Source organism: Eumetopias jubatus, unplaced genomic scaffold, assembly GCF_037043125.1.
Source record: "Eumetopias jubatus isolate StellerSeaLion01/CBP00866 unplaced genomic scaffold, mEumJub1_p1.0 scaffold_14, whole genome shotgun sequence".
Lineage (NCBI taxonomy): Eukaryota > Metazoa > Chordata > Mammalia > Carnivora > Otariidae > Eumetopias > Eumetopias jubatus.
In genome coordinates, this window is record NW_028274820.1 from 57,479,462 (window position 1) to 57,551,550 (window position 72,089).

The window sequence follows — 72,089 nt, forward strand, 5'->3', positions numbered from 1 at the left end:
TGTGTGTGTGTGTGTGTGTGTGTGTGTGTGTGTGTGTGTACCACATCTTCTTTACCCATTCATCTGTCGATGGACATCTTGGCTCTTTCCATAGTTTAGCTATTGTGGACATTGCTGCTATAAATATTGGGGTGCAGATACCCCTTCAGATCACTACATTTGTATCTTTGGGGTAAATACCCAGTAGTGCAATTGCTGGGTCGTAGGGTAGCTCTATTTTCAACTTTTTGAGGAACCTCCATAGTGTTTTCCAGAGTGGTTGCACCAGCTTGCATTCCCACCAACAGTGTAGGAGGGTTCCTCATTCTCCACATCCCCGCCAACATCTGTCGTTTCCTGACTTGTTAATTTTAGCCATTCTGACTGGTGTGAGGTGGTATCTCATTGAGGTTTTGATTTGGATTTCCCTGATGCCGAGCAATGTTGAGCACTTTTTCATGTATCTGTTGGCCATTTGGATGTCTTCTTTGGAAAAATTTTTGGATTAGTTGTTCTTTGGGTGTTGAGTTTGATAAGTTCTTTATCGATTTTGGATACTAGGTCTTTATCTGATATGTCATTTGCAAATATCTTCTCCCATTCTGTTGGTTGTCTTTTGGTTTTGTTGACTCTTTCTTTTGCTGTGCAAAAGCTTTTTATCTTGATGAAGTCCCAATAGTTCATTTTTGCCCTTGCTTCCCTTGCCTTTGGCGATGTTTCTAGGAAGAATTTGCTGCGGCTGAGGTCAAAGAGGTTGCTGCCTGTGTTCTCCTTTAGGATTTTGATAGACTCCTGTCTCACATTGAGGTCTTTCAACCATTTTGAGTCTATTTTTGTGTGTGGTGTAAGGAAATGGTCCAGTTTCATTCTTCTGCATGTGGCTGTCCAATTTTCCCAACACCATTTGTTGAAGAGACTGTCTTTTTTCCACTGGACATTCTTTCCTGCTTTGTCGAAGATTAGTTGACCATAGAGTTGAGGGTCCATTTCTGGGCTCTCGATCCTGTTCCATTGATCTATGTGTCTGTTTGTGTGCCAGTACCATACTGTCTCAATGATGACAGCTTTGTAATAGAGCTGGAAGTCCAATTGTGATGCCACCAGATTTGCTTTTCTTTTTCAACATTCCTCTGGCTATTTGGGGTCTTTTCTGGTTCCATACAAATTTTAGGATCATTTGTTCCATTTCTTTGAAAAAAGTGGATGGTATTTTGATAGGGAGTGCATTGAATGTGTAGCTTGCTCTACGTAGCATTGACATCTTCACAATATTTGTTCTTCCAATCCATGAACATGGAACGTTTTTCCGTTTCTTTGTGTCTTCCTCAATTTCTTTCATGAGTATTTTATAGTTTTCTGAGTACAGATTCTTTGCCTCTTTGGTTAGATTTATTCCTAGGTATCTAATGGTTTTGGGTGCAATTGTAAATGGGATCAACTCCTTAATTTCTCTCTCTTCTGTCTTGTTGTTGTTGTATAGGAATGCCACTGATTTCTGTGCATTGATTTTATATCCTGCCGCTTTACTGAATTCCTGTATGAGTTCTAGCAGTTTTGGGGTGGAGTCTTTTGGGTTTTCCACATAAAGTATCATATCATCTGCAAAGAGTGAGAGTTTGACTTCCTCTTTGCCGATTTGGATGCCTTTCATTTCTTTTTGTTGCCTGATTGCTGTGGCTAGGACTTCTAATACTATGTTGAATAGCAGTGGTGATAGTGGACATCCCTGCCGTGTTCCCGACCTTGGGGGGACAGCTCTCAGTTTTTCCCCATTGAGAATGATATTTGCTGTAGGTTTTTCATAGATGGCTTTTATGATATTGAGGTATGTACCCTCTATCCCTATACTCTGAAGAGTTTTGATCAAGAGAGGATGCTGTACTTTGTCAAATGATTTTTCTGCATCTATTGAGAGGATCATATGATTCTTGTTCTTTCTTTTATTAATGTATTGTATCACATTAATTGATTTGCAGATGTTGAACCAACCTTGCAGCCCAGGGATAAGTCCCACTTGGTCATGGTGAATAATCCTTTTATTTTTTTATTTTTTATTTTTTTAAAGATTGTATTTATTTATTTGACAGAGAGAGAGATAACGAGAGCAGGAACACAAGCAGGGGGAGTGGGAGAGGGAGAAGCAGGCTTCCTGCCGAGCAGGAAGCCTGATGTGGGACTCGATCCCAGGACCCTGGGATCGTGACCTGAGCCGAAGGCAGACGCTTAACGACTGAGCCACCCAGGCGCCCCGGTGAATAATCCTTTTAATGTACTGCTGGATCCTGTTGGCTAGTACTTCGGTGAGAATTTTTGCATCCGTGTTCATCAAGGATATTGGTCTGTAATTCTCCTTTTTGATGGGGTCTTTGTCTGGTTTTGGGATCAAGGTAATGGTGGCCTCATAAAACGAGTTTGGAAGTTTTCCTTCCATTTCTATTTTTTGGAACAGTTTCAGAAGAATAGGTATTAATTCTTCTTTAAATGTTTGGTAGAATTCCCCTGGGAAGCCATCTGGCCCTGGGCTTTTGTTTGTTGGGACATTTTTGATGACTGTTTCAATTTCCTTAGTGGTTATAGGTCTGTTCAGGTTTTCTATTTCTTCCTGGTTCAGTTTTGGTAGTTGATACATCTCTAGGAATGCATCCATTTCTTCCAGATTATCTAATTTGCTGGCATATAATTGCTCATAATATGTTCTTATAATTTTCTGTATTTCTTTGGTGTTGGTTGTAATCTCTCCTCTTTCATTCATGGTTTTATTTATTTGGGCCATTTCTCTTTTCTTTTTGATAAGTCTGGCCAGGGGTTTATCAATCTTGTTAATTCTTTCAAGGAACCAGCTCCTAGTTTCGTTGATCTGTTCTGCTGTTCTTTTAGTTTCTATTTCATTGATTTCTGCTCTGATCTTTATTATTTCTCTTCCCCTGCTGGGTTTAGGCTTTATATGCTGTTCTTTCTCCAGCTCCTTTAGGTGTAGGGTTAGGTTGTGTATTTGAGACCTTTCTTGTTTCTTGAGAAAGGCTTGTATTGCTATATACTTTCCTCTTAGGACTGCCTTTGCTGCATCCCAAAGATTTTGAACAGGTGTGTTTTCATTTTCATTTGTTTCCATGAATTTTTTTAATTCTTCTTTAATTTCCTGGTTGACCCATTCATTCTTTTTTCTAATTATTTTTATTATGTTATGGTAATCACCATACATTACATCATTAGTTTTGATGTAGTGTTCCATGTTTCATTGTTTGCATATAACACCCAGTGCTCCATGCAGAGCATGCCTTTTTTAATGTCCATCACCAGGCTAACCCATCCCCCCACCCTCTCCCCTCTAGAACTCTCAGTTTGTTTTTCAGAGTCCATAGTCTCTCATGGTTTGTCTCCCCCTCCAGTTTCCCCCCCTTCATTCTTCCCCTCCTGCTAATTTTTTCTTCTTCTTCCTTTTTTTTTTTTTTTTTAATATATAATATATTATTTGTTTCAGAGGTACAGGTCTGTGATTCAACAGTGGAGAAAGTGTAACCCTTCTACACTGTTGGTGGAAATGCAAGCTGGTGCAGTCACTTTGGAAAACATTATGGAGGTTCCTCAAAAAGTTGAAAATAGAGCTACCATATGATCCAGCAATTGCATTACTGGGTATTTACTCCAAAGATAAATGTAGGGATCTGAAGGGGTACAAGACCCATTCATCTTTAGTAGGATGCTCTTTAGCCTCCATGTATTTGAGTTCTTTCTGACTTTCCTCTTGTGATTGAGTTCTAGTTTGAAAGCACTGTAGTCCGAAAATATGCAGGGGATGATCCAATCTTTTGGTACCGGTTGAGACCTGATTTGTGACCTAGGATGTGACATATTCTGGAGAATGTTCCATGGGCACTAGAGAAGAATGTGTATTCTGTTCCTTTGGGATGGAATGTTCTGAATATATCTGTGAAGTCCATTGGTTCCACTGTGTCATTTAAAGTCTTTATTTCCTTGTTGATTTTTTGCTTAGATGATCTATCCATTTCAGTGAGGGGGATGTTAAAGTCCTCTACTATTATTGTATTTTTGTTCATGTGTTTCTTTGATTTTGTTTTTAGTTGGCTTATATAATTGGCTGCTCCCATGTTAGGCACATAGATATTTACAATTGTTAGATCTTCTTGTTGGATAGACCCTTTAAGTAGGATATAGTGTCTTTCTTCAACTCTTATTATAGTCTTTGGTTTAAAATTTAATTTGTCTGATATAAGGATTGCCACCCCAGCTTTCTTTTGGTGTCCATTAGCATGGTAAATGGTTTTCCACCCCTCACTTTCAATCTGGAGGTGTCTTTGGGTCTAAAATGAGTCTCTTGCTGACAACATATTGATGGGTCTTGTTTTTTTATCTAATCTGATACCCTGTGTCTTTTGATCAGGGTATTTAGCCCATTTACATTCAGGGTAACTATTGAAAGATATGAATTCAGTGCCATTGTATTGCCTGTAAGGTGACTGTTACTATATATTGTCTGTGTTCCTTTCTGGTCTATGTTACTTTTAGGCTCTCTCTTTGCCTCTTCGAGGACCTCTTAGAGGTCCTCTTAGAGGACCCCTTTCAATATTTCTTGTAGGACTGGTTTCGTGTTTGCAAATTCCTTTAGTTTTTGTTTTTCCTGGAAGCTTTTTGTCCCTCCTTCTATTTTCAATGACAGCCTAGCTGGATGTAGTATTCTTGGCTGCATATTCTTCTCATTTAGTGCTCTGAATATATCATGCCAGTCCTTTCTGGCCTGCCAGGTCTCTGTGGATAAGTCTTTTGCCAATCTAATGTTTCTACCATTGTAGGTTACAGACGTCTTGTCCCGAGCTGCTTTCAGGATTTTCTCTTTGTCTCTGAGACTTATAAGTTTTACTATTAGATGTCGGGGTGTTGACCTATCTTTATTGATTTTGAGAGGGGTTCTCTGTGCCTTCCTGGATTTTGATGCCTGTTTCCTTCCCCAAATTAGGGAAGTTCTCTGCCATAATTTGCTCCAATATACCTTCTGCCCCTCTCTTTCTTCTTCTGGGATCCCAGTTATTCTAATATTGTTTCATCTTATGGTATTGCTTATCTCTCGAATTCTGCCCTTGTGATCCAGTAGTTGTTTATCTCTCTTTTTCTCAGCTTCTTTATTTTCCATCATTTGGTGTTCTATATCACTAATTCTCTCTTCTGCCTCATTTATTCTAGCAGTTAGAATGTCCATTTTTGATTGCACCTCTTTGGTAGGCTTTTTGATTTCAACTTGGTTAGATTTTAGTTCTTTTATTTCTCCATAAAGCGTTTCTCTAATATCTTCCATGCTTTTTTCAATCCCAGCTAGTATCTTTATAATCGTCAACTCTAGTTCTGACATCTTACTAATGTCCGTATTGTTTAGGTCCCTGGCAGTCGGTATTGCCTCTTGTTCTTTTTTTTGAGGTGATTTTTCCATCTTGTCATTTTGTCCAGAGGAGAATAGATGAATGAGAGAACAAAATGCTAACAGGGTAACAACAACACCAGAAAAATATATATTAAACAAATCAGAAGAGACCTTCCAGAAAGTGGTCGCTTTTCTGTTCAGAGAATTGCTGTTATTCTTTTCTTCAAACTCCTGTTGAGTTCGTAGGTGTTCAGAATGGTTTGATCCCTATCTAGCTGAATTCCTGGGTCCAGACGAAATTTAGGTCTCCTACTTCTCCATCATCTTGCTCCAAAAACAGACTCTTAACCATAGAGAGCAAACCGATGGCTACCAGAGGGAAGGTGGGTGGGGGGATGAATGAAATAGGTAAAGGGAATTAAGAATACACTTGTTTCAATGAGCATTGAGTAATGTATAAAATTATCTAATAATAGAATTATTGAATCACTATATTGTACACTTGAAGCTCACATAATTATGTTAACTACACTAGAATTTAAATAAAGATATAAGAAATAGTTAAACTGAATAGCCTATGTCTACAAAGAAAATTTTAGTCCCAGATGACTTTACTGGTGAATTCTGCCAAATATTTAAAGAAGATAAAAATACCAATTATATACAGATTTTTCCAGAAAATTTAAGAGCAGGAAATACTTTCAAAATGAAAATTCATCTATAAGTCTAACATTACCTTAATACCATGTCCAGATGAAGACATCATAATAATGTGATGTAAAGAATATAAGAGCAAAAATTCTAAAAAAAATAGCAACTAGAATAACAATTTATGAAAAGTGTAATATATCATGATCAAGGGAATGAATGCAATGCTTGTCAACAAGGTAAGAAAAGAAGCAAAAGGCTCCTGTGTGGATAGGAACAAGTAAACCTGTCTTTATTCACAGACATGATTGTTGATGTAAAAATGCCTGGAATCAGGGTGCCTGGGTGGCTCAGTCAGTTAAGCATCTGCCTTTGGCTCAGGTCATGATCTCAGGGACCTGAGATGGAGCCCAGCTTCAGAGTCTCTGCTCAATGGGGAGCCTACTTCACCTTCTCCCTCTGCCCCTGCCACCCACTAATGCTCTCTCTCTCTTTCAAATAATTAAAAAATAAAATCTTTAAGAAAATGCCTGGGATCTACAAAAAAGCTCCTAGAACTAATAAATGAGTTTATGAAATTGTGGGATACAAGATCAATTTACAAAAATCAATTCTATGTCTATATACAAGCAATGAGCAATCTGAAATTTAATTAAAAAACAATACTGTTTATAGTTGCATCAAAAACTACCAAATACTTAGAGATAAATCTTTAAAAAGATACACCAGACATATACAATGAAAACTAGAAAATATTGCTGAATGAAACTATCATAGAACCAAATAAAAGGAGAGATCCTCTGTTCATAGGTCAGAAGAGTCAATACTGTTAAGGTGTCAGTTATTCCTAAACTCATCCCTAGATTCAGTGCAACCCCCATGAAAATCCAGCAGCCTTCAAAAAACCAAACATTTTGTACAAATTAAGAAAATACAAATAACACCATACAAAGTTGGCAATTGATAAAATATATAATGAGGAGACTTTATATATATACATATGTACATTTATACATATTTGTGATTCCATATTTGTGAATTTACCTATTTGTTAAAATTTCTTTGTAATCCCCAAAATCAATAGTCACAGCACTTTGATGGTCATTCAGGTATGTATGCAGAACAGCACAAATTTTGAGTGGCTCAAAGCTTGTATTCCCAGCTGAGGCAGAACAGGGTGTTTCTCTCCCTTTTGGTTCAGTTCTCATACTGTCAGTAAGTATCCTTTCCATGGTCAATTCCTGCCACATTTTGCGTATTTTTTTTGTGCTTTTTGCTCATGATTTCATGTTTAAAATGGCCCTGAGTATAGTCTGAAGTGCTGTCTAGTGTTCGTAAGTGTTCCTAAATGCAAGAAGTCTCTGATGCACTTGATGGCATGCTCAAGGATAAGTTGTAGTGTTGCTGGCCACAGTTCAATGTTAATGAATCAACAATATATATTAAATAAGTTGTCTTTAAACAGAAACATACACAATACAGAGTTACATATTGATCAGTGATGAAAATGTTGTGACCAGAGGCTCAGGAGAAATGGACCCTGTATTTCTCTTGGTAGCACTGGTGTTCAATATGTGATAACTCAGTGTTTGCAGTATCTTAATTGCCATAACTACTATCAGTGAGAATTAACTATGTGCATATGTACACACACATACTGTGTATGGGCAGTAAGCATCTAAAAATATACTTAAGCTCACTAAATCTGGAAAGGCAAGTGAAATAAAAACAGAAATATTTCATGCTTATCAGAGTGGCAAACATTTTATACTCTGACCAACTGTTTTCGAGATGTGAGGAAATAGGAACTTTAATGCACTTCAGTGATAGTTTAAATTGGTAAAAACACTTCAGAGAGCAATTTCACAAAATCTAATCAAGTCGAAAACTTAGATTTCCTTTGGCCCAGCAATTGCACTTCTCGATACAGATCTCAGAAAAACTTATATTTGGTACTGATTTTAATATTTTTAGTGGACTAATATCTATTTTAATTAGGATATGGTAAGAACTTCACAGAAAAAAAAAGATTTTATTTATTTGAGAGAGAGAGGGGGGGAGGGTGGGAGAGGGGAGAGGGAGAGGGAGAAGCAGATTCCCTGCTGAGCAGAGAGCCTGATGTGGGACTCAGTCCCAGGACCCTGAGATCATGACCTGAGCCGAAGGCAGATGCTTCACCAACTGAGTCACCCAGGCGCCCCAGAACTTCACAAAATATTCTTGACTGTTCAATTCATTGGTGTTTTCTAACACTACTTTGAAGTCAAAGTGCAGCAATATTCCTGCGAAATCATCCCATGGAAACTTGCATGTACATATGTGTAAAACCGTGTTATTAATATGGTACAGCACTTCTGATTACATCATAGTTTCAGTTTCAATTTTGTATAGTAAATTCTTCATATGAGCCCTTTCTAATATTTCTAATGCTGGAATCTGCCTTGGGGAAAGTCCTGGGGCTAACGTATATATTAGATTATCTTGGTTTACAGAAAGGTCAATTTAAAGCACTACTTTTGAGTTTGCATATATATTTAAATATAAAATACACACCAAATAATATGTCAAAAATATGTGCAAAATATAAAGATTCATAATGAAATGAACATCCACATTTTAAACCTAGCTTAAGAAATAGAACATTAGCAATCCGTGTGAAGCCCTCTGTGTACTACCTTTCCTCCAACACCCTCCTCCCCCAACCCTGGAGATAATCACTCCCTTGATATTTGCGGGAAGATTTCAAACTACTGATTTAATTACTTTAGTAGTCATAGAATTATTTATGTTTTCTTTTTCTTCTTGGATCAGATTTAGTAAGACACATTCTAGGAATTTGTCCATTCCATCTGTTTTCAATTTTATTGACAAAAAGATGTTTATAATTTACTCTCATAAGCTTTTTTTTTTTTTTTTGGCCGGAGTTTTTACTTTCTTGAAGTTGAACTATTAGGGCCAGGGTAAGGAGATGGTGAGCACTAGAAGGCGCTAGACAGCGCACAGTGGATGAATGCCTAAGTGGGGAGTGCACCCCTGAGGAGGGTGGGTCAGGGATGGCTGGGCAGCTCCCAGTGGCTAAAACCTACATCACAGCCGTAGCACGATTCCAGAAAATCTGGTGTTCTGTTGGGATCCGAGGAAGCCGGACGGGAGGATTGGGGTAAAACCGTCCGGTCAGAGTGCGGGAGTGAGGCTTAAGCGATTAGACGGTGCGGATGCCTCCAGCGTTTCATTTGTCCTTTGTGGCCCTCATCCACCCATCTCAAAATCGGAAGCCCCTCCCCCGGGGCGGTTTACTCCCCTGCTTCCAGCCAAGATGGGAACCCTGCACTAGAAACTGCTCTTGAGTCCCTGGGCAGAGAGTGCTCCCTACCTGGAGCTTTGATTAGTTTTGTTGACACTCAGCCCCCACTGCCTGCAGACACACCCGGCCCCACCATTCTGTCTATAGGAAGTCTCCCACCTCTGTCCAGCAGTTGTCCAAGACAGAGTTTGAGAGATTTGTGGATGACCTTGTAACTGAAAATACAATAGGATTTGGGATCAGAAGAGTAGAGTTAAAATCATTTTTATGCTATTTATTAGCAGTGTGCCCCTGTGCAAATTCTCAAGCTTCACTGTCCCTTGGAATCCTCATTTTCAAGTGAGGGTAGTAACATCTCACACCAATATTTGGTATTGTCAGTGTTTTGAATTTTAGCCTTCTAATAGATACGTGGTGGTATCTCATTGTTTAAATTTTCAGTTCTCTAATGACATGATATTGAGCATCTTTTCATACACTTATTTGCTGTATGTCTTCTTTGGTAAGTCGTCTGCTCAGGTATTTGCCCATTTTAAATTAGGTTGTTTGTTTTCTTATTGTTTAGTTTTAAGAGTTCTGTGTATGTAAGAGTCCTTTATCAGAGATATGTTTTGTAAATATTTTTTCCCATTCTATAGCTTTGTTTTTTTATTCTCTTGAAAGTGTTTTTCACAGAGCAGAAGTTTTAAATTTTAATAAATTCCAACTTTATTTTTTTTCATGGATTGTGCTATTGGTGGTATATCTAAAAAGTTACCATCAAACTCAAGGTCACTAGATTTTCTCCTATATTATCTTCTGGAAGTTTTATCATTTTGCATTTTACCTTTGTGCGATTCACTTTGAGTTAACTTTTGTAGAAGGTGTAAGATCAGCATCTAGCTTTTTGGGGGGGCATGTAGATGTCCAGTCATTCAGGTTCTATTTAAAAAAAACAAATTTTTTCTCCATTGTATTGTCTTTGCTACTTCCTCAAAGCTCGGTTTACTGTATTTATATAGCTCTATTTTGGGTCTCTCCATGCCACTGATCTGTCTATTCTTTTGCCAATATCACATTGTCTGGATTAGTGGAGTTTAATAGTAAGTGTTGAAGTTGAGTAGTGTCAGTGTCAGTCCTCCAACTTTATTTTCTCCTTCAATACTGTGTTGGCTGATTCTGGGTCTTTTGCCTTTATATACAAACTCTAGAATCAATTTGTAAATATCTACAAAATAACTTTCTAGAATTTTAATTGGAATTGCATTGAATCTATAGATCAAGTTGGGACGAACTGACATCCCAACAATATTGAGTCTTCCTATTCATGAACATGGAATATCTTTCATTTACTTAGAGCTCTGTGTATTTTCCATCAGAGTTTTGTAATTTTCCTCATATAGATCTTGCACATATTTTGTTAGATTTATTTCTCAATACTTCATTTTTTGGCACTAATGTAAGTGGTATTGTGTTAATTTTTGTTTTTTATTCTTTTAATTTTTAAAAAAGTTTTTATTTAAATTCTATTTAGTTAACATACAGTGTAATATTAGTTTCAGGTGTACAATATAGTGATTCAACATTTCCATACATCACCTGATGCTCATCACAGAAGTGCAAACCTTAGTCCCCATCACCTATTTACCCCATCCACTCACCCACCTCCCCATGGTAACCATCAGTTTGTTCTCTATAGTTAAGAGTCTGTTTCTTGGTTTACTTTCCTCTCTTTTTTCCCTTTGCTCATTTGTTTTGTTTCTTAAATTCTACATATGAGTGAAATCATACAGTATTTGTCTTTCTGTGACTGACTTATTTTGCTTAGCATAATACTCTCTAGCTCCATCCATGTCATTGCAAATGGTAAGATTTCATTCCTTTTTATGGCTGAATAATATTCCATTGTGTGTGTATATATATACCACACCTTCTTTACCCATTCAGCACTCACTGGATACTTGAGCTGTTTCTATAATTTGGCTATTGTAGATAATGCTGATATATATATCAGGGTACATGTATCCCTTTGAATTAGTATTTCTATATTCTTCGGGTAAATACCTAGTAGTGAAAATGCTGGATTGTAGGGTAGTTCTGTTTTTATTTTTTTGCAGAACCTCCATATACTGTCTTCCAGAATGGCTGCACCAGTTTGCATTCCCACCAACAGTGCAAGAGGGTTCCCCTTTCTCCACATCTTGCCAACACCTGTTGTTTCTTGTGTTGTTGATTTTAGCCATTCTGACGGGTGTGAAGTGATATCTTATTATAGTTTTGATTTGTATTTCCCTGATAATCAACCATGTTGAGCATCTTTTCATGTGTCTGTTGGCCATTTGTATGTTTTCTTTGGAAAAATGTCTATTCATGTCTTCTGCCCATTTTTTAAGAGGATTATTCATTTTTGGGGTGTTGAGCTTTATAAATTCTTTATATATTTTGGATACTAACCCTTTATCAGATATGTCTTTTGCAAATATCTTCTCCTATTCCATAGATTGCCTTTTAGTTTTATTGATTGTTTCCTTTACTGTGCAGAAGATTTTTGTTTTGTTTAAGTCCCAATAGTTTATTTTTGCTTTTGTTTCCCTTGCCTCCAGAAACATGTCACGAAAGAAGATGCTACAGGGTATCGTGTTTTTTAACTTCAAATTCCAATTGTTCATTCCTGGTATATAGGAAAACAAACTGGTGTTTGTATACTAACCTTGTGTTCTAAAACTTTGCTATAATTGCTAATTAGTTCCAGGGTTGCTTTTTTTGTTTGTTTTGTTTTTTTGTATTTTCTCTTTGTTTGCATGAAGTTTATAACTGTCTTATCTTCTTGGTGGATTAAAATATTTTCATTATGTAGAGGCTTTATTTATCCTAGTAATGATTTTTACTTTAAAGTATCTTTATTACTTATTAAAGTAGCCTAAAATCTTTTACCTAATATATGCCTTTCATTTTTTTTTTATTTTTAGCTTTCCTGTATCTTTCTCTTTTAGATCTATCATTTGAAAAAAGTACATAGCCATATCTGTATGTCTGTGTGTCTACACACATACTGAATATGATAGTGTTTGTATTTTAACTGATTGATATTTATTGCTGTTAAGTTCATTGGTTAGAAGACATACTTTACATGATTTTAATCTTTAAAAATTTATTGGTAGTTGTTTTATAGTCTATCTTGCTAATGTTCTTGTACACTGGAAGAGAATGTGTATTATATGGTTATAGGGTGGAATGTTCTATAAATGTCAATGAAGTATTGAAATCTCTAGCCATAATTGTGGATTTTTTGTTTCTCATTGTAGTTCTTTCAGTTTTAAAGCTCCATTATTAGATGCATAAGTGTTAAGGATTGTTATGTCCTGTGACCTCTTTATGATGCTGAAATGACCTACCTTGTAATATTCTTTGCTCTGAAATCTACTTTATCTGATATTAATAGTTACTCCAGATTTTTAAAAATTAGTATTACTATAACACATTTTTTCTATCCTTTTACTTTCAAGCCATTGTGTCTTTATAGAATGTACTTCTTGTGGCAGCATAGAATAGTCTTACTTTGCTATCCAATCTGAAAACCCATGTTTTTTAATTGAGGTATTCTAACCATTTACATTTAATGTGGTTCTTAATATTTTTTTGGTTTGAGTATTTCTTATTATTGATTCCCTTTTATCTCCTTTGTTGGCTTATTAGTTACAACTTTTTGGTTGTTTTAGGGTTTATGCTATGCATCATTAAGTTATCACAGTCAACCTTTGAATAATATAAAACTTGTAGAGCATTAAAAACTTTACAATGGTATACTTGTTTCTCCCTCTCTAGCTTTTGTTCTGTTGTATACTTTACTTTTACATATGACATAAACTCCACAATACACTGTAATTAGTTTTGTTTAAATAATCAATTACCTTTTAAAGAATTTTAAATGATAAGAAAAAGTACATATTAACTAATGTAGTAACCATTTTTAATGCTCTTCATTCCTTTATGTAGATCCGTATTTCCATCTGGTATTTTCCTTCTGTCTAAAGAACCCCTTTAACATTTTTTGTAGTGCAGGTCTGCTGAAGATGAATCCTTTCAGATTTTGTATCCCTGAATAAGTCTTTATTTTGCCTTCAATTTTAAAAGCTATTCTTGCTGAGTATAAACTTGTTGACAATTTTTATCATTTATATTTTCTGAAGAGGAATATACTGTCATCCTTATTTTTGTTTTTCTGTTCATAATGTGCCTTTTTTCTTATGCTGATTCTAAAGTTTTTCCTTACCTCTGGTTTTGAGCGATTTGATTATGATGTGCCTCTGTGTAATTTTCTTCATGTTTCTTATACCTGGGCTTCACTGAGATTTTTTGATCTGAAATTTTATAGTTTTTATCAAATGTGAAAAATTTTCAGTCATCATTTGCTTACTTTACTCCCCTTCTCCTATTTCTCCTTTGTGGTCTCCATTTACACTTGTATTAGGTATCTTGAAATTGTTCCTCACACCACTAGTGCTCTTCTCATTTCTTAAAAATTTTTTTCCCAAATTTTATTTTGAATAGTTTCTATTGCTCTGTTTTCAAGTTCACCAATCTTTTCTTTTGAAATATTTAATTTTTGTTAATCTAATCCAGCATATTTTTCATCTCAGATATTGTAGTTTCCATCACTAGAAGTTTCATTTGGGTTTTTCTTATATTTTCCATATCTCTGATATTTTTAACATCTTGAGTACAGTTATAATAACTGGCTTGCTATCATTGTCTGCTGTCTAACATCTGTGTCGGTTCTCAGTCTAGTTTGACAGGTTTCTGTCCATATTATAGGTTATATTTTCTTTCTTCATCGTATGTCTGGTCATTTTTAGATGTGAGATACTCCTAGTTGTACTTTGTTGGGTGCTATATGTTTTTGCATTCCTATAAATATTATTACACTTTGTTCTAGCATAATCTAGCAGTTTAGTTACTTAGAAACAGTTTGATCCTTTTAAGTCTCGTTTTTAAGATTTTTAAAAAAAGATTTTGTTTATTTGTCAGAAAGAGAGAGAGAGCGAGCACAAGCAGGGGGAGCAGCAGGCAGAGGGAGAAGCAGGCTCCCCGTTGAGCAAGGAGCCCGATGTGGGACTCGATCCCAGGACCCTGGGATTGTGACCTGAGCTGAAGGCAGACACTCAATGACTGAGCCACCCAGGTGCCTGATTTGATCTGATTTTATTTTTTTTTATTTTTTTTAAAGATTTTTATTTATTCATGAGAGACAGAGGGGAGAGAGAGAGAAGCAGAGGGAGAAGCAGGCTCCCAAGGAGCAGGGAGCCCAATGCGGGACTCAATCCCAGGACCCTGGGATCATGATCTGAGCCGAAGTCAGACGCTTAACCATCTGAGCCACCCAGGTGCCCGTTTGATCTGATTTAAAAAAAAAGATCCCTGAAATGTACAAAGAACAGGATCTATAGAATAAAATAATTTCCTTCTTTTTCCCCAAGACAAATTGGGGTATATTCAGCATGGAGGTATATTGTGTTATTATAGTAAAAATATAAGAAGAAGAATTTAGTACCTCTGAAACAAATAATGCAATATATGTTGAGAAAAAAAAAAAGAAGATAGCAGGAGGAGAAGAATGGGGGGGAAATGGGAGGGGGAGACGAACCATGAGAGACGATGGACTCTGAAAAACAAACTGAGGGTTCTAGAGGGGAGGGGGTGAGGGGATGGGTTAGCCTGGTGATGGGTATTAAAGGGGGCACGTTCTGCGTGGAGCACTGGGTATTATGCACAAACAATGAGCCAGGGAACGCTATATTAAAAACTAATGATGTAATGTATGGTGATTAACATAACAATAAAAAATTAAAAAAAAGAATTTAGGCAACAAGCCTGAAAAAAATGTCACCCGCAAGGGAAAAACTGTGTTGGCCTCAGACTTTCTCATAATTGCAACATCAGGAGACAAGGAAGCAATGTCTACAAAATTCTGAGGAAAAAAATATCTGTGACCCAAGAATTCTAAATTTATCCAAGTGTTTGCTGTATACAGAGGCATCAGGCAGAAATTCCTAAGCACACAGGAATTTAGAGAATTCAGCATTTCTGAGTCCTTCTTGAAAATTCTACTTGACAGTAGATTCCAGCCAACCAAGACATGGATCAAAACAGAAGTACTCAGGAATGGAAACGCTACGTGGTAAAAAGAAAAGTGAACAATAAATCTACTTGAACTTGGACCCCAAACTGCAAATCCTGGAGTTATAGAGTAATTCCAAAATCCTGGGGATTATGAATATAGAATAGAATGTGAAGGTTAAAAACCTTGATGGTGCTTATAAAAAGATAATAACAAATGAAAATTAGAAGGTGGGAATAAGTGCTACTTTCCTCACCTTTGGTGGCTGAGAATTAGTTACTACTGAAACTGGTAGTCTGAAGTTAAACATGTGTAGGTGAAACTTCAGTCTCTGAATGTTTTTTACAATCTTGTTTTCTTTCTTTCTTTCTTTCTTTTTCTTTCTTTCTTTCTTTCTTTCTTTCTTTCTTTCTTTCTTTCTTAAGAAGCTCTTAGCTTCTTTAGAAAATAATATCTCTGGCAGAATTACCTAAAGACCAGTAGTTTCTTTGGTTTCATTTTTTTTCATTATTAGAATCAAATAAAATATAATGTAATATACTTTACTTCAGCACCATGTTTTCTATCTTTGGTTTGTCTATCTAGCTCCAACTAGGTACGTATGTGTAGAGGGAGGTATCTGAAATAATGTTCATCTAATATTAATAATTTTTTCTAAGTGGTAAAGATTATTTTTGTTTTATTATTTGTGCTTTTCTGTATTGAATGATTTTAAAATAATAAGGAATTTTTTTCATAAAAATAATATTCGATTCCATGGTTGTAGTTTGAGTGTTAACTTTATCTCTTTAGGCCTTGGTGTCCTCATTGGTAAGTGGGGTGAATAATGTGGTGGATAATAGTCCCTGTTTCTGAGGGCTGTTTGGAGGAGCAAACAAGAGAATGCCCATGAAGCACATAGGATGGCATCTGGCCTATCATGAAGTTAATACACATTAACTTTTAAAAAAAGGTATGAAACCATGTAATGTTAGAACTAGAAGGAACTTCAGTGATTCACTTTTTAAATTTTACTCATGAAAAAACTGAAGCCCAGAGAGGTGTGCCCAAGATCACATGGCTAGTTTTGGCAGAAACTTAATCTTCTGAAGGCCAGCTCTTTGCACATCCCATGCTCTTTATATGTTCTATAGGAATGAGAACACACATATATATACAATATATAACAGCCAAATTCTTGGACTAATATTCACATTACTCTTCAGCATTCTTAGAGCCCACAACAATAAATATATCACAGGTGGGAGTGCCTATATGCCCATTAGGCTAGTAAAAACATGGCTTGCAATTAAAAATTTGCCCTAGGAAATTCCACAGAGCATATCATACATATACAGCTAATTAAGAGGTAACTGCAATGGGCCCTTTTATCTCGATCTGGCAAGAGTTATTCTGTCTTCTTATTTATCTTCTGCCTTGAGATGATAAAATGAATAGCTATCTTCCAGTTGTTCAATTAATCAGGCTTTTTTTCTGTTGCCGCTGTGCAGCAATAAACATGGCTGTCTAGATAGAACCCATCCCTCAAATTTTTCCTAAGTTGTTGGGAAAAGCCTATTCCACTGTTAATACTCACAACAGGGTGGGCATAGAAGACCTCCTTGCAGCAATTTCACATGCCATTATACAAATTAATGAAAATTTGTGATTCTTAGAATGGATGGAGTTTTGCAAATGGTGGGAGAGATGGAAAAAATGGAAGAGCATTTCATGAGCAATTTTAATTCAAAATACGACATCAAGAAGCAGCCTCCCAGGGAGAGATGTGATTGAGTATTATTGTGAAATTTGTTGGAAAAAAAAAGAATTCTAGAGTTGCCAGCTTCAGAACCAGAGTAGCGATATTATCATTTCCTGGTACATTCTCTATACAATGGAGCAATTAGATAAGTATAAACTGGGCTGACTAACGCAGTATTCAAAGTAATAAGTCCAGACCGTCCAGCTGCCTAAATTGATTAATGATATGCAAATGGAATTTACAGACTAGAGTCATCCGTTTCCCCTCTTCCAGGCTGTCTGTTTTTTCTTAACTCTACTCCTTGCTTTAGCTAAAAGGAAGAGAAACTATTATGAACATGGGTTAGACAGTAAATTACTTTCTCTTATTCAATCTCAGCTTTCTGAGCTATGATTCAAACCATCAAAAGTCTATCTCCAGCCTATAGAGAACTGACATATTCACTGTGGTGTGTCACTCCTCAAACTCTGCTGCCGTCATTTCAACTACCCTTAATTTAAAATACTGTCTGCATCAGCTAGAATCCCTAACAAATGGAGCGCCTCATCACCATACTAATTGAACGAAAAATGTTCCATGATTTAAATACCTATTGCTTCATCATTTCCCAGTCTCTGGCTTCCATTTTGTCAGGCATGAAGTTGATGATTAAACCCAAGGCATAATTATTAGCAACAGAGGAGCCGTTGTCTCGTCTTGCAGTTTCCTGACCAGGTGCAAGCTCTCCGCTCCTTACTGAGCATGTCTGTCAGTCTTATGAACAATCCCAGCAGAATAAGTGACTGATTTTCTCTTTATAATCACAGAGGCGCTTTATAGCAAATTGTCACACTAGACCTCTACTTCTGAATGGCATAATGAATGTTTCAGTGTGGTGAGAAGTTTATCTATTGAAAAGAGGTGTCAGGGTTGGAGCTAGGATGCTGACATCTTTTATCAATAAACCTACCATGGCTGCCTCCCACCACATTGGCCTCTGTTGCTTCTACAGTTGTGTAAAATGAGGAAGGGATTACAAAGCAGGGTGCAAGAAACCTGTTTATAAATTCTGGCTTTGAGTGAAAGTAAAAAAAGAAGCTTGCATGGGCCTGAAGCTCTGTGTAAAGGAGTTGTAGTGCAGAGTGATTTATGAGGGAGAAGGAGTACAGGGTGCATTCAGGAGTTGGAGAAAGAATAATTTTTAAAAGCACATTTCAGAGACTAACAAAATAGGTCTGATTTAGTTCAGTTTTAAGTTATTTGGATTTGCTGCATCCAAATGGGTGAACTTGTCTACCAAGCTATCAAAGAGAAAACATTACCTTGTTTGAGTTTGATGAAAGATATATTCAAAGTACTTGTCTTTCTCTATTTACCAGTAGCATTTGAACTTGTAGCTGGTTCCTCTAACTTGGCCAGAAATAGAAGCCCTGGTTTTGAAAGTCCCGTGTTTGGAACTAAACCCAGGTATCTGCAGACTCATTAAAGGATCTGCTTCTACATTCTAAATTCTGGTCTTTGGCCCATAACAGGGACAATGTATCTCTTGAAGAGTACTTTCCACTACATCTACTTTTCTCAGAAGCTTTCACTTTACTAATATCCATTTATGTTGGAGTTAAATTTAAAATGTAGAAATCTTTTAAAACTCAAATTCTGACTAGGCAGACTTTTCCTCTGTGTTTATGCTCCCTTTCTTGGACCCATATAGATATCTGTAGATTTTGAGGCTACATTCATGATCCATTTCTAAGACATATTATTTTCCTTCTTCTCAGCTGTTAAGATTTACAGATAACTCTAGAGTATTTGCAGAAATGGATATAGCTGATATGTATTTATAAATAAGAAAACCACATAAAAAGAACTTTGTCTTTTTAATTACATTTTAGAAATTTAAGTCCTTGACAACTTTAATGTGAATAAGTAGCTTGATTTTCTGGTGACTACTTTTTGGTTATTTAAACTACTAGAAACAATTCATGTCACACAGGGAAGAATAGAATGTCTTTAGAAGAACAGATTATTGCTAGGTGGTTTTGAATAAAACCTCCTCCTAAATGAGAATTCAAATGCATTAAACCATGGTTCCCCACCCCCCACCTCCCTGCCCCCCATCAAACATTTAAGATAGTATTTTTTTTTAAGATTGTATTTATGTATTTGACAGAGAGAGACACAGTGAAAGAGGGAACATAGCAGGGAGAGTGGGAGAGGGAAAAGTAGGCCTCCCCCTGAGCAGGGAGCCTGATGCAGGGCTTGATCCCAGGACCCTGGGATCATGACCTGAGCAGAAGGCAGATGCTTAATGACTGAGCCACCCACGCACCCCAAAGATAGGATTTTTAATGTCACATTTATATCCATTCAGACTTTTAAAAACTATTTCTTAATGTGTCTAATTCAAAGGCAATGGGTATAAAATGCCAGAAAACTGGGTGGAAAGATGAAAAAAGTCCTAATTTAACCACTCATTGGCTAGTGACCTTGAATAAGTCACTTAACACTTATTAATCATCTGTAGAATGAGGGGTCATGACTCCAGGGTTCCGTTCATCTTTAAAAATCCTGTGAACTGACTCTTAGTGCTTTACAGAATGGAGAATATAAGATGCCTGACCTGGATATGCTTAGACTCTGTTTGCTAATCACATACTGGCAAATATCACTAGGATAAAGAATTCCGTTGGCACACAAATATTAATTTTGACCTGGAATTAGCAAGACAATGGCTGATAAATATCCCTCGATACAGAGGAAGTATTTACTATAAGGCAGGCTTAAACCAAGGAGAATATATTGTTCTTACATGACAATGTATGACTTGTATGACTGAGAATAGAGAATCTTCTTTTATTCTAAATGAATGTACTCCTTGTTATGGGAAAAGTGACATTTTCAAAGCTGATCTTAAATTCAGTAGAGTCAAGATGCATTAGACTTCACTGCAAGTTCTCAGAAATTGTTGAAGACCGTGATCAGTAAATATTAATGGAAGAAGGAAAGAAGGGAGGGAGGGAGGAAGGGAGGAAGGAAATAAAACAGTGGCTCACCGAGTGTATTTTAAATAGAGTACATTGTGAATATTTGTGTCTTAAAATGTGCTAAGATAAACTGAGTCACAAATATATGACTTTAAAGGTTTTCAAGTCATTTCTAGCATGACAACAAATCTTATGAGTCTTGCTGATCTCTGCCTCACTTGTGGTTTAAAAGTCATCCTGTGACATATTACATCACGACAAATAATTTGACCCCTGTTTACACTTTGAAAAGAAGGAGATATTCTGTCCAATTGCTGAGGGTGAGGGCTCTCCAAGGAACCATCTCCCCTATCCATTCATCAACCATCAATTGTATGAGCCAGAGATGTGGAGAATTTTCCACCTGCCCTTTTGATTTGAGTCACTTCTCACTGGTCACTCATGGTAACATTGGTTTTCAGAGGTTTGCCACAAGAGGAGCTAGGGGCAGTGCCCTCGTTCTCCCAAATGAGCAGTTCCCTCTTTCTCTTCTGACAGCTTGAATCTCAGTGTTCCTGTGCGGTTCAGGTTTTGTCTACTCTGCTGTCCTCAGTAGGGCAGACTGGCCATGCCATCTCTTGCTCTGGTCCTGTCCCCCTCAGGGCAGGACCTCCCTCTGACACCTCCCCCTGAAATCGCTCCCTCTCCAGTTACCTCCTGAGGTCCTACAGTCTGGACTTGCTGCATTTCAGTGGTTTTCCTATTTTCCTGCTCTAAGAATCACAGCTTGGTGGTGTATAGATAAGTCAGAAGATTCAGGGGCAGCTAGCACGTAGGATATAAAAACAGGGAGAGACTGCAAAATAGTCTGAGACACAAAGCACAACAAAAGTTCCAATGTGAAAGAATGAGTGACTATGCCCAGTGCTTATAGTCTATCATGGCTCTGGGTGTTTATATTGAAGGGTAAATGAAAGGTTCTCTGAAAGAGCAAGGATTCATTACCTTGCTTCCATTCCATATAATAAATCTTTGTGAAAGTGACAAGCCTCTAAAGAATGAGAGAGAGAAGAAAGAGCAGAGGGAAGCCAATTTCTTAGGCATAGGAAGTGTGTATAAAAACAGCAAGGACCCCCCGCCCCCGCCCCATCTCTGAATGGGTAAGGGTGCTTTTGCTAACATTTCTCAAGGACACAGAATTGGGGAAGACTAGAATTGCCTTAAAGAGCAACCCCCTCCCCCCACCCCTCCCCAGTTTTCAGATAATGGAACTGAGACTCTGAGAAATTGATTGACACCCTCAGGGTCACCCAGAGAAAAGTTGGAACAAGATAAGGCTCCAGACTCTCAAATCATATTGTGTCCTTATGAAACCAGTAAGAACAAGTTTTTGGAATAGAAAAAAACCGGTAATGATGGGAATTTACTCATTCATTTATCAAACATTAGCCCTGCTCAGTGCCAAGACCCACTTCTAGGTTCTGAGAATATAGCAATGAAACAAAAAGTCCTCGTCTCATATTCTACATTCAACTAAGCAAATAAACATAAATGATAATGCTAGGTACTAATAAGTGCTAAGACCAAAAATAAAGTGGGTAAGGAGAAGAAGGTGTTACAGGTGCTGTTTTATATGACAGGGAAGCTCTCCTGCTGAGGTGTTATTTGATCAGACACCAGAACAAAGTGAGGAAGCAAACCACACGAAGACCTGGGAGCGGGATGTGTCAAGTAGAGGCCTCGAGGCAGGACTATTTGTTTGTTTAAAACAGCAGGGAAGCCAGTGTGGCTGGGTAAGAATGAACCAAGGAAGAAGAGGGAGAAAAAAGACTGGGGAGTAGCCAGGGCCAGATCCTGAAGCGGTTTGGATTTTAAGTGTATTGGGAGCTATTGGAGGCTTTTGAGTAAAGCAGTGATGTTATGTGATTTACTTTTGAGAAAGATCAGTCCTGATTTTAGTGTGATTAATAGACTATAAAGGGGTAAGAGTGTAAACAGGGAGTCCTGGTTGGTGATCCAGGAGAGGAACAATGGTTTCATATCATACCCAGAACTCATTTTCATTCTTCTTTCCTTTCTTTGTCCACTAGAGGAGCTAGAAAGCCAAATGCTTTATTTCCTAGCTGCTCCTGCAGCACAAGGTGATGATGTAACATGGTTCTGGCCAATGAAATAGAAATGGTAGTCTACTGAGAAGGCTTCCGGGAAATCACTGCTTTCTTGAGAAAAAGGGTGACTCACATGGTTGACCTTGATTCTTCCCACCCCTTTTCTCTTTATGCTCTTCCCTTCTTCCTACCTAGAATGTATATATGATGCCTGGAGATGCAGTAGTCAGTTTGTGACCGTGAGGCAGGCAACAAGCCAAGAAAAATAAAACAGAAAACTAGACAGAGCCTGTATCCATCATGACATCAGGGGGCCACTGCACCAATCCTTGACTGTATACCTCTCAATGACCTTTACATAAGCCCCTAAAGACAGGGATCAACAAACTTTCTGTAAAGGGTCACATGATAAATATTTTAGGATTGATGGACTAGGTAGTTTCTATCACAACTACTGAATTCTGTTGTCATAGCACAAAAGTAGCCATAGATAATATGTAAAAGAATGAGAATGGCTATGCTCCAATAAAACTTTATTTTCCAAAAAGGTGGCAGGCCAGATTTGATCCTGGGGGCCTCATTTGCTGATTGTTGATTTAAGCCACTGCAGTTGAGTTTTCTTCTTACTTGCAACTTTCGCCAGTCTTAATTAACACACATAGATCAAAGTAATATCTTTGGAGGTGGCAAGAGGTGATTAAATTCAGAATATATTTGTTGTCAAGGATGATACCAAGGTCTGGAGAGTGAAAAACTGGTTGAATGATTGTGCCTTTTATTGAGATGAGACAACTAGGGAGCATTAGGCAGGAGGAAGAGTGTGGAAAGCAATAATTTTGTTTTGGATGTGTTAGGTTTGAGAGGCCTACCTGACATACGAATGGAGTTATCAAGGAGGAAGTTGAGGGGGAAGATTGGGGCTAGATCGATCTATCTATCTATCTATCTATCTATCTATCTATCTATCTATCTATGTATCTCTATCTATGAGTCATTATGGAGTAGTTGGAATTAAAGCCAGGGGACAGTATGAGATCACCTAGGGAGTGAGTGAAGATAGAGAAGTTTAAGGACTGGAGCTCTAATGTATGCTAACATTTAGAGGTTAGGAAAAAGAAAATGATTCAGCCATGAGGACTCAGAAGAAATGGTCATATATTTAGGAGGAAAACCACAAGGATTTCCTAGAATCCAAGTGAAAAAAATGTGTGAAGTGTGTTATGTGCTTTAGAGAGATTGAGTCAGATGAGGATGAAGAATGGGCCCAATGATTTGGCAACATGGAAGCCATTGGGGCTTTGACCAGAAAGGTTTTGGGGGAGTGTTGGAGATAAAACCATAATTTGTGTGTGTTCAAGACAAATGGGATGTAAGGAATTAGAAGTATCAAGATACAAACTCTTTTGCAGAGTTTTCATATAAAGATGAACAGAAAAATATGCCATAGAAGAGAATAGCTAAAGAGGTTATGAGAGATTTTCTTTAAGTGGGAGATATTATGGCCTCTTTCTGTGCTGATGGAAATAATTTATTAGAATTCCAGTCATGATGAACTAGGTAACTTGGACCTAATATCCCATTGAGGACAACTAGACAAACTGGAAAAAAATGTTTTAAGTCAGAATCACAGGACTCATATCCAGGAAAAGACAGAAATCCAGCAAAGTGAATCTGGCATTTGGGGCTGCTTTGACCCTGCTGACATGTGCTGATCCAAGAGAGATGTCTGAGTGGTTGAGCAGTGCTTTTGAAAACCACATGGTACTAGATGACAAATGGGAGCTCAGCTTGATACCTCCCTCCTCCCACCCTGCAAACTTTGGATTGAGGCTCTGAAGATCTGTATCCTAAAAGTGAGGGGGAAGTAGAAACAAACCAGCCCTCACATGAATTGTAGTCTATCTTTGAAACATGTGGGTGACTTAGGAAATATTAATCCCTGAGATGGATTAAGATGACAGGTTACTAATACCTATTGAAGACTGGCAGAAGAGAATGAAAACCCTCATTCAAAGAAGATACAATTATCCTAGGCTTCAAATAATTTCTCAGTTTTTCAAATGGAGTGTCTGAAACACAATCAGAGAAAACCAGACACATGAGCAGACAAAACAACATAAAATGAAAATGAGCACAAACAACAGATAATGGAAACAGAACAACAACAGCTCCAGATATTGGAATTATCAAACACAAACTTTAAAGATAATGTACTTACCATGTTTAAAGAGATAAAGTCAAGTTGGAGACCTGGGAACTATTAAAAAATTAACATAGATTCAAAAAACAACTAAACAGAAATTCTAGAACTCAAAACATAATAACTAAAATGAAAAACTCAGTGAACAGGCTTAGCAGAAGATTATACATGACTGAAGAGAAAACTATTACGACAGAATATAGTCAGAAGAAAATATCCAGGATGAAGCACAGGGGGGCAAAAGAATGAAAAAAGCAAGAGAGATTTGAGTCATAGCAATTATGAAGAGGATACTAACATATATGTAACCGGAGTCTCAGAGGAGAGGATAGAAAGAATTGAGCATAAGCAATCTTTTAAAAGATACTAGGTAAGAATTTTCTATAAATCTAGAAATACATCAATACACAATGAACTTTGATCAAAACCTTGATTTGTATTGATGTATTTCTTGATGTATATATCATAAAATATATAATATATATTTTAATGCACATCTAGATAACATAGTGAAACAAAAGAAAACCAAATACAAAGAGAAAATCTTAAATCCAGCCAGAAAAAAAAAAAAGACATTATCTGCAAAGGAGTAACAGTTGTACAGCTGACATCGCAACAGAAGGAATGGAATCAAGAAAATATTGAAATGGTATTTTCAATGTGATGACAATCAGCAAAATCTACCCAGGAAAAATATCTGTTAAGAATTAAGGTCAAAGAAGATATGTTCACACAAAACAGAGATACATCACCAGTAGACATCTAACAAAGGAAATAATTAAGCATGTTTTTCAGGGGCACCTGTGTGGCTCAGTCGGTTAAGTGTCTGCCTTTGGCTTAGGTCATGATCCCAGGGTCCTGGAATAGAGTCCCACATTGGGCTCCCTGCTCAGTGGGGAGTCTGCTTCTCCCTCTCCCTTCGCCTGCTGCTCCCCCTGCTTGTGTTCTCTCTCTCTGACAAATAAAATATTTGAAAGAAAATTTTAAAAATTAAGCATGTTTTCAGACATAAGGAAAATGATCTCAGATCAAGATTAGGGATGCAGGAAGGAATGGAGTGCAATAAAAGTCGTGTTTTGTGGAACTTGACAAGCTAATCAAAATTTATATAAATATGCAAAGCATCAGTAATAGTTAAGACACTCTTGAATAAGAACAAGATATAAAGCCTGGCTCTAACTGAAAAGCTACACATAATTATTAATTACAAATTTACAATAGTTGAGAATGTGGAGTGAGGCACATCCCAAAGAAGGTGATTTCTCGAGAAGGAATACTTCTGGTAGCTGAGGAAATGAGTGCCTTTGTCCTAAATAAGGAATCTGGATAACATAATAGTGTTCACTACATCAGGATAGTGGTTACCTGCAGTCGGCAGGATGAATTAATTCAGCCTCTCAATGGTGTCATGAAGAATTTGGTTTCTTTCCTTCCTTCTGCTCTGCCACTTCAGTGTGTTGGCTTTTCCTCATAGGCCAACATGGGCCTTTCTCATTGCCCCAAGATGGCTGCTACCTTTCTTGCTTCTGAAAAAGATGATAGGCCACTGTCTTGTGAACTTTTTAAAAGTGAGGGAAATAGTCTTAGGAGCCCCCAAGTTCTTCTCCTCACACTTCACTGACCAGAATTGTGTCATAAGCCATTCTTAAACTAACCCAAGTGAAAGAAAATGGAACTACCCATGATGGGCTTAGAATAATCAAGATTCTTCCTCTGGGTGAGAGGAGAAGGTGGGTGGTGGGTTATACCTAGGTTCCCCTGAATTTCTTTAGCAAGGTAGAATGGCCATTGGGTAGGCAGCCATGGTGTCTGCCACGTGATAAAACTGAAGAGCTTAGACTCATGTCAGTTGGGTGCAAGATGGAAAAAGAGCAGAAAAGTAAGGGTAGCAGGGCACAGACACATCTATATTGAGATCAGCCAGCAAACCAATCATGAATGGCATATGTCTGTGTGCTGGACTTTCCAAAGTGCTTGACTGGCTAACGTTAGGGTGATCAAACTGTCTCTGGACATTGTGTCTCACCAAAATAAGAGATGCTTGACTTCAAAAATATGTTTACAGCAACAGATTGTTTCCACTGTCTTCAGCATAACATCTTTTCCTGTACTGCTTATTCAACACAATTTCATACCGGATTTTGCCAGATCAATCTACATTTTAATGCAGAATAAACATCCAATCTAGAAATCAAGTCTGTTCAGAGACCAGGGAAACATGTCCATGGTGTACTATTAAGGTGCCATGCTGTCAGATTTGAAAGCATCCTGCTGGAGAACATAATCTATAAACCATGTTTCCCTGTTTTACTTTATTATATTGGTAAAACTCTGTTGGCTATTATTTTCCTCTGTTTCTAAACACTGATTTACTGATGTGGAACTGGACTAATCAGTGACCTTTCAAGTACATCCTACATCTCCCCTGAAATAGCAAAGCAATTCAAGGACACACTTATGGTCATTATGTACAGATCTCTTTTTTCTCCCTCAGCTTCTTTCAAAACACACGTTCTGTTATATCAAACATACTGGTAAGTACACTAAATAGGTTTGAAAATAGGTAAAACATATCACTCACATAATGCATAGGCAATGGTACAGCCATGCCATTTTGATCATTCTGCACAAATGCCACAGAAATTGACCGATGAGGATTAACTGAGCTCCCACTATATCTGACGGACCTCTTCAGAGCATAGAATTAAGTAGCATTCTGTACCAACAGAGCACAATTCTCAGTAAGAACCCAAATGCTTAACAATAGTATGAACCTTTCAGTCATATAGGGTCTTCTGAGAGATGCAAGTATTGTTTCAAGGGAAATCAGATCAGAAATACAAAGGAAAAAGAAATGAGTACCAAATTATTAAAGAAGCCATTTAAAAGCTCCATAAATACTGATCTGTACTAAGTAGTGTTTTAAGAATTGCTTAGCAGAAGTTGTTTTTGTGTGTGTTTTGTGACTGCCAAGATTTCATTTTCAGAATGACCAAAAAGCTTCCAATTTAGAGGACTACATCATTGGATTAGCATAATGAGCCCCTTTAAGATTAGGGGTCTTCTGGAAGTAGCAGCTGCCCCTGGAAACTATGAACAAATGTACAAATGATTAGTACAAGCATGATGTAAAGAAAACTTGAAATAAATCTCGTCAACTTTCTCTGGGCTGGCAGGAAAACCTGAGTCTTGGGAATCTCGTTGGCAATTTCAGAAAATCCACACATGTCACAGTGAATACTTTTCAGTTGGGTTATTCTTTCCTCCTTCCACCCAACTCTCCTCAGAACCAGTGTCTCTGTGGTCAGCCTATGTATGGACAAGGTTATAGAGAGGAAAATCATCCAAAACCATTTCTCCTTCCATATCTAGGGAAGATTTTACTATTAATTATGTCATATCACTCCCCCAACTCCTTATATTGAGATGAGACCTCAGAATCCTTCTTTGTGATGGGCTCCAAGGGACTGGAGAGTGACTCAAAGACTTTGCCTGATGGTTGTTATTTTTGTCGTCTTTATCATTATGAATATTGTATTGCAAGCTGTTTGGGTCTACCTCTTATGCTCTCTTTCCCTCTCACTGTTTGTTTTACAGTGGTTGTTGGAAACCGTTTATAAAATTCTCACACTATATTGTTTTAATTTACTGTTGATTTTACTTTAAATCATTAACCTTGCTCAGTTAAAAAAAAATCTCTAATTTAGTTTTCCCCATTGACATCTCTCTGCCCTGCTCTCAAACATCCATGGCTTCCTACTGAAATGTTTTCATTTGTCTACAAGGAAACATGTCCAACTCACTGAGCACTGTTCTTCTGCAGAAAGCTCCATTTCTCTCCCTTTGGGGTCCCTTTCTGGACCTAAGGTTCTCCTTGTCCGAAGACTGAAGCTTCTGGTTCAGAGGAAGCCACTCTGCCTGGGAACAGCATGAAAGACTCCACAGAAGAGTTTAATTTGGGTAGAATGTGACTGGATAGAGTTTTGCTGGGAATTAAGACAGGCTAGTACCAGAGGCATCATGAAAAAGGAAAAGCATATCTGTGGCCAACCTGCTATGTGTCCATACAATATTCATTATGACCCTGCCTTATTACTGGCAAGCTTACCTTGCTTTTGGGCAGTAATGTGCCCAGCTAAAGGGACATCTTCTACAACTGCCTCTGGGGGTCCTGGGTCCTTGATAACATCACTGAGCTGCAACACAAGTTCCTGCTTGGCAACCTCTATACTACATACTGTGCGAGATAAAGAAACCTCTTAATTATTTAAGACTTAATTACTTAATTACTGCAGCACTATTTCTGTTGCTCAGGGTTGAATGCAGTCCTAATAGAGCAGGGTTTCCGATGACCTCAGCACTGTTGACATTTTGAATTGAATCTTTGTCCTGTGGGGTGGGGATGGAGGTTGTATTATACACTGTAGGACGTTTAGCAGCATCTCTAACCTCTGTCCACTCAGTGCCTAGTCGTGACAACCAAAGATGTTTCCCAACATTGCCAAATGTCCCCAGGCCAAAGAAGGAGCAAAATCGCTATGGTTGCTAGGGACAGAACCTCCAAAGGCATGGATGTATGAATCTATCTATGTACCTAAGTGGTTTGAGTTTATGAAGCTTTTATCCAAATGTACCAGAGTCTTTTTAGTGCAGCTTCTAGTTTCCTTTTTATAGCACCCTCTCCGCTTGAATGTTTTTGGTTCTTCTGTGGCATTTATAAGCTAAGCACTATCTTTCAAATCACTGCATTTTCCCTTGTCAATTACTGTTGACGCGCTCTTAAATTTAACATAACTTTAATTTAACTAAAACAAAAGATTCTGCTTTTCCCTTCCCTTGAGATAACTCTCTGATCATTTTTTATATTTAGTTTGTTAGAGGTTTGGAATTCAATTTTTAAACGGTGAGGAATTATTCCTATTTTATAAATGATATTTAATATTTATTTGTGAATGCCCAAAATATCAACTATATAAATTAGAACTGAATAACATCATCTACAAGAAGCTAGCTCCACATGGTCCATGCCTTGATTAATTTCCTGACATATTTCCTGTTCCTAATTCTCTCTTTCTATTGTTAGTAATAACAGACACATTTATTATGTGGTGTAAGCAGAAAAGAGAGGAACCTGAGGTTACCTGGATTCTACCTGGGTGGTGGAGTGTGCAGGTACATGCCTTGGTGGCAGATGGCACCTTTGGGCAGGTGCAGCCCCATACCAGAATACCAGCATGGTGAGCAGAGTACAGGCTCAGTCCTCCTCTGAGACTACTCACCCCACACCTGATCCATTAAATGCCCAGCTCAATCATGCAGTGGCTTAGGGGAACAGCACATGATTTGTTGCAAAGGACGTTAGAAGCCTTTCTGGCTTTTATTAACTCTAAGAAAGAGGTTCCAGAACAATGCTCTAGCCTGTAGCCCAACAAAATGAGCATGTCTGGTTAGGATGAGCTCCTATATGCCGGTTTCCAGAGTTCCGGGGATTGGGCATCAACTGCATCCCAATTTAATATTTTTTAAATTATAGACACAGCCTCCAGATAAGGGAAGGAGTAGCCTGTCACTTACACATGTCATCATTAGGTTCCCGAGTTTTACAAGACAAAACATCTGAAGTTTCTCTTAATCTCTCCTCAAAATTACCCTGATCCTCTCCCTGCTCTTTGTAATTGAAAACAGAAACTCATTCTCAGGGCTCAGAGTCCTCCTTGTTAAGTTATACCAAATGGATACATATTTTTGTTGCTCGTGAAATTAACAAAGGATTTCCTGTCTTTGGGCTCAATTCTGACACCGGAAGCCCCTGGTAAGTAGAATAACTGATACAATATACATACTTTTTTGGAGTGCCATCTGAAAGCATAACGATAATACCCTAGGGAAATGGTAGCAATCAAAATGTAGTGTGTGAGCCTCTGGTTACATGTTTCTTATTAAATAGAAAAACAATAGAAATATCAGAATAATAATAAAGTCAAGCAGTTCAAAGTCTCATATCCACAGACTAGGATGAAAAAGCATGTTGCCGGGATATTACTGCTCTGGAAATAGAGAAAGAAAATCTGGCGGATTACGGAAGTCATGGCCTATGGTGTCTTTATTTCAGAAACAAGAGATATGTAGAAAGAACTCTGCAACTCTATAATAACTCTTTCACTGCAGGGTGGAAAGAACACTGAGAGGTGGATCTTTTATGACTGGTAATGGTTTTTTTTCTTTTTTTACACAAGGCAAGGTGGGACCATTGGGGCCTGGATTCCTCTGAAGGAGGGTTAGAAACTGCTGTTTAAGTTTTTGTGGTTTGTTTCATGAAGAAGATTAGAACCATGCACTTGATCAATCCAAGTCCAAAACAAATTCAGCTCAGTTTGTGCAGAGGTTTGGGAAGCCAGTTGGAAGTTGGTGGGCATGAGAGCCGGTGACCAAAGGCAACGGGGGCCTGTGGCACAGAGCTTCAGGGGTTACTCACCCACAGAGGCTGGCCAGCCCAGTGACTTGAGTCAGATTGCTCAACCTCTCCAAATGTCAGTTTCCTAACCGTATGGAGGGTATTGGTGATGACTGCCTCGCAGGACTGAGGGTGAACAAGAGTGGATCATGTATGTGAAGCACTTAGCAGTGGGACTTGGCACACAGTAACCAACAAATAGTTAATAAACTGAAAAACTCATTCTAACTTTTAGGTTACTGAGACATCTATGGAATCAGAACAACTAGGGAAGGGTCCAGGAATCTGCATTTTTTTAAAGGTTTATTTATCTTAGAGGAAGATGAGCAAGGGCGGGGTGGGGGGGACGCAGAGGGAGAGGGAGAGAAGCAGACTCCCTGCTGAGCATGGGGCCCAACCCAGGGCTTCATCTCATGACGCTGAGATCATGACCTGAGAAGAAACCAAGAGTTGGATGCTCAATCCACTAAGCCACGCAGGCACCCCAAGGAATCTGCATTTTTAATAAGCCCACCATGCGAGGCTAATGCACCTGAGTTTTGAGAGGCATCCATTCTTACCCAACAGCTCAGAACCGTCTTTTGGAGTCCACTCTGAAGAGCAATTGACCATGAGGATTCCTAGTTCGCTCAGACGAATCTGAAAATCTGGAATCTGGAAACAAATCTGGACATGAGATTTTCAAGTAGCTGTGGATGAGGGGGTTTGGGGCAGTAGGTTGCTTCTCACTCATCCTCTGGGGCCCTGGGATGAGGACAAGGAAGGTGCACTTGGCAGGCTCACTGCCCTGCCCCAGACCCGAAGATGAGGTCAGGACAGGAAACAGCTAACACTTCTCCAAGACGCTCCAGAGCTGGATCTATATTCCGGTGGGACACAGATGACATGGCTTCTCGGACAAGGGACTCCAGTGCCCAGTCCATCCACTCCTGAGCAGTTAGTGTCTGTCTAGGCAGAGGCTAGAATATAGGTTTGTTTGATTTAACCCCCTTCTCCGTGGAGAAGGAAGAAGTTGCTTCCCTAACTCCTCTCTCTCAAGGGAGACAGGAAAGAATGCAACACATTCTTCTTCCTCACTCACCTTTCTCCTTCCAGCCCCCTCCAGAAAGTCCTGTTTTAACTGGAACAGCTATGTTACTCTTAAAAATACTAATATGAAAATGCCTTCTTAAAAAAGCAATTCTATCTGCTAGGCGCTGTGCTCGGGACTTTACAAATCTCAGCTCCTTTTATCCTAACAACTTCCCTGTCAGGTAAATGTCATACTGTCGTTTCAGATGTGGCAGCTGAGGCTCAGGCATGTTAGGTGGGAGCTTGATCCTAAGAGACAGGATTCCATCCCAGGTCTGTTTGGTTCCAAAGCTTGTCCTCTTTTTTTTTTTTTTTTTTGACAGTGCATCTAATTATACTTATTTATTGACCTGCTTATTATTTGCCTCTACCATGCAATGAAATGATGTGCTCGTGCATGCGTGTGCATACATATACACGTAAAAAATTTAATATGCTCGATTTGACTCTCTGTGCTATTTAATTTTAACACTAACCTTAATTCATGCTCATTCAGATGATCATCTTGTTTATATATTTTGAACTTAAAAATCAGGATATATTCATCAACAAAGGAGTTTTTTTTTTTTTTCTTCCTCATTTGTGAATGCTTGCATCTGAGGAGACAGCAACAGGGAAGACAATTTGAAACTGAGGCTGTCTCGGAAAATCTGGGACAAATAACCAGTTTCTATCAACTGTCAATATACAAAATATTAAAAGGGCGGTTGTCCGTCTTCATGGCTAGTTGCTTCAAAACTGCGCAAAACACAATCTCTCTTCCTCTTTGTCATTTATCTGTTTTTCCCCCCTAAAGGAAAGCATATATGTGTTTTCTTCCTTAGAAATAAAAGTCAGGAGAAAAGGGACAATTAAACACATCAGGGTTGATAAAAGACACAGAGAAGCCAAGGACGTGTGTGGTCATTTCTCCCAGAACTCTCATAAAAAGGGCAATGCATCTGCAGATGCATCAGGACAGTTGGGGGTGATGAATGGCAGGCATCGGACTGGGAGAACTGCAGATGCAGAAATCAAATAGTTTCCTTATAAAGCAAAACAGCTAGGAAATTAATGGCTTATGGAAAACAAAGGCACAATCTGGTGACTGCTTTTAGGAAGGCCTCTCCGCTCAGCCCTGGCAAACCAGAAAATCCAATAGGAAGTTTTTATCATTTAATGGCAGGAAGGGGCCATTAGCATCCAATACGCCCAGAGGCACACCAAACAAATATTCCTTAGATTTGTAATTAACTCTTCAAAGTGCTAAATCTGCTTAAAAAAAAAAAAAATGCCGCCTGACAGTTTAAGGGTGGGAGCAGTGCTTTTTTAATGCACGACTTACAAGATCTAGCAGGCACTGAGAAACTCTCCAGCCAGTTAACATCCTCGGAAACCGCTTTAGTAAAGGAAGGTGAAATGGGCAGTTTAATTACATAGGCGTCTGTGCCCTTATTTCTCTAATTTCTCAATTAATGGGTCTACATATAGCTTGGAGGAGAATAATTCAGTAGCCTAACATCGCAGCAGGAGACTCCAAACTTGTTAGTACTGACATTTTTTTTTTCTTTAAAAATAAGTGGAAGTTAAAAAAAAAAAAGTGGAAGTTGTGTCTGTTGCTTTCCAAGTAGAAAATTATTCCCCTGTACAAATGGGCCTTTAATAGAAAGCTACTGGGAATAGTGAGGTATTTAAAGTGATCTCCAGGGGCGCCTGGGTGGCTCAGTCAGTCGTTAAGCGTCTGCCTTCGGCTCAGGTCATGATCCCAGGGTCCTGGGATCGAGCCCCGCATCGGGCTCCCTGCTCAGCGGGAAGCCTGCTTCTCCCTCTCCCCCTCCCCCTGCTTGTGTTCCCTCTCTCGCTGTGTCTCTCTCTGTCAAATAAATAAAATCTTTAAAATAAATAAATAAATAAAGTGATCTCCATATGAGACTGTTTTTGGACTTCGCTGCTACTCAGGGGGGAATATGTGGTCATGGGGTACCCTGATGCGCGGGGGCCTATGGGATGGCAGGATGTGTGAGTTTTACTAGTGAAGAAGAAGACAAGATCAATCACTGATTTCACTATGCAATATGAGGAATATGAGGAATACTGAGGCCCTAATTCTTGTCTTCTTAAGACGTAACGGCTACTTCTTTGGAGTGCAGGCACTGATGATTAAGAGATGGCCTTCAAGTGGGGACTCTGCTAGAGAAGATTTTCATATTGTTCTATTTTTCATTGTAACCCTAAGTTCAAGATCCTGTGCGATCTTGAAAAACTAAACCCTATGATTCCATGCTTTTATTTCATTGGCAAATTGGAGATCCTTTTGTGTGTGTGGCAATATGCCATTATCAATCATTTTCTTTTCCTGTAATTTCACAATAGCTGCGTCACCTTTGCGCAATAGGTAATCCTGTCAGAGTGTTACAGTTGCCTTTAGGTTAGACCCAATAACCAGTAGGTTTAGCTTAGTGAGTCCTTGCAAGATCCTATCGTGGTATGGAGGAAAGGGACCTAGTGCACTGTTGGTGGAATGTATACTGGTGCAGCCACTATGGAAAACAGTATGGCAGTTCCTCAAAAAAGTTAAAAATGAACGAGCAATCCCACTTCTGGGTATGCATCTGAAAAAAATAAAGTCACTATCTTGAAGAGACCTTTGCACCCTCCTGATCACCACAGCATTATTCACAAGAGCTAAGACGTGGAAGCAACCCAAGTGTCCATTGATGGATGAGTGGATAAAGAAAATGTGAGACAGATATATGTACCCGCCTCACAATGGAATATTATTTGGCCATAAAAAAGAAGGAAATCCTGACACCTGTGACAACATGGATGGACCTCAAGGGCATTATGTTAACTGAAAAGACAAATACTGTGTGTCTCACTTATATGTATAATCTTCAAAAAGAAAAAGCCAAACTCATAAAAAAAAAGAAAAGAAGAGTAAAATGGGCTTTCCAGGGGCTGGGGGAGAGGTGGAAATGGGGGCGATGTTGGTCAAAGGGTACAAACCCAGTTATAAGATGAATAAGCTCTAGGGGTCTAATATATAGCATGGTGACTGTAGTTAACAGTACTGTATTATACACTTGAACGTTAAGAGAGTAAATCTTAAATGTTCTCACCACACCAAAAAAATAAAAATTGTAAGTATGTGAGGTGATGGATGTATTAACTGACATTATTGTATAATCATTTTGTAATATATGCATATATCAAAATATCACATTGTACACCTTATTCAGTGATATTATGTTACATATCAGTTATATCTCAATAAAGTTAGAGAATAAAAAGATCCTATCATGGGATTTATCCCCCACTTTAAACTTCCCCCAAATCAATCATTCTCCCGAGCCTAGGTGAACACTGGTTGAGGTACAGAGCTTCATGTGGGCTTAGTAGTAGAGGTCTATCCCTTTTAGTGCCTATTTGGAACCCAAACTCAGACATCTGATGGGGTTTGCAGTTTGTTCCAGAAAGGGCCTTGAAAAGTAAAATTTCATTAGTCCAGGGCCCCTGGGATATCTATCTTTTCAGCTTTCCCTGCAGACCTGGGTCATAAGGCTGTGGGTGGAAGCCAAGGGGCACAGGCTGAGAGCCAGAAGGCAACTCAGAGACTTTGGCAACACAGCACTTAGTGGAGTATGGCTGGCTTCTTCCAAGTCAGGATTTCCTCCCTTGGCCTAGAGTCCAGCTATCCAGGTACCTAAGCAAGTTGTAAACGTCTGTCTGATGCTGGGGCCTCAGGAGCATCACATAGGCTACCAGCTTATGAGGACTGTGGGGTTTAAGCTCATTTGTTAGTCAATAGTAGTAACTTGGAAAACTCACTACATCCCCAGGCCAAACCATGAAAGCTTATTTAGGTTGTAATATAACTGAAATACAATATGACGAAATAGAGTTTTTGATTTATCTTAATTCCTTGTGCTTGAGAAAAACCTAGCCTACCTAGAAAAGCTAAGAGAGATTCTAAAAAAGGCCTCCTGATCCCTTCTCCTCCTTATATCTTAAGAACATGTCAAAGCATCCAGCTTCCTTTTCCTTCAGATTTGTATCTTTTCTCCCAGCAGATTGGCATTATTCATTCTAAGAGTTGAGAGTTTCCCCCCCAACGCATAAATGGAACAAGGAAAGGGAGAGGAGAGAGAGGGAGAAAGAAAGAAAATATAAGAAAGGAGATGAAAGAGGAGGTATCTTGAGGTGGAATTAGCTACAAGTGACAGTAGAAAAAAGAAAAGTAGGGGCCCTGCCTGGCTCAGTTGGTTAAGTGTCTGCCTTTGGCTCAGGTCATGATCTCAGGGTCCTGGGATTGAGCCCCATCAGGCTCCCTGACCAGCGGGGAGTCTGCTTCTCCTTCTCCCTCTGCCCCTTCTCCCACCCATTCATGCTTGTGTGCAGGTGCTCTCTCTCTCTCAAATAAGTAAAATCTTAAAAAAAAAAAAAAAGAAAAGAAAAGTAACTTGCACACTGTTGCTGTCTGTAATGAGCAGGGCAGGCAGCCAAGTGGTTCCGGAAGGGTGGGAGGAAGAAAAATAGAGTTTTGGAAGATGGAAGGGGCGTCTTAATGGTATTATGGATTTTAACAGTGTGGCGGGTCACAGCCTCTGGAGGTGGCTGTGAAAATACCTTCCATCCCACATGTTCTTTTCCAGCATGAGCTTCCCACTTTCTCATCAAGGAGAAGTTATAAGCCGCTTCCACTGGAATGCGGATGGATCTATGACTCACTCATCACTAACAGAACACAGCGGAAGTGACACTACCTGACTTTCGAGACTAGATCATAAAAGGTAACACAGCTTCTGCCTCGACTGCCGCGAAGCTCCCTTTTGGAGCCCAGCTGTGTCGAGGGTGCCACATGGTGAGGAAGCCCAAGCCACCAGGAGAAGCCACAGGCAGGCACTCCTGTCCCCAGTCCCCGTCCAAGCACTGGATGTGTGAGTGAAGAAGCCCCCAGGTGAGCCCAGCCCTCCACCACTGAGTCACCCCCAGTAGTCAGGTCTGCAGCTGAGGCCCCAGACATCATGGAGCAGAATCAAACCATCTCTGCCATCCCTTCCTGAACTCTTGACCAAACAGAATTGTGGTTGTTGTTTTACCACATCAAGTTTGGGGTCCTTCGCAGCAAAAATAACTGCAACAAGTAGCAATTGCTATTCTTATTGGAAATAATTGCCCCTCCTGCTATTTGTAACAGTATAATCAGACCTAGGCTTCTAATCCCCTTGCAGGAGAGGAGAACCCAAGTGTGCTCAAGCAAAACCTTCTGACCCTGGGGAAATGTGACTCACAATCATCTAATGGCACAGCCCTCTGGATACCCAAACTTCTCCACTCCCTAATGAGATAATATATTGTCTATGCAAAGAAGGCATTTCTGGGTAAGATGAAAGGCCTGGACAGTTCACAAATGAGAAGGAATGTGAGTCAGAGTCAGAGTTGGTAAAGTCTTTGAATCACTCCAGCCCACCAGCCTGTCGGCAGCTTCTCGGCTCCAAGTGCATTTACAACCTGCGCTTGCGTCCACCCGTGAGCGTCACTGCTCCGCCAAGAGAGCCGCTTTTACTTCTGGACATTTCAGACTGGTAAAACAGTAGTGTTCCTTGCATTGAGCCCAGGCTGTTTACATATGTTTCTCACACTTTGGACCTCATGTTACTCTATAAGCCCAAGTCTAATCTCTTTTTCAAAAATGTAGTGGAGAATGAATACAGAACGTTAGAATCAAATTGTTTTGTGAAGACAGCATTTAACTGTTACAACAGACTCCCCTGTTCTCCCCCTCAATTTTAACCATTATAAAATGTACAATCCAATGGCATCCAGCACATTCACGATGTTGCGCAATCAACACCTCGATCAGGTTTCAAAACGTGGAATTTTAAACTTAGTCTTTCTCTACAGCTTTCTTCATGGAGCTTCTTATCTTTCAGAGTTCCTCCTTTCTCCCCAGAGAACGTGTTGTTGAGCTCCCACTTCAGGACTCCTCACCCTTTCAAGGCGTGAGTTGAGAAGGAACCAGTACGGCTGCAAGTGTCTGCCCCAGGTGACTGGGTTTAGGTCTTCTGTTCAGAGCCATTTCTCCTCTCCATTCAGAGGGTCAGGCGGGGATGATTATCTCCTTTATAAAGACTACATATGGGTATTTTGTCTTTGTCATAATTTTAGTATCTGAGGTCTATTGAGGTTTGAAGAAGCAAAGAAGAGTCAAGAAGTTGGGCATAGATTGGCTCATGGAATTTTTCCAGGTGCCCGAGGTATGATACAAGTTTCCAATCACCAACCGCCTGGCTGTTACTCAGTGACAGTGCTGGGAAACCCCTCTGAAGGCCAGAAGAGAGCCCCGGTGGTCCCAAGGGTCCCAAGGGTCCCAAGGGAATTATTCAGGAACAGTGACAATTAAATCTGCCCTAGCACACCCTGAAATATTAGAGGGAGAAAAGAACTCGAAGATCATCTAGTCCAACCTACTCAATTTACAAATGAAGAAACTGAAGCACTCTTCCATATGTATGGTGTGTTATTACTAAAACATTTTTTAATAATTAAAATTATTACAATTAAAATCTCAGTGTTGTGCATATGTTTTGTTATTGTACTTTGCACTTTCCTTTATGCTTGAAAATCATTATAAAAATAATTCTTGTGGATCCATATGTGCGAGACAATATAAGGAAAACCAGTGTGATGTTTTGATGCGATGCTGTAGATGGCTTGGGTAATGGGCACATCCTGTCCTCCTGCAGTCTCTGGAGAGAAAAATCACCACTTGATTGATATTTCTAAACTCAACATCTGGTCATGTCATCCCTCATTTGTAGGCTTCCCATTGCTTATGGAAGAAAATTGAAAACTCCTATGTAAGATATATGAAAGCATTCATTTTCCAGTAGTCTCAAGTCCCAGATGTGTCTGCCTCCTTCAGTGTCACATCACCCCACCCCCAGTCCACTCCTCTCCACTGAATGGATCAGTCATGTGGAAATGTTCCAAGGGGGATTCTATCTCTGCATCTTTGCTGTCCCCTCTATGTAATAACCCCCACACCTCCATCTCAGCCCATTAGGCTACTACAAGGCTTTTAAAGACTCAGTTCACATGTCTCTTTTTCTCTGAGGTCTTTCTTGATGCACCCAAGCAGAGCGGAGCCTTCACTTCTTTATACTACCACTTTGCCTTACAGTTGCAATGGTTTGTGGGTTTTTTTTAAAAATTAGTTTTATATGTAGGTATATAAGCAGCACATTTAATCCTTTTCTAAAAAGATACTATTTCCTTTTTTAAAGGATTTTATTTACTTATTTGACAGAGAGAGAGAGAGCACAAGTAGGGGGAGCGGCAGAGGGAGAAGCAGGCTCCCCACTGAGCAGGGAGCCCAGCATGGGGCTTGATCCCAGGACCCTGGGATCAAGACCTGAGCTGAGGGCAGACGCTTAACTGACTGTGCCACCCAGGTGCCCCAAAAGAAACTATTTCCAATAAAGTTAAAGTCTTCTTTGACCACCACTCCTAATCTACATTCCCTCCCTTCCCATGTGCCCAGAGGTAACCACCGCTCTGAGTTTGATGTGTATCCCTGGGGACTTCCCTCTAAGTATGTCTTAGAGATCTATCTGTGTTGTAACATGTAGAAGTAGATCCTTCCTGTTAACTACTGCATCAAATTCCATGATATGCATAAGCCATATTTTATTTAGCAGTTATTCTATTGATTGGCATTTGGGTTGTTTCCAACTTCTTCTAGCCCAACAACGCTACACCAAATATTTTTTGTGCCTGTATCTTTGCATTCATGTGAGCATTTTTCTTTTCTTGATCCTGAAAGTTGGAATCACCAAGTCATAGGGCATGCAACAGTTTTTAAGATGATTGCCTCTCAGCTAACCAGACTGTGAGCTGTTTTCATTTTTGTAACCTTAAGCACAAGACCTGTCATACATACGCCCCGGACCTGGCGATATGACTCACTGTACTAGGGGGCTCAGTGAACAGGAATGAATCGATGAATGATAGATGGATAAATCAGTGGATGGTTTTCAAGTGAATGGATTTGGCTTAGTAATAATTAATATAAGAGTTCCTGTCGGAAATGTGAAAACTAATAAGGATCAACTGGAGGGAAAAAAGCTCTCTGAATGACGCCATAAGCGGAGTGGGCATTAAGTGCATATTAACAGGAGGATTTTTAGGAGATGGAATGGTGTGACCACAGCTTTTAGAGGGCAACATCCATGCCACAGTATCTAACAAAGTAACGATGGCAGCACCTGACCTTGGCAAGGACAACGTATAAAGTGCCATGTTGTGGCCGCGAGGCAGGTGCTTAATGTCCCCGGTTGTATACTGGTTTTACCTGGAACGCCAGCCCTGCTCTTTGTGGCTCTAATGCTGGTCATGATTTCCAAGAACAAATGCACATGAGCGGATGTTTTCTCAAATGTTCTATGATTTTTTACCCACCCCAGTTACTTTTAAACATTTAAAATGTTTAAAATCCAGGAGGATGCTGATGGAAGCAGTGTGTTGCCAAGGTCGGAGCCGCCTCCAGGGCTGGAACACGGGGAGAGCGTGCACCATGCCCCTGAGCACAGCCAGCTGCCTATTTGGCATTTGTCAACTAAGGGAGGCGGGCTAATAGGAAGGTTCAAGTGTCCCTGGCCTGGGGGCTCGGGGATCTCAGGTTCAGAGAGGAATACTCTTTTATTAAGTTGGCACAATGGACATTTTGTCCAGATAATTCTTTGTCGTGAGGCGCTGTCCTGTGTCCTGTAGGGACTTAGCAGCATCGCTGGCCTCTTCCATGGATTCTAGTAACACTTCCCCAGTTACGACCACCAGAAACGTCTCCAGACACTGCTCCATGTCTCCTAGAGACAAATTTGCCCCCCATTGAGAACTGATTCCTTTAAGAGATTCCTTTCAAATCCTTTGAAGATTCCTTTACAGCTTTGACTTTCCTGTTTTCATATTGGCCTAGCCTGTCTGTACACAAGGTCAGTTTTACAGGAAGTCTCTTAGCCATATGTCGGATGGCAGAGGCTTTCCCACGTGCCAACTGCTGGCAATGCTTGGGAGACAAGTATGTGCCCAGGGCTGTACTAAGCACTTTGCCCTTATGTCATTGAGTCCACAAAACAGCCCATTAGGTAAGTACTATTCCTACCCTCATTTTTCCTTTGAGATATTAAGGCACAGAGAGGTTAAGTGACTTGCCTTGAGCTACACAGAGCTTGTAAGTAGTGGAGTCGGGACGTAAACCCAGAAGTTTTGACTCCAGAGGCCAACATCGAACTATCACAGGGCCCTGTCTTTTCTGTTGTTAGAGAGATTGGGAGATTTTGTAGCTACCTAGGATTGAGTGACATCTTAACTTCTTTGTTAGAGGCAATTTTTTTTTTTTATTTTTAGTTTTTAAAGATTTTATTTATTTATTTGAGAGAGAGAGAATGAGAGAGAGAGAGAGCATGAGAGGGGGGAGGGTCAGAGGGAGAAGCAGACTCCCCGCTGAGCAGGGAGCCCGATGTGGGACTTGATCCCGGGACTCCAGGATCATGACCTGAGCCAAAGGCAGTTGCTTAACCAACTGAGCCACCCAGGCGCCCTAGAGGCAATTTTTTAAAAAAGATTTATTTATTTATTTGAGAGAGAGTGAGCCTGGGCAGCCCCCTATGTCCATGTTCAGCTTGACAGCAGGGCTGTGGGGGGAGAATGGTTGGGAGGCACTGAGAACGAGGGTGGCCACAAGAACAGACACCTGTCTGGGTATGGAGGTGTGGGCATTGGCCTTGGAAGAAAAGTTGCCAGAGACATCTGTAGGTTCGGTCAAGAGCGAAGCCTGGTTGAAGATGGGGGCCCAAAGGTCACTGGTGTTGAAGAGCCTGAAGATGGAGGAGAGCAAGAGATACTGCGAGCAAGAGGAAATCCGAGAAATGGGGTTTTTTGAAAGACCAGTCAGGATGTAATGCTCAGGAATGCATTTCCTGGAAATCCTGCAGCTCTGAGCTGCTCCTTGTTGGATGGATAATCTGGCTCCATTTGTGATTGAAAGTGAAGGACTTTTTCAAGTGGCCTGGAAGGAAGCCGCCTGAATTAGCAGCAACCCACAGCCAGTCCTCACTCCTTGACATGGTGCCTCTTTATTTTTTATTGGGATTAAAATGGTAGTTATTGCACTAGTTTTCTTTAGTGTGTCTTTCAGCAGCATTTCTGTTTTCTATCTTAACTACTGTCCCTTCTTGCAAGTTGATATTTGGAAACTCGGAAGCCAAGAACTGAAGCTGTTTTCTCTGCTTTCTGTGATCTCATCCCTAACCTAAGGGAATAGTGTGGAATGTCTGCATGATTGAACGGAGGAAGTCAAGAAGTAGAAGAAAATACTGTAGTTCCATGTGAATTCTAGTTTCTTTTAAAAATTTTTCCATAAAAATGACAATGGGAATTTTGATAGGGATTGCACTAAATCTGTAGATTGCTTTGGATAGGTTTGACATCTTAACAATATCAAGTCTTTTGATCCATGAGCACTGGATGTCTTTCCTTTTTTTGTGTGTGTCTTTCCTGTTCTCTTTGGCCAATGTCTAGTACTTTTCAGGGTGTCTTTCTCACCTTCTTTAGGTTTAAAAAAAAGGAAAAAGAAAATCCTGTGAACAAAAAACATCAGTTAATATATTAAGCTACGTTTTTACTCAAAGGCTGTGTTATTAGAGGGGCCACAAAGAATCAACTGGGAAAGCATCTTGTCCTAAGCCACTGTGTGAGCTTTATCCATCCCCCTCCCACACTGCTGCCAAATCCCACTTCCTCCCCATGTCTGCACTCAGAGCCTTTGTTTACAGCATCTCCTTGGCTTGGAGTTTCCCTCCCCTATCTCTCCTGCCAAATTCCTACCCATCCCTCAAGGCCCAGCTCAAGTGCCCCTTTAGGGGACCCTTCCTCAATCACTGCAGGCAATATATTATGCCTCTGTGATCCCCCTTGGTCCTTTAGCCTCGTGTGATGGTTATTTGTGTGCATGTCTTCTCCCTCCCATAGGATGTAAACTCCCTCAGACTGGGTCCCCGCCTATGGCTGGGCTTATCTCTGATGAGGCTTTGATTCATGCAAGTACCCATTTAAGTCCTATGGTAGCAAGCAGAGAAACAGACTCTGGTGAGCTTACGTGAAAGGTGAGATTTAGTGGAATAATACTGGAATATCAAAGAATTAGCAACACACATGAGCCACCAAGGCTCCAGAAGGGCAGCTCCAGGACCCACACATAGCAGCAACGTTCAGAGGCCTCCTCTCCAGAGCCCCACTGCGAGCATGACTCCATTCCTCTGGCCCCAGGCTGTGTGTCTTTAGGTTCCCAGCTTAATGTTCCTGGGAAGAAAAACTTTACTTTTTACTTTTTTAGGCCAAGAGCCCTCCTGGATCATCCATCATGTCGGCCAGGGGCAGAGAGTCACACAATATAGAGGCTGTTGGGACTGCTTCTGTGTACCCAGGGATACAGCCAAGGGGAGAGGTTTGGAATTTCCAGGCTTCAACAGCTATTCCTGTAGGCACCAGCTGATTTATAACAGTAATAGAAATGAATGGAATAATAGTAATAGAAATTGTGGGTATTATATGTATATAAGAGAATTACACACATCTATGTGCCTTCACACATTAGCCAGGTTACAAATCATATCATCATTAAAACATGTTTCTATTTAATTAAAATCAGGGATATCTCTTGAAAAAGTCCTTTTTTGAGCTTATAATTAGATGAATGTCCTCCCTTTCTTATATTAAATTTTGTTTGTTTGAGTTATTTTTTTCCCTCTGAACTTGAACTGATCCCATGAACCATTGTCCTAAACGCTGGGTAAGTCTTAAATAGATCAACTGCTGAGAGCTGGCCTCTTAATTTCCAAGCTGATTGAGCATATGCTGGTGTGTCCCATATGATAGAACCGCGTGGAGTTCATATGGCCTTGCTTCATGAGGTTCAGCTTGGAAGACTCCTGGGGTGACCTTATTGGGCAATTCAAACAATCAAGTACTCAAGGGAAAAAGGGAGAGGGGAACTGCCAATGATAGTTTACAGTTCTGGAGCACTGACTACGTGCCAGATGCGATGCTTCTGCAAGTTAGGCTTCATTTTCCCCGTCTTACAGGAGACAGAGGCTCAAAAGGAGTAAGTAACTTTCCCAAAGTATCCACACTCTAGCTTCCAAGCTCTTAAAGCCATATGCTGCCAGTGGATGGTGGAAGGTGTATACACATGCCAAAGGGCATGTGCAATTGACGTGAATAGGGATAAAGGGCTGAAAAAAAACATCGAAGCACGGAATGCCCCGGCAGATGAACAGGCATGATCATGTCCCCACACACAGGTCCTGGTGTGGCAAGAGTACTAGTCATTATAGACTTTTCCACTTTCTTCACTCATTTAGGATACAAGTGAAATTCAAGATATCTCTGGCTCTCAGCAAGTGAAATTCAAGATATCTCAGCTCTCAACAGGGACGTTTCAGACAGGTCAGTGTGTGCGCATGTATCTCAGACGAAGGGATTGTCGTCTGTGTCAATATTTGAAGAAGTTCTTCTCGGTGCCTGAAATACTGCCTGGAGAGTGAACTCTTGATTAGCCGACATTCCGTTAACCAGAATTCTCTACAGACTGTCACTTCTGTTCATCTGTTCCCTAAATGAGATTGATGGTTATCATGAAGATGCTGTAGGATTTCAAGGGAGCCTTATAAATCACCCAGGAATGTTTAAATGAGGTTTACCAACATTTTAGGGCTTAATTCACTTTTTTCCCCCTGGGTTTAAATTCTTGAAAATAGGTATTCAGGGGATAAAACATACACGGTGATTCTCTCTAAGCTGCTCAGTGGCAGAACGAACCTCTCCACTTGGTGGGTTTATTTTAATTTGCTCAAATGTTCAGAAACAAGTCCCAAAGCTCTACTCTTATAATTACAACCATGAAGATCAAATCGAATTGTAATTGTGAAGTAAATATATGGTGATTCTTGGTAGGAAAATATGGGATTCCCTGTTGTTCATCTTTACTAAGGGGATAAAAACAAAATACAGTTGAGGGGCTGGAAGTACACAGCCTGAATCATTGTACAAAATGTGGAATTTAAGGGTCTGATGTATGGGCTCGGGTGTCACATATCCATCTGAGTGATGCACATTGTTTATATTGATTTCCGTAGGAATTTAAAAAGAGACACTTGACCATGACTACAAGAGAGGTTAGCAACAGGAATGATGCTGAAATGATGATGAAATACTGAGTATTAAATCATACCAGGGTGGGGTTGAGAGAGACTGATGAAGTAGTAATATCCTTGTATCATTGACAAAGGAGAATAAAGAGCAACAATTTGCAGCCTCAGGGGTTTGGAAGCATAATCCTGGCTGATTCCCTTACTTTTTTCCCTTTTTAAACACTGGAAAATAAATGTGAGCAATAAGATCAGCTACCTCAGTTCATTTGAGTCCCCTTGCTATTTCCAGGCCCAGCCAAATGGACTAGAGAGCCAGCAAGGTAGGCCTTAGGAACATCCACAGAGGATCCATATTTTTCTCGAATCCATATTTTTCTCCTGTGTCATTTAAATTAGGGGCATAGACTGAAACTTTAGAGGCTCCAGCCAGGACTTCCAAGGTTCCAGTACCACAAGTACTGAGCTTAGAAGTTGCCATTTCATCCAGACAAGAAGTCAAAAGCTGAACAGATTGAAATATCAATAATTCTTGGATTTGTAAGAGGGGAAGGATACAGGGCAAACCCCTGCCCAAGACTGGGGAGACAGGTGAATACAGGGTATCATAGAGCACAGACTCCCAAGCAGAAATCGCCACTGGATCCAGGGCCTGGGTAGGAAAGCCTGAACTGTAGCTGATTAATTGCTGGAGACTCAGTGTGGGCAAGTATGAGAGTTAAAAACTCCTGACTCATTCATAGGGGGTCCCTAGAATATTCTGAGATTTATCTCCAGGAGCTTGACCACATTCCCACAACAAATGTGGGAGAAAAAAAAGCCCCTCAACGGCTTCTGGCAGAGGAAGGGAAAAAAGAACCTTTGTGAAATGTATCAGAGCACTCTGTTCTTAACAAGCCTGCCCACAGGGAAATTTAGTTAGCCAGAGCCCAACCTGCTGGGGTCCAAGAGTGGGGTGAAGGGAAACACCCAACTCTAGCCCTCTTTAGCCCTCCTGTTCTACCTAACAGGGGAGGAAAAGATACTGAGAAACACAAAGTTCACAGTTCAGAAGGCACAGGCTGACTGAAAGACCTGGAGCTAATCATAGAACAGTGGAACACTTCCCCTCCCCCCACACCTCACCACCACCACATTACCCAAGTCCCATTTACAGAAGCTTCTTTTGCCAGGTACATCATGACTGGCTCTCAAGAAAAAATTACAGGACATACCTAAAGGCCAAAAACACAACTAGAAGAGACAGAACAAGCATCAAAACTAGACATGGCAGAGATGTTGGAATTATCAGACTAGGAATTTAAACATGATATGGCTAATATACTAAGGGCTTTAATGGATAAAGTAGACACATGCAAGAGCAAATGGGCAATGTAAGCAGAGAAATAGAAATCCTAAGAAAGAAGCATAAAAAAATGCTGGAGATCAAAAAACTGTACCAGGAATAAGGAATGCCTTTAATGTGCTTATTAATAAACTGGTCACAACAGAGGAAAGAATCTCTGAGCTAGAGGCTATATCAGTAGAGGCTCCAGCCAAAAGACTTCTCTTGTGAAGGCCTTGGTTTTCTCTTCTTAAGAGCAGTTAACAATATATTTCTCTCTAACAGAAAAGTTTGGGGGAATAATTAATAATAAATTATGCAAAGCTAAGCACTAATCATGAAAAGGGTTATCATGATAACCATTTGCTTTAAGCACATACTTCTGGCAAATCACCAGAAAAGTTCCACACTTTTATCTTGTTTAAATAATGAAGGTTATGTGTGCTCTGATAATGTGAAATAGAGACAATTTCTTTGACAGAAGATTCCTGGAAAAATTATATTTAAAAAGATTAGCTGGTATTTATAAATACAGTACAGTAATGTAAATGTATTTTCTCTTATGACTTTTTTAATAACATTTTCTTTTCTCTAGCTTCAGTGTAAGAATACTGTACGTAATACATATAACATACACAATACGTATTAACCAACTGCTTATGTTATCATAAGGTTTCCAGTCAGTAGAATATTAGTAGTTAAGTTTTTGGGGGGTCAAAAGTTATATGCAAATTTCAACTGCACAGAGGTCAGCATTTCTAGCCCCATGTTCAAGGGTCAGCTGTATTAGAAAAGGAAAAAGGTCTTAAATCAATAAACTTTCTCCTTAGGAAACTAGAAAACAAGAGCAAAATTAAAACTAAGCAGAAGAAAAGAAATAAAGTGCAGAAATTAATGAAATCAAAAACAGAAAAAGAAAACCAGTGAAACAAAAGCTTGTTTTTTGAAAGAGCAATAAAACTGATAAGCCTCACCTGACACTAATATAACATTGTGCGTCAACTATACCTCAATAAAAATAAAATAAAATTAAATTAAATTAAAATTTAAAAAAATGGATAAGCCTCAAGCAAGACTGAAAAAAAAGAAGAAAGGAAGGAAGCAGGGTAGGAAGGAAGGAAGGAGAAACAAATTACTATTATCAAAATTGAAGGAGGGGAAATCATTATAAGCCTCATAGACATTAAATCACTACAAGTCTCATAGACATTAAAAGGATAATAAGCAACTTAAAAAAAAAATAAAAGGATAATAAGCAATGCTATAAACAACTCTCACATATAAATTCAACAACTTAGATTAAATGGAATAATTTCTCAAAAAATATAAACTACCAAAACTCAGCTATCATGAAATAGATAATCTGAGTAGTACTGTATCTGATTTAAAAATAAATTTTTAGTTAAAGACCTCCTCAAAAAGAAATCTGCCCAGATGGTTTCATGGGTGAATCAAATATTTTAAAAAAGAAATAACATTAATTCTACACACTCTCTTCCAAAAAATGAAAGAGGAGGAAATATTTTCCAACTCATTTTATGAAACCAACATTACCTTAATACTAAAACCAGGGAAAGACAATACAAGAAAATTATAGACCATTATTCCTCATGAACATAGACACAACATTCTCCACAAAATATTCATTGACAAAATCAGAGCCAGCAATGTATTCAATGTCTTAAAAAGAACAATATATCAAGACAAATGCAGTTTGTCCCTAGAATACGAGGCTAGTGCAATATTAAAAAAATCAAAGTAATCCATAACTTAACAGTCTAAAGAAGAAAAAAACATGATTGTATTAATTTTTGCAGAAAAAGCATTTGACAAACTTCAACATCTATTCATAGTAAAAACTCCCAGCACACTAAGAATAAAAGGAAACACCTTCAATTTGTTAAAGGGTATTCTTCAAACACCTACAGCTAATGCCATACTCATTAGTGAAAAACTGAATACTTCCCCTTAAGATTAAGACAAGGATATCCATTTTCATCATCCAAATGTCCTTCAACTAATGAATGAATAACAAACCGTGGTAGATGAAATACCACCCAGCTATAAAAAGGAACAAACTATTGATACATAAAACAAGTTGGATAAATCTCAAAGACATTATGCTTAGGGAAAGAAAGCTAGTCTCGGAAATTTACTACTGTATTATCCCATTTATTTGATATCCTCAAAAAGACAAAACAAAAGTGCTGAACGACAGATCAGAGGTTGCCTGGAGTTATAGGTGGGGGAAGGGATGACTACCAAAGTGTAGTATTTGTGGATTTATTGAGTTAATGGAACTATTCTGTATGGTGGTGATGGTGATGGTGGTTATGTAAATCTACACATGTGTTAAAATTGGTAGAAATGTACAAGAAAAAAAAAATCCCTGAGAAATCATTTAGGCCACCTGCATTTTTTTCAAGTAAGACTAATATGTAAACTATCTCAACTAAAATATGTTGGTGAAGAAGGTTCCACAGTCTCTCTTGGTGACAGTTCTAGCTAGGATCAGCCAGCATCCCTTTCCCCACCTCCTTTAGATTTCCTTCCTGTCATCTGTCTCTTGGTATGTTCACCTTTAAACCTGCTCCCAGTTAATGTGGTCATGTCAACACTCGATGTGAGTCAGTGAGTTACCGGTCCTAAGCTGTTGGAATTTTGTCTTTAGTCTAAATATTAAATAAAAGATTATTTCTCCTGTAGGGGAATTTCAGACACATATGAGCAGGAAGGAGTTGTTTCAGGGGCATTGTTCCATCTGAAATCACTTATTTAGGAAGCTGCCAATTTGCCCATGGATAATATTGGCCCTATTGATGGCTGTTTGAGAACCTTCTGTTGTTCTCAGCATTGGATTCAAACTAAGTCTCTTTTACCTCGTGTCACAAAATGGCAGCCACTGGAAATCAAGGTTCCATGCTTCCTCATTCATGTTCAGCAGGAGAGAGAGCATTAACCTGTCTTTTTTTTCTTCTTCTTTTTTTTTCAGAGAGAGAGAGAGAGCACATGCAGGGGTAGAGGGAGAGGGGAAGAGAGAGAATCTTAAGCTGAGCATGGAGCCTGATGTGGGGCTCGATCTCACAGAGGTGATATTCTCTCACCTGCTGAAGGCTTAAAACCACACCCTACTGGGAACCTGAGAAAATATAGGCACATAGAGTTTTCAGGTAATCTTGAGAGTACTGAATTAATATATCTCTGCTTTGGCTGAATAACTTAATATTTTCTGCCCAGTAGGAGTTCCATTACTTTTTCTATGACTCTTCTCTGTTTGCCACCTGTGAATTTTACATCCCCAGAGTTGAATAAAACAGAAAGCCCTATGATTCAAATAAACATTTGTAAAACAAAGAAACAGTCACTCTAGCAAATTCAGGGAAAAGAGGTGTGGAAAGTAATTAGTCATCAATATTTAATTTCAAATTGAGAGCCTCATTCCCTCACTCACTGTTTTCCTGGAGGGAATGTGTGTCTTAATTTAAATATGCCAAGATAATTCAGATCTGCCTTTGTTATGGTGAATTTAAATAACAGCAGGATAAGCCTGCCAAGGCTAACTTTCTGTCACCTCTTCCCTGGAAGCCCATTTTGAGATTTTACCAAATTCGTGTTTTAAGTAATTTCTATTAGTGCATTTTAGTCAGTGGATCCTTAAACAGTCTGTTAAATTATGGGACCAGTTTAATAATTATCTGCTACAATGATGATGAATGTAGCTACAATGATGATGTATTCTGATGAATAAAGTTATTACAGGAGAAACGGCATTTTTAAAATTAACATATAATGTATTATTTGTTTAGGGGTACAGGTCTGTGATTCATCAGTCTTACACAATTCACAGCGCTCACATTAGCACATACCCTCCCCAGTGTCTATTACCCAGCCACCCCATCCCTCCCACCCCCCACCACTCCAGCAACCCTCAGTTTGTTTCCTGAGATTAAGAGTCTCTTATGGTTTGTCTCCCTCTCTGGTTTCCTCTTGTTTCATTTTTCCCTCCCTTCCCCTATGATCCTCTCTCTTGTTTTGCAAATTCACCATATCAGTGAGATCATATGATAATTGTCTTTCTCTGATTGACTTATTTCACTTAGCATAATACCTTCTAGTTCCATCCACGTCGTTGCAAATGGCAAGATTTCAGTTTTTTTGATGGCTGTGAGAAATGGCATTTCTATAGAGTTGCCCAAACCATTTCAAAATGTTTTATCTAAGAAAAGAAGGATATTATTGAGAAAATACTGTGATACAAAAAAAAACTTAAGAAGCAGCAGAAAGGAATCATCAATGGATGCTGAAGATGAAAAATTGATGAGAAACTGGGTATTTAAATATTCTCAAAGTAACTTCCCATAAATTCTTTATTAATTCGAAGGAAAAAGCAGCAACATTATAGTGGAAAAAACCTGGCAGACAACACCTAAACTAAGTAATCAAAGATAACAACACCAGTAAGGGAACAAATACAAATCATGTGCCTCCTGGTTTGATGTGCTGAGAAGAACATGACATCGCTTCTGTGGTATTCCTACCCAAAATGCATAACTGAAATCAGATCCTGAGGAAACATCAGGCAGACTCAAATTAAGGGATACCCTACAAAATAACCAGTACTTATCAAAACTGTTGAGTTCATGAAAGATTAAAGGAATCTAAAGAGATATGGACTGGATTTTTTTCTTTTTGCTGTAAAGGACCTTAGTGGGAAAAATAGTAAATTTGTGTTAAGTATTGTAGATTAGAGAATAATATAGTATCAATGATAATTTCCTGATTTTGGTAATTTGTACTGTGGTTATATAAAAGAATGTCCTTATTTTTAGAAAAACACAACTTGAACTATTTAGGAGTAAAGGAAAAAGCATCTAATAACTTAGTTTCAGATGTTCATGAAAACATATCTCTCTATATAATATACGTACATACATATGTATATATGTGTATGTGTGTACATATATGCATATATAGAGAGAATGATAAAGAAATTGGTAAATATCAGTATTTGGAGAATCTGGGTGAAGGGTATTGAGACATTCTTTGTAAATTTTTTTGCTATTTTTTATGACTGCAATTATTTCAAAGTAAAACATTAAGGGGTGCCTGGGTGGCTCAGTTGGTTAAGCGACTGTCTTCGGCTCAGGTCATGATCCTGGAGTCCCGGGATCGAGTCCTGCATCAGGCTCCCTGCTCAGCAGGGAGTCTGCTTCTCCCTCTGACCCTCCCCCCTCTCATGCTCTCTCTCTCATTCTCTCTCTCAAATAAATAAATAAAATCTTAAAAAAAAAGTAAAACGTTAAAAAAATAATGGAGGCAGAAATCTCCATACTTAAGGGCAGATCGATGGGAAGGCATGGGGGCAAACCCTATAATTCTTAGCCATCTGGCACATCTGGGGAGTGTAGGAAGATCTTGTTGAGTTGGGAAGGATGGTAAGAGGAAAGCTCAACCAGTGCAAAATGGAAACTCATGTGTGTAAATCTTCTTTTGATTTAGGAATCAAGGCTCTGAGATTTTGTGCAATTCCCTGGGCATTTCAGAAATATGAACTTGAGCGGCTGCAACCATTTTTATTCCATACCTCCAACATTTTGAGTTGGAAAACATTTGGATTTTTTTTCTAACACATCGTGTTTAGACTGTATCAGTTGAAATCAGATTTTGACATTGTGAATTATATAAGGTGCTTGGACCTTTAGAAATAATGTCATTTGCTGTTGTAATTACTTGCAAACAACCGTGTAAATGAGTACTAGATTCAATTAGTAAAAATGTTTTACTGGCCAGTCATGGTCCATAGAAATATACTTATGATAAAATGAATGAAATTACTGTTCTACATGTCCAAAATATATTTTTATCCACTTCTAGAGGTGAGTAGTTATTTCTGTGCCTGAATTATTTTTCTAGATGCTTAGGTAAGTTCATGCCATAGAATTGACCCTAAAATCTGTTGGGAGATGTTATCTTAAGCGTGCATTTCTTTCAGTAGCCTTAGTCAGAGCCTGTAGGGACCAGTTTCTGGATAAAATGGGTCTCTATCCAGTAGGAAAGTGATTCAGCTGCTGATAAATTGCACATTGATTGCAGCACCTGCACGTTCCCTTGACTCTTTATATATCTGTATTCCCCTATCACATCTTTCTCATCCATTCACAGCTGGTAACATCACGCCAAGCTTTGTACGTAAGAGTCAGATTCATGACTGAGAATATTTAGTTTAATAAATATTTGTTGCCTTCTATGTGCTTGGCACTGTGCTAATTTATATAAAGTGTGTTTATATTAAAAATCATTTAAAATGGAAAAGAAGAAATATTTATACCTAGAATGGTAAGTTTTATGTGCCAGCTTCAGTAGACAGAAGGGGAAAATATTTGCCAAGTCTGACATAGCAGTTTCCATCCAATGAATGGAAGGCAGGAGGGGGGTTTATATTAAGCAGAGAAGGGAAATAGAGTGCGTAGTCCAATACTGTCATCAACCCCAACCGGTATTGGGATGGGGGGGTGGGTGCGAAGAAAGAGAACGTAGAATAGTGCTTCCCATGGACAGTAAAGATATAAAAATAATTTTTTTGGCAAAAGACAAAACTTATTTGACTAAGGATATTCTCAAAGAGTTAAAGTAAGGGAAGCAAGTCGTGTTTCCAACCCCAGAGTCACCAACAGAAGAGAGTAGACACGTTAGAGAGAATCCTTGGACCCTTTGCTGAAATTCAAAACTTTAAATCTTTTTTGCTTGGAGAAAAGATCTGATAGTCTCCATCTCCCACTCTCACGCCTGGTATCTAAATTATGGAGGGTGTTAAAGCAGGAACTAGTGACAAATGGGTGCCCCAAACAGCAGAACTTGAAGCCAAGTCATGAGATTAAACATGAGAGTCGCCTCCTTTCAGCTCTGTTGAAACTCCAGCAAGATAAATGAGAAATGCATTCAGAGAAAGAGGGGAATTATTAGCCTTCCTGTTGCAATAACATCAGGTGTACAGCAGTGTACTTTCTGGGTAATGCTTCATGTCTTAAAAACAACAAACAAAAAACAGCTCGGGGCTATTGTGCCATTAGAAAATTATACTTAAACTCTGTAATATGTGATTACTGAAAGCTCTCGTGGCCATGAGCAGAGCCAGCGTTTGTTTATAGCCTCTTTAGTAGTAATATATTTTTCCATGTTTGTCACAATTTACTGTCATATGGAATGCAGTTTTGATAAAGGTAAACATACTGTTTCATCCACAAGAAGGCTTTATCAGTGGAGTTAGAATTGCTGAGTAGAACTCTAAAATTACTCATGCATAGAACTATTGCATTAGTGTAGCCAGAATGCAAACCCGCTCACCTGGAAAGCGGAAATTACCTTGGGCGGAAAGTCCTGCGGTGGCAAGGATACACCTTTTTCTCATTTCAACCTTCTTTTCCATTTAGCTTTAGGGCCCCTATCTTTGAAGAGCTCTGGTAATTTATTTTTAAATGACCCAAATATAATGACTTTAAATACTTCACCCAGAGTTGTTTTGTCCCCAGTCCCATAAAATTTCCATATGTATGTACATTTTGTGGTGAACAGCTAAATGCAAACTTCAGTTAGGGGGCAGTCTGTAGTGCTGCAAGGTAAACTTTCTTTCCTCACTGATTAAGGAGTCAAGTGCTTTTCTCTTTGCAACCAAAGTACCACTAGCTCCATCCAAGCTGCCACAGGAGTTCTTCCTGTATGACCTGGGACTCAATACGGCAGAGGGGATATGTTAGGATGGAGGCTCTGATGATGGAGGCTCAGCCTCCTGAGAAAAATCCAGGCCCTTGTGAAGAAACTGGCTAACTCTCTCCCTAAAATGGCTGTCCTTTATCCTATTGATTGCCTATAAAAAATGTTTAAATCAAATTCCATTTTTTAAGTTTATTGTTAATTATTTTTTCCCTCAAGTTTAATTTTTTGGTAAATGAGAAAGATATATGCGTATTTGCTGCATACTAAAACAAATCAAAGATGGTTTGGATACATTCCCACTCCTTTGAGTTAGTATAATAAAATTCTTCCCTCGTGATCAAACAAAAACACAAGCACGCTGATTTTTCCCTCCAGATTTAGACTATCCTGTATATATCACACTGTAACATGTTTCTTTTGTGTATCAGTATTTCATGTATAGTTTCTACTTATAGCTGGAGCTCATTTAAAAAAAATAACTGCCTAATATTCTATACTCTATATTATATACCATAATTAATCTCCCATTTCTCTTGATGGACATTCAGTTTCCATTCTTCTGCTAACAGTGTTGCTAGTAAACATCCTTGTGCATAAATTCCTACATTCTCCTACTCTATTTCTTTCTGTTAGATTCCCCAAAATGGGATTGCTGAGTCAACAAGAATGAATACTCTATTTTTTAAAGATATATTTATCTGTTTGAGAGAGAGAGAGTGCAAGCAGGATGAGGGGCAGAGAGGGAGAATCTTCAAGCAGTCTTCCTGCTGAGTGTGGAGCCCAACCCAGGGCTTGATCCCGCAATCTGTGAGATCATGACCTGAGCCAGAAGCAAGAGTCGGCCACCCAGGTGCCCCTGAATACTTTAAGTATTAGTAAATACCTTATCAGTTTTCCCCAAAACATAAAAATACAACTTCAACCAGCAAGCTATGAAAATATTTGACTTCCCATATCCTTGAAATCATTGGCTCATATTACTCATTTATATTTTATCTAAGTCTGAGGCAGGAAATGTACCAGGTGAGCTTGGAACATCTTTATGTGCCAAAACACAAGGATGCTTTCAGAGATTGATGGTGTTCTGGCAAAGAGTCACAAAAACTGGTCTAAAGGGTCTCCCACCAACAAAACTGGGACAATTTAAGCATCAAAAAGAATAATAACTGTAATGGATTGTATAACACTGTATTGCAACACGCCATATATGTTTTTTCTTCAATTTCCTTCATCAAAAGACCACCAGGAACACCTGTAACTGAATAAATTGAATTTATTTTCCTTACTCATTACAGCAAGGGAGAATGTATACCACGAAGAAGGGGGTTGCACTGAAGAAGGCATCTCCATAAAAGGGTGTTAGAAGGAACTTATTCTGGGATTTGGGCTTTGGTTGGGTAATTTGTGGGAGAACCTAAGGAAGCAGAAATTTATTCTAGATTGAGTGTTGTCAGAAACTATTGTCAGAAATCATTCTAGATGATTGAATACCTTAGTAAATGTTATCTATAGGGAGAGCAGAATGGAGCAAAGATACAGCTGAAATTGCTAACGAAACAGTCCACTTGTATTAGCTGACAGAAGAGAGTGGTATTTTGTGGGTTGCAAAGTGACTTTGTCTGAAGTGGATGCTCCATGAGATTGTCTGTGTCCAACAGGAGAATACCATGGCTTAGCTGTAAGCATTAGATCGATCTGTAATAACACTGAGGACCAGTTGTAAATGTCAGATTATTCTTGGACATTAAGAACTGCTTATTTTCTAGATAGATAGGTAGGAAGGTTGGTAAGTAAGTAGTTGGATATGCAAAAAGAGAAAGCCAGTTTGTTTGTTTTTTTAAAGTAAGAAAAGAGGAAGTTATATGTGGAGGTAGTTCCTAGCCCTACTTCTTCCTCTGAAAATTGGTTATGAAGCAGAAGGAATTAATTACTTATCCTGCCTGTTCGGTATGAACTCTATATCAGAGTAACCCCAATAGCTCCTTGATAATGAAGGATAGCTCTTCTTAGAGAGTAATGCCAGCTATTAAATGTTGAATAAGTGATAAAACTAGAAAATTGTCATCTTTCAACCCATAATGAAAACAGTTCATTCAAGCTAAGATTATCAGTGAACGCCAAAGCAATTAGGGGAAAGATGAATGGAGAACTGGATATTTACATGTCACTGGGACATCATCTCACAAATTACATACTGGTCATAACTGGGAAAACACAAGGTTACAGCATAGGATCAGGTTACTGCTGCCCTGAACCAATGCATAATCCTAGAACCAGTAACAGTGGACATAAGACATTATTTGCACACTGATGTGGTACAATAGGGCCAGCGCACAGGGTCATCTGTGAAGACTTCTTGTCTGAAATACAGGGAAAAACAAGGAAAACCGCAAGGAAGTAACCCAGCAGATTGGACATTATAGAATTCAGCTGGCCCAGCGCCTAACAAATCACTACCATAGAAATAAAGATGGAGGTGGGGATTCCATTCCAGAGTCAGAGATTCCCCAGAGACAAAACAACCAAATGCAATTAGTGATCCTCGACTGAGTTACACTTTGGGCAAACGAGCTGTAAAAGACATTTTAGGGTCAATTGGGTAAATTAGAAAATAGGCTGGGTGATAGAGGCTATGAAAGAATTACTGCTAATTCTGTTAGTTGAAATGGCATTGTGATTATTTAGGAAAATGTCCTTCTAGAAGGGACATGCTAAAGTATTTAGGGAGAAACAGCATGATAGCCTCAATGAAAAATACTTCATCAAAAAGCAAATAGATTAAGGAATGTAGCAAAATAATAATAATTATTAAATCTAGGCAATGGATATAGATGTTCATTATACTCTTCCCTCTAACTTTTATTGTAAAAAGCTCTAAAAAGTAGGGGTGCTTGGGTGGCACAGTTGGTTAAGCGTCCGACTCTTGGTTTCAGCTCACATCATGATCTCAGGGTCCTGGGATCGGGTCCTACATCAGGCTCTGCGCTCAGCGGGGAGTCTGCTTGAGTTTTTCTCTCTCTCTCCCTCTCCCTCTATCCCTTCCCCTGCTCTCTCTCTCTTTTTCTCTCAAATAAATAAATAAATAATCTTAATTAAAAAAAATTTCCAAAAAGTAAAAGCAATGAAATTAAGTGATTTTAACCTGTTGACATGTGACTTCTTTGAATGTGCATTTTGGTGACACTAGTTAAGCTGCATGTATTTCCATGTTTGCCAGGTATTTTTATTTCTCTATTAAATTCTCTTGCATCTTACTTGCTCATTTTCTAGATCACTTAATTATTAATTTATAAGAGATATTTGGATATTAAATATATTGACCTGTCATATCCTACAAGAACTTCTTTTCTTTTTTGGGGGGGCAAGAACTTTTCTTGGGGGGCAAGAACTTTTCTTTTCTGGGGGACAAGAACTTCTTTTCTAGTCTATCTTGTGTCTTTACCTTTGCTCCTGATACCTTTTGACCTACAAATTGTTCAAATTTCTATAAGGTCAAGTCTGTCTTTTTCTTTATGGCTTTTGGTTTTTCTGCTTTGCTTTAGGAGCATGTCCCTGCCCCCTGCTTGTTATATGGATTTTCTTCAAAGTTCTCTTTTTAATATTTTTATTTTTTAATATGAGATTTATTTAATGCATATTTTATGTTTGTATTACTACCTTTGTTCTATGTTAGGATCCCACATGCTTCTGGATCTATTTTTAGATTTTCTATCCTGTTCAAGTAATTTGTTTGTCAATATCATACTATTTTGATTTTTTTAGCTTTCTATTATATCTTAACATTGGGGAAGAAAGTCCCTCCTCACTATTCTTCCCTTTCAAAAAAATTTTTGGCCATACTCTGTCATTTATTCCTCCATATGAACTCTCAAATCATTTCTTATATCACCCCCAAAATAATTCTTATGAGATTATGATAGAAACTACAATAAATTCATTTATTAATTTGGGAAGCATAATATACCTCTCTGTATGTGCAGAATGTATTCTATGTCTCTCAATAAGATTTTATAATTTTTTTTCACAATACATCTGTCATAAACTTTCTTGTTGGTTTATTTAGGTATTTTACAGTTTCTGTCACTGTAGGGAATAGGCTCTCTTCCTCATCCTTGCTTTTCATTTCCAATTTATTATTTCTAGGACAGACAATTGCTGGGGATTTAATATACCAACTCATAATCCTTTCTCATGTATGCCCTTGGGAACATTGAGAGAGGACCAAACATGATTTGAAGTAGCGTATGGAGGAGTGAGGACGTAAAACATCTTGGGGAGAGATGTAGTTAGTAGTATTTTAAACATATTGGTAGAAAATAAAAGGTGAATCCTGACGGCTGAGAAGAAAAAGTATCCACTAGAAGAAATGAAAACAAAATAGTAGAACTTCCAAATTAACTTGGGAAAGAATAATACAGAAAAATAACCCCTGGATGAAAAAGTAAGTTAAAACTAAAATTATAGATTATCTGGAAAAGGGGGCAATATAAACAGCTCATAGAAAAGGCTATCAGCACAGATAAATTTCTCGTCAAAGGAAAATTTAGAGGTGTAAATTGTTTTAAAAGAAAAAACTAACAGGAAATTAAGCAATTATTCAACCATCAGAAGTTATAAAAAGAACAACTAAATTAAACAGAGGAAGTTAGGAGATGGTGAATAATAAGGATAAAAGCACAAATAAACAAAATGGAAAACAGAAAAAAATAGTAGAAAGGAAAAATAGAACCAAAAGTTGGTTCTTTGGGTAGAACAATAAAATAATCTTGTCAAGTCTGATTGAGGATTTAAAAAAAAAAGCTAAAATATACTGCGTGAGAAATGAGAAAGCCCCCGAAGAGATTATAGAAATTAAAAAATAAGAATAGGTATAAGCGTGAGGCAATAAATTTTAAAATCTGGGAGAAAATGATAATTTCTCAGTTTAAAACAATCTGTTAAGGGGCATTGGGTGGCTCAGTCGTTAAGTGTCCGCCTTCAGCTCAGGTCATGGTCCCGGGGTCCTGGGATCGAGCCCTGCATCGGGCCCCCTGCTCAGCGGGAAGCCTGCTTCTCCCTCTCCCTCTCCCCCTGCTTGTGTTCCCTCTCTTGCTGTCTCTCTCTGTCAAATAACTAAATAAAATCTTAAAGAACAAAAAACCAAAAAAACAATCTGTTAAAACTGACTGAAAAAGCAATATAAAATGTGGACAGACCAATGAAGACTGGAAAAATAAATATGAAGACTCTTTATTTAAAAGAACCAGACCCAGATGATTTTACAGCTGAGTTCTATCTAATCTTTAAAGGACAGATCATTTCAATATTTATTCAAACCATTCCAGACCACAGGGACTCTAGATTAATCTTAATATTAAAATCTTAAAAAGACAGAACATAAATAGGAAACCATAGAACTATTTTGCTTATGAACGAACAGATATGTAGAATTTCAAAATAGAATATTATCATATCAAGGAATAATAGTCATGATAAAATAGAATTTATTCTGGAATGTAAGGATAGTACTGTTAAGCAATTAGTCAGTATAAATCATTATACTAGCAAAATAAAGAACAAAAACCAAAATAAAGAATCAAAACCATCCATGATTAATAGATACTAAAAAGATATTTGGTAATTTCAGGAGACAGTCATAATTTTTTAAAAACAATGTAAAAAAGAATGAAATAAATCTACGGTCCTTAAAATTGACAGAAACCATTTACGAAAAACAGGCAGCAAACGTCATATTAAATGAGAATTTTGGGGCATGTAGAGACCAAAAAAAGAGAAAGAGAGAGAGAGAATTTCAAATCGAGACTAGGTTCTATATCTTTGGTATCTATTATTATTTTATTATTCAATATTATTTTTATTATTCAATATTATTTTTCAAGTTTTAACTAATGCAATAAAATGAGAAGAAAATTATCAGTAAACATACAGGTTAATCCAAAAATTATATTTTCTTCATTAATATGATTCACTAAGAAAACTATCAGAAAGCCAAAACCTACTAAAATTGATAAAAGAGGTTAGAACTAAGATAATAAGTCAGATAATTATTTTTAAATCCCTAGCAATCATCTGCTCTAGAAATGATACATTAGAAATGAAAATATGGGGGTGAGGGAGAGATCCTGGGGCTCCTTTCCTCTTGCTGCCATCTCTCTTTCCCTTTCTTCTTTCCTGTTCTACCAAGGTTTGTCAACTTGGAAATATCAGGGAATGTTCCCTCACTCTTGTTTCTTTTACAAATGAGCATGGGTATTTAAGGGTACAGATGGAAAGTCAAATTCTCTGGGTTTCAACCCAGGCTCTGCTTTTTGCCAGCTCTGTGAATCTGGAGGAGGATATTTTGAGATGTTCATCCAGGTTTTTTTCTCTGCATTTGAATGTGTGAGTATACGTGTGTATTGTGCTTTTCACTCTTGCTGCCCGTAGGGGTCAGGTATTCAGAAATTAATTTGTTTAGTGGTGTTCATGGAGCACGTATCTGTACAGCTGCTGAGTTAGGTGCTAAAGATACAGCAATAAACAGGACAGATTAGGCCCCTGCTCTTTTGAAGCTGATATTCTAGTGGAACGAAAACAGAGTAAATGGGTAGAGAGATGATAGATCAGGTAGATATATAGATGGCATATAGAGTAACTAAATGAACAAGAAAAATATCAGATAGTGGTAAGTGTTCTACAAGAATTGAAATGTGATAGTGTTCTAGTCATCTATTGCTATATAACATACTCTCCTAAAACTTAGTGGCTTAATATAACAACCATTTTATTATCTCACAATTTTGAGGTGAACAGTTTGGGGAGGCCTCAGTTGGGAAAATCTGCTCCACGCGGCGTTATCTGGATGGTATTCAGCTGATGGCTGGTCTCGTCGGGATGTTTGGTGCTCGGGTAGGATGGCTGGAAGGCTGGAATTGTTGCCCGGAGTGCCTCCACATGGCCTGCCTAGCGTGATGGTGTTCAAGGTAGCCAGACTTCTTAGGGGGCAGCTCAGGGCTCCAAGTGGGAGTGTTCTGAGAGGCCCAGGCAGATGTTGCAAGGAGCCTAGCTTCAGGAGTCCCACAGTGTCACTTCTGCTGCATTCTATTAGTCAAGCACGTCACGAAGGCCAGCCCAGATTCAAGGGGGAGGAGGTTAGACTCTTCCTTTCAAAGTCAACGGTGACTTGGGTGAGCAGGAAGGCTGACTAAGGAGGTGACATATAAGCTGAGAGCTGAGTCGTATGAAGGATGGGCTTTGAAGATACAAGGAGAAAAGAGGAAAGAGGAGGGGTGTTAAGAACTGCAGTCAGCAAAGCCGTGGGGGCCAGATCATGTAAGATTTTGTAAACAGGCTGAGAAATTTGGATTTTATTCTAAGTACTTCTTATGTCAAGAACTACGTGTGAAGGTTTTAGCAGAGACCAATGGAATCTAGATTCCCCACAGAGTTGCTTGTTGAGGAAGAGGCGGGAGCAAAAGCAGGGAGGCTGAGACACACTTTGCAATAGTCCCAGAAGGAAATGATGGTGTGTGGACCAGTGTGGTTGTGGGGAAGGGGAGAGAGCTAAGCAGATCCAGGATCTGTTTTGGAGGTAGAATCTACTATACTTATTAATGGATTAGATGATTGGAATGTAGGAAAATCAAAGAATCAAGGATAATCCCTACCCCAAGATAAATTTTAAGGAATCTAAGAGCAGAAAGCCTCTCAGAGGTGCCTTCTCGATTCCTCCTCTTCTTTGTACTCCATATACCCCGCGCAGTCCGCCACCAGGTCCCGTGCATTGTACCTTCAAACGCGTCCCAAATCCTACTGCTTCTCATCACCTTCACCTCCAAGCCCCCAGCATCTCTCACCTGCATTAGTGTAACAACTTCCTGAGCGGCTTCCCGCCTCTACTCCTACTGCACAGTCAGCTCACATAAAGTGCTCAGAATGATTTTTTAAAAATGTAAATCACTTTATGTCGTTCTCTTTTTCACAATGTTTTGATTTCTACCTTTATGCTAGAGAATAGCGTAAAGCCCTAGCCATGCCCTGCAAGACCCTTCACTGTTCAGCTCCTGCTGTCTGTCAGCCTCTCTCCCAGTCTCCTCTGCTCACCCTGGCCATTCGGTTCTGATCACTGGGAGACTGCAGCAGCCTCAGGGCCTTTGTACTTCCTGCCCTCTCTGCCTCTAGTGCTTTTCTCATTCCCCCCCTTCACTCAAGTCTCTGTTCAAGTGTCTTGACTTCAGAGACACCTATTCTGACCTAAGCTCCCCACCCTTCACTGTCTAGTGCCATAACCCTCTTTTATAGGTCTTTATTGCACAAATTGCCCACCTGAAATTCCATTTCATTTATTTGTTGTGCATCCATTTATTATTTGTTGTATGTTTGTTTATTGTGTATCTCTTCCATGGGCATATAAATGACAGCCTTGTCTGTCATGGTCTTGGCTACATACCTCGGGCCCATAACTGTGCCTGGTACAAAGAAGGCACTTAGGTAATATTTGTGGAAATGAACAAATAAATGTTAGCTGATATTATTATTGATATTAGTTATGAGTGAGTTCCATAGCCTCTTGATTTTCCCTTCAAAATGGCTCTTCACTCATCCCTCCTTTTCATACCCACTGCCACCCCCTGGGTCCAGGCTTCTCTCACTCCACACCTGATGCCCGCTGTAACCTTCTTCCCGGGCTCCCTGAGTCCAGGCATGCTCCTCCTCCTTCTCCGGACCTCTGCCAGGGCACTGGCTGGTCAGTCCTTCTGAAACGTTGCTACATCATTTCCCGTCTCCTTTCTGACAGCATGAAGTCTAACCACTGTCGCCTTATAGTCATCTCCTTCCTAGCTGCTCTCTCACTTTTCTTCTCCAGCTTCATTTCCCGTTACTTCCTTGTGTGAGCCCTTGCCCCCAGCCAAGTTGCTGAACTTGCTCAAACCTGGTACTTTCCCATGCCTGGGAGTTGACCCACACCACCTTCCCGTCTATCCCAAACCTCCCTACTATTCCAAGTCGAGCTCAGATCTCATATTCCTAGTGCCTGCCGCAGAAGCAAGAACTCCCTCTCCTTCTGAGTAGCCTGAAATTTATTTCCCTCACACCTCATTTGGACCTTGTATTGGCTCAGTCATATTTTATAGCAACAATATGTTTTGTACATGAATATAAAGGTATACTCCGTCCTGTTTTCACAAATATATAGCCAGGAGGTCCAATCAGTCACTTTAGCTTAAGGCTCATGGTTGGATTTCTGCCCTGTCCCTTATTACGTGCACTTGGACAAATTCTATCTATCTGTCCGAGTTTTCAGTAAAATGAGGATAATAACATTTATCTCATAGTGCTGTCATTAGAATTGGATGAGTTCAAGTACAATACACGGTAGACATCAATTAGTTGTGATTATTCTTTTTTGTATTGCCCACAGTGCCACTTCGTAGTGTGATTGATGGGTTTGCAAATAGGCAGAGAAATATCTGCAACAGGCATGATACCACCAGCTAGCCATATCATGCATATTTCATAAAGACTGCTGCTTTGAAAAATGTTTATTCTCGGTGCCCCCTCTGTCTGTCTTGCTTTAGGCATTACTGTTGTCACTTGATCAATGACACCAGAGTCCATCTGAGCAGCACTAAATTTTCCCTACATATTCCTACCCCCGTGGGGGCACCGATCACATCTTTCCTGCAGTGAGGGTGTCCATAATGCGCAAGGACGGGAATGATGACAGGAATGGTCCCTTTTGCAACCCGATTTCTGGAAGGTAAGTGGTTCAAGCAACGTAGTTCCTGCAATAGGCTTCTCTGAGCAGCAGGACTATTTGCTGAGACTGACTCAGGCACAGATATTCTGGAGTTCTCTTCTCCATAGTCTGAGGTTCTAGTAGCCTCATTCCCACAATATTGAGCGGGCTCTTTCTTGGCTTGGTGCCCCTTTTTTTGGTGATGTTATAATCTATGTTTTTTGTTCTTTCTAATTTACCCTCTTTGATCTCAGCGGTCAGAGTTGTTAGAGGTCTCGTTCTATTCTTTGCATGCCGGCAAGCTTGCACAGAGAGCAAGATAATGATACAGACAACTCTGCATTATGGTCACTGGAGAATCATCAGGAGTCAGTCTCTGCACAGGGGCTGCATGGCTCCTGCTTACAGGTCACTGGGCAGGTGATGATGTACTGCCAGTGCCTTCTCTTTGGACCGAAACATCTATCATGGAGGGTAGAGCACTATCGCAGGACTGCTGGGGCAATATTGTTTTCTTTCATTTTCCTCCTACGCAGCAAGACAAGGTGGAGGGTTTATAATTTGCTGCTGAAGTGAGGCAGTCAGGTGGATCAGTTGGGACCCCAGCAGCAGACAGCCGACTCAGATGGGGAATTGCGGAGCACTCCGTAGAGGAACTGCTTATCTAGGTGCTGGCAGGGTTCAGTGACACAAGAGCTGGTCCTGCAAGGCCAGCAACAGGGAGAGCTCTTACCCATTAAGCCAAAGGGTAAGCAAAAGGAGGTATTACCAGAACCCAGAGAAAGTACTGTAGCTCTAAGAGAAAGCCACCTAATAGATGCCTTGTCTTCAGTAGAGGTGTCTGCAGCTCAGGGTGACTGGGCAGGGAGCAAGATGGAAGAAATAAAGACCCTGATTTCTTCCTCCCCATATTATCTCCTCATGGTACCTCCCGATGGCTGAAGCATTTCTGTCAGAAGCCAAAGGATGGGGGCACCTTTTGATGCCATTTGTAATGTTCAGGCTCCCTGGGCACAAAGCAGAGTTTCTAGAATAGAGTAAAGCTAGGTCTGGAGGGGCAGAGGAGAAACGTTCATCACCTGGGGTGTGCTAAATTAGGTATTAGTGGGTCTGATGGATCAGGAAGGCAGGCCTGCCAAGAAGCCATGTGAATGAGCTAATTTCAGATCATTTGGGGCTCAAAGAAAAGAGGATTGTGAACTAGAATGAGAAGGAAGGGGGTGAGGCATTGAACAAGGTAGTGTCTGGCATGTAGAGCCCTGCCCATGGAACCTTCTTAAGGTTCAGACTTTTCACAGGTTTTCTTCTAGTTTTCCTCATCTTCATCTAGTTTTCCCTCATTCAATTTTACTTTCCCCCTTCATTAGTCCCAAAACCCAAATGGACTCTTTGAGTCAAGGAAGCCGCAATGTCTGGAGGTCGGTGTAGAATGAGGAGGGGAATATGCTACCTTCTTTACTGAAATAAGGTGGAGAATTTCAAGGAATATGGCACTTCCCTATAATAAATGGGGATTTGTGATTTAAGAACTTTAGGAGATGATCTTTGGTCTCAAAGAAGGTACCCAGAGTGTGGAGGGGGCCATGATGGACCATCCTCCCTGCTCCCCACCCAGAGGCTTCTGGGGGCATAGATATGAACAAGAATAAAAGAGGAAGAATAGGAGAAGACTGTGGATGAACTCACAGAAGGCACTTTCAGCAATTCCTATAAAAACAGAGATTTGGAGGAAAGTGGAAGACACTACATTAGCTGGCAGGTGCAAAGGAAATGTGGTTGTTAGTATTAACATGACCGCACTTATAGCCACATGCTAATGAGGTCTGGAGCAATACGGTTAGATTGATTTGCACATTGGTTTACATTTGGTTCTTTTGTATTGTAGTTAGCAGGGTAATCTGTCTCCATTCTAATGTATGTTTTTCCTCCATCTCTGTTCTTTTTTTTTAAGGTTTTATTTATTTATTTGAGAGAGAGAGAGTGAGAGAGCATGAGAGGGGAGAGGGTCAGAGGGAGAAGCAGACTCCCTGATGAGCAGGGAGCCCGATGCGGGACTCGATCCTGGGACTCCGGGATCATGACCTGAGCTGAAGGCAGTCGCTTAACCAACTGAGCCACCCAGGTGCCCCCTCCATCTCTGTTCTAAATGTGTTCTGTATATTGTATCCCCAGGGCAGGGGTCCTTACACTTCTTTTTGTGCCATGAACTGCTTTGGTAGTCTGGTGAAATCCCTCCTTAGAAGAAAGCTTTTAAATGTGTAACAAAATATGTAGGATTACAAAGAAAATATTAATATTGAAATATAGTTGCCGAGTACTTTAATGCGATATAATCAGATATACACTTCATTATTAATGCATTAATAACAAGATCTACTGGTAGGTCTAATAATCAGCACACTTTCAAAGTTTCATGAACGTAGTGCTATTTTGAAATTTCTGCATCAACTTTAATGTGATGTGAAACTTACTGTCTATTGGTGTCCAAGTCGAGCTGTGGTCATTGCCCACTTTCATAAATGAAGGAAATACTAAACTGTAGTTAGAGTTAGTGACAACAAAGACATATTTATTCATTCAAGTTCACAGACATCCTGAATTCTACCGATGAGCCCCTTATTAAAGAACTCGTGCTAGGATCTCTTCTCTTCTCTGTATCCCCAGCCCTTCAAACAAAAACAAAGGCAGGGCACCTGGGTGGCTCAGTTGGTTGGGCGACTGCCTTCGGCTCAGGTCATGATCCTGGAGTCCCGGGATCGAGTCCCGCATTGGGCTCCCTCCTTGGCGGGGAGTCTGCTTCTCCCTCTGACCCTCTTTCCTCTCGTGCTCTCTATATCTCATTCTCTCTCTCTCAAATAAATAAATAAAATCTTAAAAAAAAAAAAAACAAAGGCAGTACAAGACTGAAATTTTCAGATGTATAGTTTCAGAGGAGCGTCTGATCTATAATGTCTCCTGATTCTTTCCCTCATGCCATGGAAAATTTTAGATAAACAATAATGGCCAGAGAGGAAAGGCAGGAGCCACCCATTTTGAGGAAAGGAGAATGTTTTAGTAGACTCCAAGACTCTCAGAGAGTGGACTCAGCTCTAAGCTTTCCCTGAAGCCATGGCCACGGAGGCCCCTCCTCCCCCACCTAGAGGGTCAGCCTGTTATCCTCTGAGCCCACTGTGTTTGGAGACCTAGTCTCTGGTCAATCCCGCAATAATCTGCCTTGCACGCTATCCCCCTCCCCTTCTCTTAGGGACTATCCACTAGAAGAGAAGGCTTGAACATCTTATAGGATAGTCATGGTCTGAAAGGACCCTCTGACTAAAGCCTACTCTCTGACTAAATTGTACTAAACAGAATTTATGTGACCAACCACTTTATACCTGTGATATAGGTAAGCCAGTTGCAAAATGAAAAATGCCTGGTCTGAATGAAGCTGAAAGGAGAAACCAGTGACAGTCACCACTGAAAATATCTGAAAATCAACTGTAAACCCCACACCCCCAAATGGGTGCCAAGTTACTTAGAGGAGTTATAGTAGTTGCATCCATTTGCGTATTTGGACACCTCTATCTCCAGCGATACTGTGAGATTCTGGGCAGTTAAACAAGTTGTGGACGTATTTTACAAACTGAAGTAGGAGCTATGTGTATAGGTGTGGGCCCGGGAAAGGCTTCTTATATCAAGAATGGAGGCTCTGCCTCTAAGGCAGCCTCTTGGAACATGCTGGGACAAGAGGCAATTAAAAGCTGGTAGATAATACCATTTCGATGGCTTGACCTCTAAGTTATTCTTGTGACCCCAGAGAAGCCCTAACTATCTGAAGTGGGGCTTGTGGTTCTAGTAAGAAAGACTGGACTAGTTCATACCTTTAAGGCACAAGTCACATAGATGCAATGAGAACAGTTTACTACACAGGTCCTAACTTCCTATTAAACCCTCAGTTCTCCCTGCCCAAGTGCTAGGAGGTCCTAACAGATGACTGGGAGAGAGAGGAGATGAGAATGATGGGCAGCATGTTGAGACTTCCTCTCTTGGCCTGGCCTCTGCGAGTCCTCATGGTAACATAGGGGAGAGATGGTTTCATAGCAGACATTTGCAATCCTGTGTGAAAGAGAAGAACAGAAGGTTGACGCCCAATTCCTCCATTTTGTAGATGGGAGAGTAGGACTCAGAAAGGTGAAGTGATGAGACATTTTAGGATAAATAACACAAGAGTAAAATGCAGGTTTTCCAACATCTAATCATTGTGTTCATTCTGTGACTTAGAAAAATTCTAAGTGACCCACAACGACTGTTTACATCTTGGCCTTCATTGCCTCATCTCAGTAGCAGAAGGGGAAGTGGTAGCTGTTATCTCTCAATGATGAACAATAAAAACCACACCTGGAATGAGTACAGCCAGATGCCAGAAGGCACAAGCCTACTAGGTACACAGTGTAAATTGGCTCACTTGAGACCCATCCTTCCATGTCTCTCTACCATAGAAGCTAGAAAGCTAAAAGTTACCTTGCTAGAGTCCCTTGCAGCAAGGAGATGCCATGTGAGATCTGGTGGCTAAGACATAAGCTCAAGTTAGTGGGTTCTGCCTCTTCTGTTTCCTCTTTCTTCCTGACCAGAATTGGAGCTTGAAGCTGAAGGTATATCAGTCATCCTCAGGATAATGGAGCAGGAAGAGAAAGAACATAGTCCCTTTTCGGTATTTTTGAGTTGCTGTAGGGGCCCTTATTTGCTTAAACTTAGACTTCTTTTCACATAGGGTAAATAAGTCCCTCCTTTGTATTAGTCCTGGTTCATCAGGTTTTATGGAACTTGTGTAAAACATAATCTTAACTTATATCTCTATCTGTAAGTCAAAAATGTCCATAACATATGGCAAATATATGCTAAAATAAATTTCAGTAGGGTAAGTTCACCTGCTAATGGAGCTAACTGAGGAAGCTGGTATGAGTTAGCAAAGAGGCCCAGCTGAAGAAAGTAAAAAAACTGTCTAGCTATGAAATGCTGAGTTTGTAAGGAGTGGTTTTGGAGGCCCAGAATGTGACCTGTGGATGTGCCTTAGATAACTCTCCAACATTAATTAATCAAGGCACCATGATTCAGGGATGTCATTACTATATTTGGGGCCAACTATCCTAGTTTCTGTCCTAAAAATAAAATAAAATGGCCATCAAAGGGTGTTGAAAGGAAGTACTGGGGCAAAAACATGCCTGCAAACCACATTGCTCAAGGACTATTGTCACAGTGGGGCCTGAAGGTAGCCTGTGGTCTGTTGGAAGGAAAGAAGATAAAACACAGATGTCAAGATCAAGTCTCAGAATGAGGCTAGAGAACTTTGATTTCTTGGCCTAATTTCATCCCACTGGAGATAATTACCTGATGAGGTGATGATATTAGCTATAACATTGAAGTTTAAGAATAATGTTCTCATGGGTAGACTGCCACAGGTTTCTGAGTCAGAGATGATCCTCTGAAGATCTGGTAGGAACAGCTGAAGGTACATACAGTGTGTGCTTCTTCAGTTATTCCTGGAGAGCCTCTTACTTAGTTGGTTTTAAATGATCTCTACCGGTACCCAACAAGGGAACAAAAAATAACTTGGATTGAAAAAGAGATTTTAACAATTAAAATAAGTGTTTCCAAATGTATAATCAAGCACTATCTTAATTTCTCAAATAAGCAAAAGAGCAAGAAAAAATGATTTGGAATATCATGCATTGACATTCTTGGTAAAGATTGCAAATTGATCCATTCTTAAGGTGCTAAAATATATTTATAAAACCTAAGTCTTTCCTTCCCAATTACACAAAATCTTCAGAATTCCATAAAGGGAAAAGTTGTATTTCAGAATTTGAACTTTAAAGTTACTTGAAGATAAAAAAAAAAAAATTCCTTGAGGGGCGCCTGGGTGGCTCAGTTGGTTGAGTATCCGACTCTTGATTTTGGCTCAGGTCATGATCTCAGGGTCCTAGGATCAAGCCCTTGGTGGGCTCCACACTCAGCAGGGAGTCTGCTTTTCTCTCACCCTCTGCCGTCTGCCCTTCCCTCTGCTTGCATGCTCTCTCTCTCCCCCTAAAATAAATAAATTAATTAATTAAAAAAAAAAAAAAGAACTTCCCTTGAACTAACACTGAAACAATTAGACCCAATGGTATTTTGAAAAACACTTCTGGTGAGCTCATCAGAGTTTGGAAGCTCTGTGAAAATAGCCTTTCCATAACTCTTATCAGCTTAATAGAGACAACGGAATTCTCTAGCCTGCTTTGCCTTGTGGCTCAGTTAGTTTTCACTTCCCTTGGGTTCTAGTCTTACTATGGAGCAAACTACAAAGAGGCAAGTACTTTGGGCATAAACATGGATTTTCAATATGGAAAGATAATGTCTTTCATTCTATCCTGAGGCCAGATGGAGGGACCACAAATTTAAGCAGGCATATTCCTCTGCCTCATGTCAGGTACCTCTGATCCACTGTTCACAGAAACAGCCCCTGAACATCTGTAGAAGTACACCCTCTTATACATTATAATTGAAACATCTCTTGGGAAGGCAATTTGACAAGAGCTATCAACATTTCAAATGCATGCTTGCTTTGACCAAGACATTCCATTTCTAGGACTTCAACAGTTATATTTATACACATGAGCAAAGACAGATGTCCAAAGTTACTTGTTGCTATAGTTTTGGTAATAGCAGGAGACCAGGGTGAGGTGGGGGGGGGCAGTTGATGTTCATTAAGGAATGACAAAGCAGACAAATTATTGTCTTTGAAAGGATGTCAATATGTTTGGATGCAACTGGAGTTCGGGTAGACATTTAACAATTGTGGGGGCAGCTGGTCTGTAAATCCATCGTACCTCGACAGTGGAGTGGACAGTGGAAAGAACCTGGCTCTTGTTGATATAACTGAACTGCAGAATTACCTTCAGTAGAGGTGCCTTATCTTTGAACTTCTTATTTTGTAAGATTATACATTTTCTTTATGATTTAGACAGCTGAACCTGAGTTGTCTATTACCTTCAGCCAAACCATCCCAAGATAGTATCCTTTAAGAAGGAAGGTTCTGAGACATGCTCTGAGATGACATTCCTGTTAGTAAGTCAGAGGGTGGTCCATGGCTCTTTATGTACCTTCACCCCATGACACCTCAGCTGCCATTCCAATAGCTTGCATCTCTGAGAATGATCCCCTAAGTTTCCCACAGGACCATTTTCCATCAGTTTAAATGGACCCATGGAAGGGGCTGGATGTGGAGAAACACCACATGGAGGTCTGCATTTCCAATCTCTGAGACTCAAGAGCCCCAATCTGTGGTAGCAAGATCTCTAACTTTGTACTGTTTCTCTCATGGTCCTGCAGGTGATCAGAGCTTTTATTTCAGGTTTGGAATCTGTTCCAGTTGCTTCATGCAGAAAAGGATTTATTAAAGGCTAGACTCTTTGGAATTAAGTACTAAAAAAGCAGACCCTAGGGTGAGCTTCCAGAAACGACTCTTTCTTAAAACCTCACCACAGAACCAGCCCACCAAGAACACTGCTACCTTTGCCTCAGTTTAGGAAGCAGCAGAAACTGGAATCTTCCATCAGAGCCATCTGCTCCAGATCATACTACTTCCACATCCGTTTGGGTTACAAAGAGGATATTCACAGCCTGTTTCTCTCCCCACATAGCTTAGTTCTTTCATAACTCAGGGTTATTTAAAACTTTTTTATGTTTAATAATATACAAGGAGAATATGGGACATCTCAGTGTTATAAATCAACTTCGAATCAAGATCTCAAGCAACTGGATCTGAGCTAAATCACATTTGCACCCTAGAAGCAGGCGAGGCTAGGAAACCGATGGCCACATTCTAGGCTCTGGAGTCCTGGGAGGCTGGAAGTGTCCTGTAGTGGGTCTCTAGGGACATCCAATCCACCCTATCCACATCCTCTAAAATGGAAACGACACATCCTCACGCGGGAAACTGAACGTTCTTCAAACCCAACCCTATCAGAATTGAAGACAAGACCCCTCAATAAGCCTAGCAGGTAGTCAGGGCTATCACCGGGTGCGCAGCTTGCTCTACACAGCATTTGAACCATCTACACACTGGGAAATCAATATCTTCCCAGAATGTCTGCCTTCAGTGCGGTGAAATGTGCTTATCATTCCCACAATCACGTTTAAGGTTCTTTTCTCAGTGAAGTAAGTATTCTGCTTTGTATGGGTTCTTGTGACTAGAAGCATGGGACTTGAGCT